Here is a 72089-nt window from a genome sequence, read left to right as displayed (position 1 = left end):
CAAGTTTTGTAAACATTCAAAACTTTTCATTTCTTGTAACTTATGAGTTTAATAGAGTAATAAAATGAAGACTCTTCATTTTTCTAACTCTTATGTTCTTTTAATGGTTTTTAATCCAAGTGACTTTTGGTTTTCCATAACTTGAAGACAAGTTATGGACTCCATTAAAACACATTATGATCAAGAATTAATCTACCACATAGGTTACAAATAATTCCTATGATCATCTAAACATCATAAGATCAAGAACATGAATATGAACACTTTCATGAATCAAAATCACACTTAAACTTTGTAATTTTGATAACTAGTTGTTGTAAATGAATTAGCAAAGACATTACACCAGCTAAAACAAGTTTTCAAGTACCAAAACAGTTTAGGGTAATGTTTCTAGTCCATTTCCAGCAACTAAAATCGAAAATCTACACTCTGTGGCTCCTACTCGCCGAGTGCATGAACCTACTCGGCGAGTAGGTTGAAGATACAAGTGAACTCGGCGAATCTCCGCATGGACTCGGCGAGTTCATCAGGCAGACAGCAAGTTTTTCGACTTTTTTCAACTTTTAAGCACAAATAACAATCAAACAAGCCTAGGCTCTGATACCACTGATGGGTTTTGAGCATTCTAACACTTCCTAAGTGTACATGCAACCCTAATAACCTTGGATCTATGTTTGTCTAATTATCATGCAAAGTTGAATTCCAAGGTTATATTCCTATCTAGCATACATGGGGAACAACTTTTTACTTGAATGAAAGATAGAATAACTTACCTTGTTGTTGCTTATGTTCCTTGAAACCTTGTGAGACTAGCACCCCAAGTGTGATGCCTCAAATGCTTCACACAACACCAAATGCTCTTGGAAAGACTTTTGAGAGAATTCACACTCCTTGAAATTGGCCTAGCCCTCTTGTTTCATATAGTGTATTGTGTGTAGCTAATTTTGTGGAGAATAGGACTCTTATATAGTGTTGACACATCTAGGGTTACACCATGTAAACCCTAATGTGTCATGACTCTTCATTTCCATGACCCATGGTTTTGTAACTCCCATGGAGCATCCATGGAGCATCCTATGGGTAGAACCCAACTTGATAATCCATGGAGCCTCTTAGCCCACTATACAAGATATGAATGATTTACATAATCAACCCATATATTTAATTCGTTATCTTTTGATCACTTAATTAATTCTAAATTAATTCTTGATCAAACTAATCAAATAATATTATTAATATATTAGAACTTATAATATATTAATAATCTCCAAGTGTTATTTCTCTCATTTAGTCTATCCAATTGCATGGTGCCATGCAACCCAAATGGACCATCCCGGGTCGGGTCAAGTACACACCAGAAATAGTTATGGACTTAGACACCTTATCCAACACAATCATGCCTAGATCTAGAGGCTTAACAACTTATTACGAACCCTAAGACACAAACAAGCTTGGGAAAAAGGTTCAAGAAGAACTTCCATGGAGCTACAAGGGATAATGAGCATGAAAACAGAGGGAAACTGAGTTATACCTCAAGGAAATCACTGAAATAACACCAAGATGTCTGGTCTCCTTCTTCTCTTCTTGATCTACTCTCCTTTTCTCTCAAAATCTTCAAGAAACACACCAAAGCACTTCAATCTCACAAGGAACAAGGGTTGGACGTTATGGGGAGCTCTGAGGGTGAAGGGGGCGAGCTTAGGGGCAGATAAGGGGTTTAAATAGGGTGCAAACCCTTGAAATTTAGGGTTTCATCAGACAGCGGGGACTCGCCGAGTCCAGAATATGGACTCGCCGAGTCGCCAACTTAAACGTGATCCGGACCCCGTCCCTACTCGGCGAGTCGGACCTACAACTCGCCGAGTCCAAGGCTAAAAATGAAGAATACTAAGATAAATTTTACGTACCAGGAACCAGGTGCTACACTCTGTTATTGGATAACTCTTGAATCTAGAAGTGCTCAGTTTTGCACATTGTGGGATCAGAAAGTTACCATCCACAATTGGAAATTTGAAGAAGCTAAAGCTATTGGATTTGACGGGTTGTATCAACCTTCAGATTGATGACGGTGTCTTGAAAAGTTTGGTCAAGCTTGAAGAGCTTTATATGAGAGTAGATGGCAAAAAGGCAATTAGGTTCACAGACAACAATCATGCTGAATTAGCAGAAATGCCAGAGAACCTTTTTGCATTAAAAGTTGAGTTCTTTGATAACAGTGGTAAGCCCATGAATATCGTGTTTAAGAAACTTAAAAGGTTCAGGATCTCCATGGGACATGCTTTAGGAGATTATACAAGCTTCAAGAAGCATTCATTTGAAAACAAATTGATGTTGGTCACTAGCAAAGATGAGCTGTTGGAATCTAGCATGAATGAGTTGTTTGAGGAAACCCAGACGCTTTATTTGGAGGTGGATGGGATGAAGGATCTTGAAGAAGTTTTAGTGGAACCTAAATGTGTGCCTCAACATTCGTTTAATAATTTAAGAGTCCTTGATGTTTTCAAGTGTTCAAACTTGAAATGCCTCTTCACAGTTCCTATGGTAAGTGGTTTGACGAAGCTTGAGCGTCTCACAGTATCAGAGTGCCCTGTTCTGGATGTACTGGCATATAATGACAATGGTGGAGATGGTGTAATTAAGTTTCAGGAGCTAAAGTTTCTATCTTTGGATAAGCTACCAAAGTTGGTTGGTCTTTGCAACACTGCTAATGTAATTGAGCTACCAGAGCTAGTGGAGTTGATACTAGATGGCCTTCCTAATTTCACTAGCATTTATCCTAGGAATACATCTGCAATATCTTCTATATCCAGTAACGTTTCTAAAAATCAACCATTCTTGAACAAAGAGGTACATCTATATTAACATTTATGTTAATAGTTACATGGATTGACTAAGTATTGAAACTTTATATATTATTTTGGGCATCCCTTAAGAAAAATATATTTAATATAATAGCACAATATATTGATTGGATGCTGCTATTGATGATAACCATGTCTTAATTGTTGTGCAGATGTTGGTTTCTAAGTTGGAGATATTGCGAATTAGGAGGATGGATAAGCTGAAAGAGATATGGCCTTATCAATTTAGTAGTAGTGATGAAGTTAATGCCTGCATGTTGACAAAGATTGAGGTGATGGAATGTGATAATCTTGTGAATCTGTTTCCAACCAATCCCATGTCTTTGCTGGGTCGTTTGGAAGAGCTTCATGTTTCTGAATGTGGAAGCATTGAAGTGTTATTTAACATCGACATGAGTTGTGTTGGTGAAATTGAAGAATTAAGTAGCAACTTGAGATTTATTTATGTAAATGGTTTGGGGAAGCTAAGAGAGTTGTGGAGCATGAAAGGTGAATGTAGCTTTGATATTCTCATCCGTAGCTTTCAAGCTATTGAAATAATAGAAATAAGAAGTTGTGAGAGGTTTGTAAACGTATTCATGCCGACCGTGAGCAATTCTAATGTGAGGACACTTATGAATGTGACTATAGATGGTAGGAGACCTTGTGAAGAAACCGGAAGAAACATTGAATTGCTTCAGAATAGCCAAGAGGTATGTGATGTCATTCATCTTTCAATTTCTATTTTGATGTTTACAACACTTATTTGTATGTGGCTGTATATACCCTCACACTTAAATGTGTATCTGTAGACAAGAAATTCATATGAAGGGTTTTTCAATATATTATTTTCTTTATAGAGGGATTGCATATATAGGGATTTGTACACAAAATAAGGAGCTATACAAGGAAGGGATATGTATGTAACAACACCCAATAACTTCCATGTTTATTTGATCTTCTCAATACTAACCATAGATAGTTTGATCTCATCCGTTATTCACTCTCGTCAAGACTCCCCCTCAAGCTGGTGAATGAATGTCGAGCATTCCCAACTTGTCCAGAGAGTCACTAACTAGTCTTGCATTCACCGCCTTAGTTAGCATGTCAGCTAGCTGCTCCTTCGAGTTAACAAACGGCAAAATTATTGTTTTCTTCTCGAGGTGGTCTTTAATAAAATGATGACCTACTTCAACATGTTTTGTTCGATCATGTTGAACCAGATTGTTTGCAATTTTCACAGCCGCTTGATTATCGCAATAAAGATTCATAGCTTCATTTACACCAATGCTAAGATCCCTTAGCACCCGTTTTACCCACAATAACTCACACACTCCATGAACCATGCCCCGAAACTCTGCTTCTGCACTTGATTGAGACACCAATTTTTATTTCTTACTTCTCCAAGTCACTAAGTTTCCTCCTACAAAAGTGAAATACCCTGAAGTGGACTTACCATCAGACTTATCTCGAGCCTAGTCGACATCTGTATAGCCCATGACTTCTAGATTTCCATTCTTCATAAAATACAACCCATTTCCTGGTGAAGACTTCAAATAGTGAAGGATTCTATATACGGCTTTCATGTGGCTTTCATTTGGTGCATGCATAAAACGGCTAACTACACTTACTGAATACGCAATATCAGGGAATGTATGCGATAAATATATTAGTTTTCCGACCAATTTCTGATATCGTTCTTTGTTTGTTGGTATATGACCCGATAGGAGAGTCAACCCGTAGTTAACTTTTATAGGTGTGTCAATCGGTTGATAGTCCAACATACCTGTCTCAGTAAGGAGATCAAGTACATACTTTCGTTGGCACATTGTAATTCCCTGTTTGGACCTCGCCACCTCAATACCCAAAAAAATATCTCAAGTTTCCAAGGTCCTTCATCTTAAACTCCTTACCCAATATTGCTTGTAGTTTGTTTATTTCATCAGGATCATTGCCAGTCACTACCATGTCATCGACATACACAATCAGGGCGGTTATCTTCATCCCACAGTTCTTTATGAATAAAGTATGATCAGCATCTGACTGTTTATGTCCAACATTTTTCATGAACCTTTAAAACCTCCCAAACCACACTCTTGGGGACTGTTTTAGTCCGTACAACACCTTATTCAACTTGCATACTTTGTCACCAAAATTCATTCTGGGTGGGGATTCCATGAACACTTCTTCTTCCAAGTAGCCATTTAAAAATGCGTTTTTTACGTCGAATTGTTTAAGTGGCCAGTCTCTACAACAATTGACACCAGGATTCTAATAGTATTTATTTTCGCCACCGGTGCAAAAGTATCCCCATAGTCTATGCCGTACTTCTGTGTATAGCCCTTCGCAACTAGTCTGGACTTATACCTCTCTACCTTTCCATTCGAATCTAGTTTAACCGTGAAGACCCATTTTCACCCTACGGTTCTCTTTCTTGGAGGGAGTACTACTTCATCCCACGTTTGATTATGTTTTAATGCATCTAACTGTTCATATACAACCTTTTTCCACTTTAGATCTCTCATAACTTCTTGTATGGTTTTTGGGATGACTACAGTGGCTAACTCCTCCACCATGCATCGTTGTGGTTCGAACAACTTATATGTGGACACGTAGTGATTGATCGGGTACTTCAACTTTGACGTAAGATCCGGTTAGTATTGCCTCCATGGTATCCCTCTATTTTTTCTCACAGGATATCTCGTCTCTAGGATTGCCTGTGCATTGACATTCTCATGAGAACTGTTAGAGTTTTCATTAGTTAATTTACCTTGTGGTGATGTTGGATCCGACTCGGTATAGGTTGGGCTTGGTCTCGTTGTACTACCTTGCTCGAAATTGCCAGGCTCGTAAGTCATTTCTGGCCCATCTTCATGCGTTTCTAGCCCATTTGCATCTAATTCGAGTCCATCTATTACTTCATCCAGCCCAATATCTTTATTGATATCATGCATGTTACCCTCATTCGACTTCTCCCCCTGAGGGGAATATTCATGAGTAAAATAAGAGGCGTTCTCATGGAAATTAACATCACAAGTAACATACATTTTCTTTTCTTTCGGGTCGTAACATCGGTACCCCTTTTTGAAGTCAGCTTACCCTAGAAACATACACTTTATTGCCTGCGGTTCTAGTTTTCCAGTATTAGAGTGTACATATGTTGCACACCCAAATATGTGTGGTTCGAGATTGGACCCAATCAGAATATCTAGTTTTTCATGTAACAGTTGCAGCGGAGTTTTAAACTCTATAATTCTTGACGGTGTTCTATTCATCAAATATGCAACATTTCTTACCGCTTCTCCCTAGTATTAGCATGGAATCTTCATGTCAAATAAAGAGGCTCGCACAATTTCAAGTATTTGTTTATTTCTCCTTTCTGCGTGTCCGTTCTGTTGAGGCGTATTTGAACATGATGTTTGGTGTCTAATAGAGTTATCCCTGCAAAATACTTGTATGTCATGGTTCACATACTCTCCTCCATTATCAAATTGGAGGATCTCTATCTCACACTTGTATTGAGATTTTATTAACTTGTATAATTCTTTAAAGGCATGTATTACTTCATTTTTATGTTTTAACAGGGAAATCCAAATCATTCATGAGAATTCATCAATTAAAGTAACAAAAAAATGATACCCATTCGGAGTAGCTATTCTTGTCGGACCCCACACATCAGAGTGGATCTTCATGAGGGGAATAGTAGTTTTATTCTCACTTTGGGAATACGAAATCCGATGGCTTTTGGCCCTTTCACACACATTACAATTAGAATCAAACTGTTTATTATTCAAAAACAATTTCGGTTTAAGTTTTTTCAAATAACCGAACGACAAATGCCCTAATCTACGATGCCATAACCAAGATAAAGAACTTCCTTCTTCCATGTCGTATGCTTTAGCTGGTCTTTCTTCTTCCATATAGTACAACTTTCCCTACCTAATACCATAGGCAAGAGTCCGATTCATCACAATGTCCTGAAACACACATTTTTTTCGCCAAAAACTTACATAACAGTTAAGTTGATCTATGATCTGACTGATAGAAAATAGATTCGATGACAAGGATGGAACAACCACGACAGTGTCAAGATTCATAGAATTCGACACTTGAGCAGAACTTTCACATGTTACTTTGGCTAACCCCCATTTGCTGTTTTCACCATGTTTTGCTTAGGCCGAGTTTTTAATGCCAGCTTAGACGGATCATTTGTCATGTGATCCGTCGCACATGTATCAATAATCCATTCACTAATCACAGGCTTAGTTGTAGTTGACGTACCATGGTTGTTGAATGACTCAGTGTGGGCAGCAATTAAGGTCACCTCATCATTCTTTGTTATAGCAATACAGGCTTGTCCCACCTTCCTTCGTGGCTTCTTTGAAAAATCCCACCACTCCGGGTAACCTACGATCTCGTAACACTGCTGTTTTGAGTGCCCTTCTTCTCCACAATGAGTACACACAAAAGTGTTTTTCTTGTTGCTGGAATTTTTTCTTTTGAACGGCGATTTCGAGCTGTGAGATACACAAAACTATCAAGTTCATTCTTCACGTCTTCCTTATTGTTTCTTTGGGACTGGTCTTTTCGTATGAACACATAGCACGCCTCAAGATCCAAGGGTGGATCTTTTCTTAGGATCTCCCCTTGTGCTTGGTTAAATTCTGCATCTAACCCTCCAAGAAAGATGTGTACTCGGAGAAGTCCTAATATTTTATTAAGCGAAACTACATCGCTCACATCATCTTCCTGAACCATCATCCGGGTATCGATCTCCTGAAATATCCCTATCAATTCGTTGTAGTATGCTGCGAGGGTCATCCATTCTATCTTGTCTTGTATTGAACGGCCTACGATTTAGTTCAAACAATTGTGTTTCACCCGTCCCGTAATAAAACGTGTTTGCCACCGCGTCCCAGATTTCTTTCGCCGTCTTCAAACGGATAAACCTCGGGATCAAGGTGGGGCTCATCGAGTCTATGATCCAACTCTTGACCCGATTATTATCCATGAGCCAATTTTCGATTTGTTTTTCACCCAAGTCAGGCTTCTTGGAGGATCCGGTCCCAATTGATTGCGTGCTCCAATCCTCATTTCCACCAGTTGAGACCACAACTAATAGTTCGTGTCATCGAGGATGATCCCAGTTGGGAAGGGAGCATCCTGAACAACAAGGCGAGGTTCTTGAGGAGGGATGGAGTCTTTGTCTGTCATTGTTCTTCGAGGGGTGATTTTTTGATTTGATTCAAAGGGTTTCAAACGGTATGCTCTGATACCATGTAGACAAGAAATTCGTATGAAGGTTTTTCAATATATTATTTTCTTTACAGAGGGATTACATATATAGGGATTTGTACACAAAATAAGGAACTATACAAGGAAGGGATATGATAGTAACAACACCGAATAACTTCCACGTTTATCTGATCTTCTCAATACTAACCATAGATAGTTTGATCTCATCTGTTATTCACTCTCTTCAACAATATCTACATGTGTGAGTGTGTGTACGTACATACATATACATATATACATATCACACTACAATAAATCAATCAATTATTCACACTTAAAAGTGTGTCAGAACAAATTATTGTTAAACCATTACACTTCAAAATGTGGATAAACAATTTAATACTCCACATTTAAAAACATTGACAAATTACCCTATATACTACATTTTTCAGTGTGGAGAAGGAGGCTAGATTTTCTACATTGCTAAGTATATCTCGTTCAACCTTTATATTATTAATTTTACATTTTTATAAGCAGGTTTTTCTTATTTTCTAATTCTTATTATTTCTCTCTACTTAACCATTTGTTTAATATTTTCTAACAATTGTAACTTCAAATATTACATATTTACACCACATTGTTAAGTGATCATTCAAAATTATTGATTTATGGTAAAAAATAGAGTAAGTATTAAAATCTCATCCCCTTTATCTTGGTTCTCCCTCCTAGTGACCATCTCGGCTCCCCTCTGTGTCTCCTTCATTAGGTTATATATGAAGCCTTAAAGGATATCTCAATCCAATTGTTTGTAAATCTCACCTGAAATTGGATGTTCTTGCATCATCCCCCAGATATCCTACAAATTTTTCACTTAAATTTAAGATTTCACTCATCTGATAACCAAAGTTTTTTCTATTTTAGTGGGTATATGTTTTATGTTACTCGCATCTTAATAATGTGTTGAAGATGATAAGATATCGTCATTGAGTTTATGCTATGCCTTGCGTTTTCCATGCTTGATGATGATGAAAATGCACCTGAGATTGATATGGTAGTGGAGGAAAGTGATTGCAACGGAGGAACAGATACGGGAGCTAGGTGGGGAAGATGGTGAAAGGGGAAAGAGGGGGACAGTGGCGTAGTTATGGGTGGTTGGACCTATGAATAATTTCCATGATAATTAATAATACAGAATAAAAGAAGGGCAAAATAGTCGTTTTATAAGGCATTAACAGACTTAAGTTAACAGTGTGAGTGATGGGGATCAAAATTGCAAAATGATTTTTTTGTACCTAAACCAAAAAATCAGATAACCAATTTTGTATGTTAGTCTAAAAATGTTAATTTTTATGTATTTGTGTAAGTGCGAGTATTTTGCCTATTTATTGTAGGTATCAATTATGTCATCATTGGAAATTATTTAAAATCCGTTAATTTAATCACTGTCAACTTCAGTTATGTAAATAGATTTAAAGAGGTGTGCCATTTATGAATAATTAATTTAAATTTTAGTTAATGGTATTCTAAATTATATTTATTGTTGAATATTTGCAGATTAATGTTATATCCAAGACAGAGATCATTTTAGAGGTGGATGGTAACATTCCTAACGTTGAATCCTCAATTCATCCCATACCTTCTCTTAATCACCTTCGAGGACTTAATGTATGGAGGTGTAATAATGTTGAAGTGGTGTTTGAGATAGAGAGTTCCAGTAACAGCAGCAGCAGCACAGATTTCACAACAACTCTGCATAAATATAATCATCAACCACCACCACTACTACTTCCCCACCTCAAATCCTTATGGTTAGAAGATGTGGAGAGGATGAGTGATGTGTGGAAGTTCAATTGGAAGAAACTTGTAATTCCTCAAAACCAATCACAATCCTACTCATTCCACAACCTCACAACCATATACATGGAAAAGTGTCATAGCATAATGTACTTATTTTCACCTGTCATGGGCAAACTTCTTCCCAACTTAAAGGAGGTGGAGATATGGAATTGTGATGGTATTGTAGAAGTTGTTTCAAATAGAGATATTAATGATGAAAATGAAGAAATAATATCTTCTACTCACACAAACACCTTCTCCTCCTTCCCTCTTCTTGATTTGCTCTTCCTCCAGTCTTTGCCACGCCTAAAGAGTATCGATGGCGGTACTACGATCACAACTACTTCCATCCATGATCAGTTCAAGGTATCATTTCTCTTAACTAGTGGATCCTTTACACATTCAGTTATTTGTTTTATTTTATTATTTATTGTAATATTTTCTTCTCCATTAGCTGCTTTATATAATTCAATAAGCTAATTCTTCTAAAGCTGAAAGACAAAATAAATAACTGCATATAAATTCTTTATAGTTTATTCGTTTGCAAAGGTCATTAAAGTTATTTCTCTTAAGCATTGTTATAAATCATATCAAATACATTTTTTATCCGGTTTTAGCTAAGTTAACTAAAATGGATGGTGGAGTTATACCGGACTGTGAGGGATAGAAAAAAATTGATTGATAAATGTATACAAGTCATATCAACATTACTCTTGATTTTTTGTTAAGTAATATGAAAAATGAAACCAAAATGATTTTATTCATGTTTTTTTGTTGATGCTTTTTTTGTTTCCTAGCTTGCAATTTTAGCTTAATAAAGTTCAGTTTGTTGTTTAAAAGAACTATCTTTTTTTTTTACTCTTTCAAAAAAATATATATATATATCTTTTTTTTTCTGACATGGATCTGAAAATAATGAAACTTTATCTAACTATATCTAGCATTCCAACTGAAAATATATAAATACAATATGTGGCAAAAGACTCTTGTTTACAACTTTTTTTAAAAGTATTAAATATAAGACATTGATCGATCATCGAGCCAAATGACAAGATTGTCAATTATGGGAAAATCTTAAGATCTTCATTTATCAACAATAATTTCCCAAGTCTTTATTGAAAACGACTCCCTTGAAAAAAAATTGTTCTAAAAATGCTTTTCTATTCTGAATATTAGAATCAAGATAGATTTTGCAATATACAATCTAATGAACAATCATAGATGTATAATAAACGGGCCTTTATTTTCACGATAGACAATGATATTGAGAAGAGTCATTATTTGTTCCTTGGAGTTGGCCTTCTCAATAATTCTATTTTCACAAATGCTAAAATATAAACTTTCTTTTCTAAAGATCAGATAAGCTAGACCAATATATTTGGGTTTAGATGTAGCACACACCTGATGGAAGACATGGAATAAATTAATTATTAATAACGGCTGATCAGATGCTAATATTCTCCATATTATATTTTTCTTCCTTTTGTCACTGTGTCTTAAATTAATCGTTCATGTTAGTAAAATTATTTAAAACAAAAAAAATGATGTAAACTCATTTCCTCATAATAAATTTAGGAGTAAAGTTATGTTTTCATTTTCCTACATTGAGGAGGTAATGGGTTATAGAGTCCAATGCCTTTTATTTTCTCTTCATAAACCATGGCACTATACTAATTTGGAACTAGGCCATATACAGAAAAACCACTATATTTTAGTCATTTTCTCTGTTCAACATACTTTCCTTTATTTTCTTATTATAGCATCCTACTTTCATTTCATCCGGTTCTAGCATCATACTTTGAATTGGGTCATAGAAAAACCACTATATGTGGCTACAGCGGCCTGATAAGAAAAGTCGAAAGTACAATGCTATAATTGCGTGGATTTTCAAAGTACCTATATGGTGGTCTTGGGTCATTTATTAAAGTCTAAAATTATAGAAATAGCATTTTACTTTCATTGTTTTGATTATAAGATCATCTTACTTTCATTTTTTCCTATCAAAGCATTGTAATTTAAGTAACTCACCCATTTATTGCAATTTCATTCAAATACAAAGGATTTCCGTTACTGCAATATAAAGAAATGAAAGTAGGATGCTATAATAAACGAATAAATGGAAATGCATTGTTATTTCTTTCATTTAGACCTTCTTCAGTTCAGATAAGCAAATTTCATAGCTATAACTCCAGGTGAAATATTTGTTTATTTTATGCTTTATATCATGCTTTCATGTGTTTATATCTGATATTAATTGTCTTTTTTAGTTTCAAAGATGAGACTAACCATTATCGTGACCACCATGTCCACTTCCAGTGTCATACTTTGCTTCATGTTGATTAATTGCTAATCAAAGTACTTCAAAGTCTCTTCATTTTCAAGTTCTGTTTTAATAAATGCTAATTAGTTGTGTTAATTAGCAGGTTGCAGTTTTATTTTTTCGTGTGTCTGTTTCCTTGGCTTGTCATAATTTTCTGTAAGCATATATAAGGCCGCTATTATGATTGATTTAGTATACCTTTTCTTTCATCCACCATCTACTTATTCTCTCTTGCCAACAATATAAGCATTGGATACTACTTAAGTCTTGTTTTTAGTTATTTGGTTATATATATATATATATATATATATATAACGAGGGTATTTTGGTCATTTGACAAACCTTCTCCTTAAGGAGTCCAAACACCTGGTTTCTCTTTATTCCTAGACCTTTTATCTATTTTTTCACCATAAAATTCATCTTGTAAACCATTTGAGTCCTTCAAAATTAGGCCCACATTTTGCGGCTTAGGTGGTCTTCTATCTTCATCCTGATTCCGTTCAGATAGATTTTGTCTTGTGTCTTTCAGAAGTATGCTTCTACTGATCCTTCTACTTGCCTCGTGTCATTGATTCTGTCTGCCACCACCAGAACCATATAAATGTTTCTGCTGAGGTGTCACGCCAGTGGTGACCTGGAATTTGTGAAAAGTCCAATGCCATTTATTTTCTCTTTATTAATCATGGCACTCGATTTTAGTTTGTCTCATGAAAGTCAACCAAGTTTGGAGAAATATTCTATGCCAACCACTTTGACCTGCTATACCATGTTAAAGTGGTCGCAATAGAAAATTGTAAAAGTTGATTGGCTTTAGTAAAAAAAAAATGGACTAAACTTTGACAACTTCTCCAATTATGACCACTTTAACCTGCAATAGTAGGTCAATGTGGTCAATACTTAATATAGGGTAGGTTTAATAAGCTAAAACGGAAATGGAGTTGTTAAACTGCAAAGAAATAGCTGAAATGTAGTGATTTTTCTGTATATTGCCCTTTTGGATTTCAACTTCCATTGTCCACATTGTTACATAATTAGCTTAGTTGTGGGAAGCACTCCTGTTTGTAACCACACTTTTAGAAACAAATGATATGTTAAATTGTAGTGTGTATGTGTGTAGCAAACAGCTAAGCTTTGTTAATTCAATCAGCTCCATTGATTTTTCATGTGTTGTTGTAGTGTTCTCAAGTCGGTGTTGCTTCGTGGTTCTTATGCCAATACTCCAAAAAGATTACTATATCAACTTGTCCTGCCCTATCAAGAGTGTTTCCATCCAATGTAGTGGGACGGCTGCTTAAGCTTGAAGAGTTGAGAATATGGAATTGTAAGTCAATAGTAGAGCTATTTGAAACTGAATGGGCGAACAACAATGGTGTTGATAGTAGTAATGTTGGTGATGGAAGTGACGATACATGTACTGCAATCACCATCCCAAGGTCGGCAAATATGACTCTGCTTCAATTGCCTGTTAAAGATCATCACTAGCCCAATAAAACAAATATTATTTAGAAGACTTTAGCTTGTTCTAGAATGCTCTAGAAGATTCTAGAACATTATGGAAGACTATGGAAGACTCTAGAATATACCGGAAGAGTCTAGAATACTCTAGAACGACATGGAAGACCCTGGAAGGATATGGATCATTCTAGAAGACACTGGAGCAACCTAGACCTCTCCAGAACATGGTAGAACGTTCTAGAAACATATGGAAGCATGTAGAGTATGTTAGATAGTTCTAGAGTTATCTAGTATGTAGTAAGTGTATGCTAGTATCTAGAACCTTCCTAAGACCCTATAAATAGGTATGGAGCTCATTTGCTCCAAACCATCCAAGAAAGCCTCAAAGAAAGCAAAGTGTGTAGTAGTCTCACAAAGTGTAAGTTCTCCTTAAGTGTGTTAATAAAAGTCTTGTTGTTTCCCATATAAAAGAGTCGTGTTCAACAATCTGGTATCAGAGCAAGGTTTCTTGATAGTGAGAACGAGTGATTCTCGTTGTATCGTGAGTAGTTTGTGACTCTGCAAGTTTAGTATCGAAACTAGCTTGTTTGGTATTACCGAGGTACTGCCAACACGATGGGTGATCTCCAAGTCGTCGGAGGAATCAAGAAACTCAACAACAACAACTACAAAACGTGGGAAACATGTATGAAGTCCTACTTACAAGGACAAGATCTATGGGAGGTCGTTGGTGGAAGCGAAACTACGCCACCAGAGGAAGACGTTAATGGTGCTTTACGTAAATGGAAAATCAAAGCAGGCAAAGCAATGTTTGCCTTGAAGACCATAATCGAAGAAGAGATGTTGGAGCATATTCGGGATGAGAACACCCCGAAAGAAGCTTGGGATACATTTGTGACGCTTTTCTCAAAGAAGAATGATACGAGACTACAACTTTTGGAGAACGAGCTATTATCAATCTCACAACGTGACATGACGATTGCTCAATATTTCCACAAGGTCAAGTCGATATGTCGGGAGATTACTGAACTAGATCCGCAATCCGTCATTGCAGAAGCTCGAATGAAGAGGATCATTATCCATGGACTGAGGCCGGAATATAGAAGCTTTGTTACTGCTGTACAAGGATGGCCTGCTCAACCATCACTTGTAGAGTTTGAGAATTTGCTGGCTAGCCAAGAAGCTATGGCTAAGCAAATGGGAGGCATCACGCTGAAGAGTGAAGAAGAAGCACTCTACACAAGTAAAAGTCGGAGGAATTTTAAGCCACCTCCTAAAGAAGGATACAAAAATGCTGACAAAGGGAAGAGTCAACCAGGAACCTCACAACCATGGAGATCTCAAAAGACCGACAATAAGAGTTCTCGGGGGAGGAGGTTCGAAGGCAACTGCAACAACTGTGGAAAGTGGGGCCACATGTCCAAGGATTGTTGGTCAAAGAAAAAGTATGTGGAAAGCAATGTAGTAACTTCCAAAAAGGAAATAGAGGATGAATGGGATGCTGAGGCATTATGTGCCATAGAAGAAAATGAGTTGGCACTCATGACAATGATGGGAGAGCGTATCAACTATGAAAATGACTGGATCATTGATTCAGGATGCTCCAATCACATGACTGGCGATCAGAACAAACTACAAGACGTGAAGGAGTACAAAGGGAGTCGCATGGTACTTACAGCCAACAATGCACGACTTCCAATTGCTCAGATTGGAAAAACGACGATCATGCCTGGTAATAAATCTGACATGGTGTCACTACATAATGTGTATCACGTGCCAGGTATGAAGAAGAACTTGTTGTCAGTATCGCAACTAACATCGTCAGGCAACTACGTCTTGTTTGGCCCACAAGATGTGAAGGTCTATCGAGATCTTAAAATATCAGAAACGCCAACAATGGAAGGACGAAGAGTGGAGTCCGTTTATGTGCTCTCCGCAGAGTCTGCCTATGTAGATAAGACTCGTAAGAATGAGACAACAGATCTATGGCATGCACGGCTGGGACATGTTGGTTATCACAAGTTGAAGGTAATAATGGAGAAATCCATGCTCAATGGCTTACCTCAACTTGAAGTTAAAACAGATGTTGTTTGTGCTGGATGTCAGTATGGTAAAGCTCATCAATTACCATACAAGGAGTCACATTTTAGAGCAAAGAAGCCACTAGAGTTAATTCACTCAGATGTGTTCGGTCCAGTCAAGCAGACATCAGTTAGCGGGATGCGGTACATGGTGACGTTCATTGATGATTATTCGAGATATGTGTGGGTTTTCTTCATGAAAGAAAAATCTGAAACATTCTCAAAGTTTCTAGAATTCAAGACAACGGTCGAAGGAGAAGTGAGAAAGAAGATTCGGTGTCTACGCTCAGACAATGGAGGAGAATACACCTCAGAAGAATTCAATCGCTATCTAAAAGAATGTGGTATACGTCATCAATTCACATGTGCCAACACACCTCAACAAAATGGTGTAGCTGAGAGAAAGAATCGACATCTTGCAGAAATTTGTCGAAGCATGCTACATGCGAAGAATGTCCCAGGAAGATTTTGGGCTGAAGCAATGCAAACTGCTGCCCATCTGATCAATAAACTTCCCCAACCAAGGTTAGGTTTCATCTCACCATTTGAGACACTATGGAACATGAAACCTACTGTTAGCTACTTCCGAGTATTTAGCTGCGTTTGCTACGTATTTGTGCCTAGTCATTTACGTAGCAAGTTTGACAAGAAAGCAGTCAGGTGTATATTTGTTGGATACGACAATCAAAGAAAAGGGTGGAGATGTTGTGATCCAACAAGTGGAAGATGCTACACTTCAAGAGATGTAGTGTTCGATGAAGCATCTTCATGGTGGTCCTCAGAGAAGAAAGTACTACCAGACTCGGAAAATATTGAAGAAGTTTTAAAACAAAAGATAGGGGAGCAAACTGCACATATTTGGTCAAGTGTTGATACACCTGAAGATCCGAGCGACACTGATGTCATTGAGCAAGAAGTAACTCAAACAAGTGATGCCGGTGAAAAGGAGCCGCCGCCTCCACAACTTCGAAGGACAGAAAGAATCCGAAAGCCTAATCCCAAGTATGCTAATGCGGCCATTTTAGAAGACGGTGTTAAAGAGCCGGAGACATATGAAGAAGCAGTTAAGAATAAAGCATGGCAGAAGGCAATGGAAGAAGAAGTTACAGCCTTAAAGCAGAATCAAACGTGGGAACTGGTACCAAGACCAAGAGATATAAAACCGATTTCCTGCAAGTGGGTTTATAAATTAAAACGATGCACAGATGGATCAATTGAAAGATACAAGGCTCGTTTGGTGGCTCGAGGGTTCTCACAACAATATGGACTGGACTATGATGAAACATTTAGTCCAGTGGCGAAGATAACTACTGTACGGGTGCTGCTAGCTCTTGCGGCTAGTAAAGACTGGAAATTATGGCAAATGGATGTGAAGAATGCTTTCTTGCATGGAGAATTAGATCGGGAGATCTACATGAACCAACCAAAGGGATTTGAGGATGCAGTTAATCCCACTCATGTGTGCAAGCTGAGAAAAGCTCTTTACGGATTGAAGCAGGCACCAAGAGCCTGGTATGGTAAGATTGCTGAATTTCTTACCCGAAGTGGTTATTCAGTTGCACATGCAGACTCAAGCCTGTTCGTCAAAGAAAAAGAAGGAAAGTTGGCAATTGTGTTGGTTTATGTGGATGACTTGATCATCACCGGGGATGACGAAAGAGAAATCCATCAAACAAGAGAAAATCTATCGGTGCGATTCCAAATGAAAGAGCTGGGGGAGCTTAAACACTTCTTGGGGTTAGAAGTTGATCGTACAAAGGAAGGGTTGTTCCTCTGCCAACAAAAGTATACAAGAGATATACTTCAAAAGTTTGGCATGTTGGAGTGTAAGCCAATATCAACACCAATAGAGCAAAATTCCAAGATATGTGCTCATGAAGGAAAAGAGTTGGATGATGGAATGATGTATCGACAACTAGTAGGTAGTCTTATCTACCTAACTTTATCTCGGCCTGACATTGCTTATGCAGTTGGAGTTATGAGTCGATACATGCAAAGTCCGAAGAAACCTCATTTGGATGCTGCCCGACGGATCTTGAGATATGTCAAAGGTACAATTGACTATGGTCTCTTGTATAAAAGAGGAGAAGACTGCAAGTTGGTTGGATATTGTGATGCTGACTATGCAGGAGACCATGATACCCGAAGATCAACCACTGGGTATGTGTTCAAGCTTGGGTCGGGACCAATATCATGGTGTAGTAAAAGACAACCAACAGTATCATTGTCAACCACGGAAGCGGAGTACAAAGCAGCGGCCGTAGCAGCTCAAGAAAGTACATGGTTGGTACTCCTAGTGGAGGACTTACATCAAAAAGTTGACTATGCAGTACCACTTCACTGTGACAACCAATCTGCAATTCGGCTAGCAGAAAATCCAGTATTTCATGCTAGAACAAAGCATGTGGAAGTGCATTATCACTTTATCAGAGAAAAAGTCTTGATGGAAGAAATTGAGATGCGGCAGATCAAGACCGATGACCAAATAGCAGACTTGTTCACCAAAGGGCTGAGTACTGGAAAATGTGAAGGTTTTCGTTGTCAGCTTAACATGGTACGAAGAATGAGGGCTAGTGTTGAGGGGGAGTGTTAAAGATCATCACTAGCCCAATAAAACAAATATTATTTAGAAGACTTTAGCTTGTTCTAGAATGCTCTAGAAGATTCTAGAACATTATGGAAGACTATGGAAGACTCTGGAATATACCGGAAGAGTCTAGAATACTCTAGAACGACATGGAAGACCCTGGAAGGATATGGATCATTCTAGAAGACACTGGAGCAACCTAGACCTCTCCAGAACATGGTAGAACGTTCTAGAAACATATGGAAGCATGTAGAGTATGTTAGATAGTTCTAGAGTTATCTAGTATGTAGTAAGTGTATGCTAGTATCTAGAACCTTCCTAAGAGGCCTATAAATAGGTATGGAGCTCATTTGCTCCAAACCATCCAAGAAAGCCTCAAAGAAAGCAAAGTGTGTAGTAGTCTCACAAAGTGTAAGTTCTCCTTAAGTGTGTTAATAAAAGTCTTGTTGTTTCCCATATAAAAGAGTCGTGTTCAACATTGCCCAACCTAACGATATTGAAAATAGAAAGATGTGAAGGTTTGGAATATATATTCACAAGTTCCACACTTGAAAGCCTCAAAAACTGACTGTAAAATAGTGTTCCCTGGTCTAAATCTATAATAGTGTTCCCTGGTCTCAAGTCCCTTACTCTGGCAGATTTACCAGAACTCAAGGGTTTCTTTTTGGGGAAGAATGAGTTCAGGTGGCCAGTATTGGAAAAGGTTAAGATGGATGGCTGCCCAAAAATGATGATTTTCACATTTGGTCACTCGAAGGCTTCGAAGCTCAACTACATACATACGGGCTTAGGCAAGCATACTCTTGATCAATGTGGCTCCAACTTCCATTTGACCAATGTTACACAAGAGGTATGTTGTTACTTTACTTCATCATTTAAACATGTCAAAATGTTGTTTTATGATGATCTAACATATTATTTGCGTACAAATTTAGGCAGTTCATATGTGTATTCCGGAAGGAAACATAAAACAAAACCAAATGAAGATACATATATAACCACTTCCCATTTTTTTATATCCATAAAAAGTTATGAAAATATGCAATTTTATTTTTTTATTATAGATTAATATTTCATTCCTAAGATATTAAATTGCCTCTTATGTTACAAAAGATGTTATATTCACTAATTCATAAGTTACCAATTTAATATTGAAATCAAGTTAGATGAACTAAAGACAAAGGCCCAATTGACGCATTCACTGTGGGTGGTTTTTTCATGTCCAACATTTCTGAACATATACAATACTAGTTTTGATCAGAATCAAATCAACAATCCCTTCTTCTTTACATTGTCCCTATTTTCACCGGCTTGCAACCCCAAGAGCATCACAGAGAAAGAAGGTAAAGAAAGGAGGAGTTGGGTGGGGGTTAGGGGTTTATTTATTTATTTTTTTTTTTTTGCATTTTTTAATGTTTAATTAATATTAAAGAAAATGTAAAAAAAGAAATTAAAACAATAAATCAGTCTTTTCAAATTTGATACAAACCTGGTGAGAAGGACCAACTTTGTAATTTTGGAACCACAGGGACCGTAACCACAAAAATTGACAAACACATGGACCAAATTTGCAGTTTTCTAAAACATATTTTAATTTGACAAAAAATTTGATCGGTTATTTAAAAAAGCAAGCAATCTAACTAGTGGCTCAGAGTCTCGGAAAGTAGTCAGCTAAAAGCATAACAAATTAAGCACCTAAGAAATAGGGCTTTTAAAATTCACATAATAGTTACGTTCCATAAAAACAGAAGATTTAAGAATTTATATAAAATATATGAATATAAAAAATTATTTTCTTGTGTATTACAAATGGTACTTGGCAAGTTCATTCTTATTCAAATCATTTGAAAGTTCATAAATCATTAATTTGGAACTTAGAACCAACAACTTCATTCGGTTAAGAAAAAAACACAAAATAGATGGAAATAAAAGCATTAGCTTATTTTTACATATTTTCACTCATATCTATTAACAAATACATTTTTGTATGGAACTATATTTTGTAACTAAATCATTTATATCGTTTTCATCCAGTTTAATCCAATTATCTAACATATTTTATAATATCGTGATGTTAGTAGTTAGTAGTTACTTAATCAAGTTGTTCTTTTCTCTCTCATCTTCTACAAGCTAAACATTTATGTAGCATTTATTACCTAAATTTGACAAAAATAGTATTGCTGAGATGATTGTAAACGTATAAGTATATCATCCATATATCATTTGTGGTATTTGACAATGCAATAAAAATACAATAACATAGTTATCTTTTTTCCTAAAAAAGCTGGATGTAACAATAACAAATGCAATATATAAATCAGAATTTTTCTTCACAGTGCTCATCTTCACAGAAAATAATGTAAGCAGTGTTATAAACTAGGTTGTTGATTGAAAATACATGTTGGCTCAATGAAGAATAACAGAACTTGCAAGCCTTCAATATATTTGTATACTAAATGTATTTTTCTTTAATAATTGTCATGTTATGTTTTGTTTAGGAAGGGTTAAAATGGAAACTTACAAGGTTCGAATGTTACAAGATTGCTGGTCCTTTTGACCATGTTTATGTGTGGAAAAGGTATCTTTCCAATTTGAAAAGACTATAATACCATTATTCCTTTTTTTAATATTTAATAAGTATTAAAAAATAAATAGGGCCACACACACACACACACACACACACATATATATATATATATAGAGAGAGAGAGAGGATCATTTGAGAACCTATAGTTTCCCAAGAACTAAAAGTGGAACGTTAGATCAAAAATTTTCATGGTCTAGATGAAAGATGGAAGATCTGTATCTATCAACAATTTAAATGGTATCTTAGACTTTTTAGAAATGATCACAAGGGCATATTAGTCATTAAAAATATAATATCCAAATAATTATATTAACTAATTTATATTATCAAATCGTCTATCTCATTACTCCTCACATCTCTCTCTCTCTCCCTCCTCTTTCTGTCTCTCTCTCTCTCTCCACACACACACACACATACACTTCTTCATCATTTAAGGGGTTCTAGGGCATAAATTTGGCAACTTTATGCCTTTGCATGTCTTATGGGAGTCCAACATCCAATTTTGTCCATTAAGACCCAATTTAAGAACCTACTTCCATGCATGGTGTCACAATGACCACCAAGATAACATTTTATGCCTTTAACACACCAAAGGAACTACGATCTAGCATTTCAAGCTTCTGGAGTTGCCCAAATTAACTCATAAAAGGGAATCCATGGATAAAACTGAACTTATAAGCAAATACTTACTCTACCTATGTAAAGGATCAACAAGGTATGGGCTTTTTACCTTCAAAAGCTCCCCAAGATGATGTAGATTCAGGATCTTGAAGATCACCCATACCCAAAGCATGAACACCAACTTATTCTTCTTGCAAACACAATAAAAAGGCCACCAAAGTTACTCCAATGCTTAAAGATCACTCCTAATGGGAAAATAGGGTTTTAAGGGACGTTTAAAGGAGTGAAGACTGATAAGAGTGAGGTCCAAAGGTCATAAGTGAGCTTAAATAGGGCTCATGTCCGTAAATTAGGGTTTTTGCCTTTTAGCCACGTACGCCCCGTGTATGCTTCGTACGCACTGCGTATGTGGCTCTGCTGCTCGATCAATACGCCCATGTATGCTAAGCGTACATATACATATGCCCAACATACAAAGGGCCTTCTTTTCCAATTTGATTTATAATAGGGACTTAAAAAAGGAAATACCTGGATTCGAATGTTACAGGATGTCTATAGATACTTAAAACCTTTACACTTACAACTCTCAAGAAGTAAGTACAAGTAAGGGTAAAAACTATAACATATACTTTTCGTATGTACCGTAGCTTCTAGACTTTACATGTGCTTAATATCCCCCTTCATGCGGAATGGTAGTGGTGAAACCAATAACAACTCTCGAAAGAACTCAAGCTAATGTCGAAGGATTATTGGTTGATTTATCTTCAAATAAACCAAATTTTGTTGGGTGGAAAAGGGTACAAATAAACTTGAATCAAGTTTCAAAAATTCCATTATGCTGTCAAGCCAATATACGATCTCTTGTGAAATTTGTAAATATCTCGAAATCAACGATGCATAGACGTATCAAGGAATGTGTACTTCGACCACATACAAATTCCATCAAGCCGACTCTAACTGATGATAATAGAAGAGCAAGGTTAGAATTTTGCTAATCAAAGATTACTACACAATCATTATTAAGTCTGATTTCTACATTCTATGATATGTTTAATGTTTTTCATATTGATGAAAAGTAGTTTTACATATCAAAACCACCAAAACGTCACTACCTTGTCCCCGGTGAGGATAAACCGTTGCAAACATGTAAAGCCAAAAAGTTTATCACAAAAGCTATGTTTCTAGCAGCCGTAGCAAGACCAAGATTTGATTCATTAGGTAACAAAGTATATTCAGGAAAAATTGGTATCTACCCGTTTACAACATTAGAACCTGCTAAGCGTTCAAGAAAAAACCGTATTATGGGAACATTGGATACGAAACCTATTTTATCGGTGAACAAAGAAGTAACAAGGTCATGGTTGATAGAAAAGGTTCTAGGGATATCAAATCCAAATGGCCGCAAGGTCATATCGGTATAATATTTATTTAACAAGATAACACAAAGCCTCATATTGATGTCAACGATAACAAGTTTCTTGAAGCGGCATCTCGACATGGATTTGATATTCGACTTTGTTTTCAGCCCCCTAATAGCCCGGATTAGAATGTGTTAGACCTTGGTTATTCTTTCGAGCAAGACGATCACTTCAAGAACAAGAGGTTTTGCATACAATTGATGAATTGGATGATGCGGTTCAAACGTCTTTTGAAAGAATGTCATCACAACAACTTAACAAGGTTTTTTTAATTCCACAAACATGCATGAAAGAAATCATAAAAGTACAAGGTGGCAACAACTATCATGTGCCACATGTTGGTAAATGCTGGTTAGAACCAGAAGGTAGTTTTCCATTACAAATTGAATGTGATCAAAATTTATTAGACAATGCTATATTGTATTTGAAAAAATAAAAATGTGTTGCACATCACCCAATTTGGAAGGGAACATTTGTATTTTGAGTTTTTTTTAAATGAAAATGAATGAGATGTTTTGTTTCTGTGATTATGATTTACTGCCACTGCACATTAAATTCATAGGATTGGATTTTTAGTTGAGTAGAGTTATTTTGTTTATCTTTTCAATTGTACATACTTGTTTCCAGATTCTCTCGATGACCCCCTTTTTTCATAATTTACTTTTCATAAAACACATTAATAAAAACATGTTGGTTAACTAAAATAGTAACCTGTTCATCTATTCATAAGGGTAATTTGGTAAATTGTTCATCTATTTTTAGTAGTGGACATTTATTTTGGGACAACCTAAAATAGTAACTTGGACATTTAAATTGGGCCGGAGGGAGTATTACATTAAGATGTTTTAGGTTGCCCTACAATACTATGACGAATTAAGAAAATCAACTATTGCACATTCCATATAACAAATGAAAAACAAGGGAATTCCCAAGACATGGACTTATATATGAATTATAAAATTTATATGGGAAAAGGAAGAAATGGTAGATGAAACAAATTTATATGATCCATATCTCTCATTCACTCTGTGTAAATAAAATATTCAAGATGGCATGGAGGTATACCACATACATCAAAACCTGTATAAAATCATGAAAATACATTAAAATTATTATATGTTTGTTGCATATTTGTTGATAACCGACTTGATCCTCCACGCCTGAGGTTTCCATATTTGTCCATTTGTGTAATAATATTTCTTCCTACGATCAAGTACAACACCAAACAAAAATTCGCAAAAAAATAAACAACTGGTTATGATATATATATTTTTTACAAAACAATCTCTTATAAGATAACGTCCTACGAGGTTTTGCAAGATTCTGATTTTCACAGTACATTCCTTGAATGCAGGGGCGGAACACGGATCCTCAACCGGAGGGGCCGAAACGATTGTTGATTTTTTTATCATTTTGATGTTGACTATGTAATATGATTTTGATGAGGTGGCTATGGTCCATCTGGACCACAACAACGAAGAGAAAGGGTAGAGTCCAAGTAATTGGATAATTAGTTTCTTTAATGTTGAGTCTTTTTCTTTCCTTATTTATTTGTTTGTTTCCTTGTTTCAAAAGTCTTAGACTTCTACTAGGTTTACGTTTAAGAGTCTTTAAATATTTGCACCTTTATTTGTAATGTGGTTGTTCTTTTTTTGATTAATAAAGACTGTCTTCTTCAAAAATCGAGCATCTCATGTTCGATACACGTAAAGTATCACAAGTTTACAAAAGTGTTTGACAATACACTTGACAAATTGTCTATTACTGTAGTTCAATCTACATCAGATTTGCTTTAACAAAATAATAATAGAGAATAACAATTTAATAATTATATTTAAATATAACTAATTATTCTAACTATACTAAAATTACCTTTACAAAATTAGATATCGTATATTATTGACATTATCAGATCGTTTCACTAACTTAACTTTTCTAAAAACTACATTCTTTTCTCTAAATAAATATGAGCCTAGATCACACTAAAAATAGCAAAGCTTTATAATAATCTAGCTAATTCTCTTAAAAATGGTGCAACCATGTGTTTATCATTAACCTGGGGCCAAATCCTTAGTCAACAAATAAAACCAAACTTTTATTTATATATAATATAGTATTAAGGAGGTAAAAAACACAAGGGGGCCATGGCCCCCCTAGCCATATAAAGGATCCGCCATTGCTTGAATGTCGTAGTTAATATGAAAAAAACATCGCATTTTTTTTTGTAAAAAAAAATCATAATTTAACTCATTTTTCGCAGTCAACAATCATATTTTCATAGTCAACGACGTTGTTTTGATATTAAAAAAAAAAAAAAAAAAAAGTTCGCAGGCTAAACATATTTTTGTAGATGCGGGCTTGTGAAGTTTTTTTTTTTCTTCGTGTTTTGGCCATTTTGCAGTTTTGTAGCTATTTTGTGATAAAACCTTAAAAAAAAACTATTATGATAATTTTCTCAGTTTTAATTTTTTTTAGTTTTATGTAATTTTAAAATAATCCATTTCTAGCCCAATTACCTACCATATCATGTTAAGAAAAAATAGTTTTAGTGCTGATTTATAAAATACAACTAATTTCCAAATATTAACATATTTGAAGGATTATTACAATATATAAAAAATTATTACATTTACGTGTGTTAGGATAAGGTTATCCAATATCCAACTTTTAAGCACAAATGGAAAATTATGTCCCCCACTCACCCAAATAATTGAGGCAGTGTAATATATAGCTGTTCAATCAGTGGTCTTCTTCTACACCATTAGAATTTTTGCAAAGTAGCACCAGCAGCAACATTGCAAGCATACGCACAGTCTCATAGAACAGATCAGGTACGATTTTGTAGAAAATGCTCTATGTATACGAATCTAATCTATTACTTGAATTTGTTGTTTTCCGTTTCAAATATATCGATCCTTGACCAGATATCAGGAATCAAGTTTAGTTTGCTACTCGTTGTGGTCCTTGTGGATTGTGTGTATCTTCTACAGATAAAATCAACTGAAATGTTAAATAAGCTGAAAACGCCTATTCATTTTCTCTGGTTTGATTATTGACTAATGTTTATGAAGTAGTGATTTTCTTATGATATATGCTTCTAGGTTTGATTATTGACTAATGTTTATGAAGTAGTGATTTTCTTATGATATATGCTTCATACTAGAGATCAGTATCAGCCCTAATAAATCGCCCGTAATTTTATGAGTGTAGGACTCTGTTTCCAGCTAGGTACAAGAGTGTCAGATCTCATTTTCAATCATTTTGATTTTTCAAATATTAGATGAATCTCTCAGTTTGAGTGGGTTTTTTGAACTAAACTACCGGATATGAAAGATTTTAAACTGATATTCAATTGTTCACATTATGAGAAAGATGTTGAATCAACTATTTATTCCCACTTTCAATCACTGCAAAGAAACAAAGTGAAAAAGTATAAACTGAGACCTATGGGTTACCATTAGATCTCATATCTGTTTGGGTAATGCAAATTTTTCTGACACTGTTTAGCACAGTGAAACACTTCACAATTTGTAGTTAACATAGTATCTCTATCATTAAGACTTACTTCATGTGGGATGGCTTAGAGGGTTTATGCCAAAGATCGAGAGAATTTGTTATATCCCCTTTTTTCTTTCAGCTGCACCAGTCAGCTTCTTTGAATTGCGATCTAATATAGCATAAAAGTTAGGAGTTAAATGAACAAAACAGTTGCAATTGCCAAATAATTGTTGCACAAATATCCAATTAGAATTTAACCCGGGAACATAATGGATGTGTTGTTTTCAAGGAAATACTTATATATATGTGGGCCAAACAGATTGGGCTTTCCTTATTGGCTAAAATCCTGAAAACCAACAAGCTCTTCATGGCTCTAATACCATGAAAAGAATATAGACAGAGAATCTTGCTTATATTTTAGTGAAAACTCATGATTGACTTTCCGGTGTTTAAGACCGATCTGGAACCAAGAGCGGTTCGACCCGAGACTGTTCAGGTGCTGGCTCCGACATTTTAGTGAAAACTGGGACTGCATGAGGATCGACGGTCTAGACCAGGTTGGGACCGACCAGTGTACAACTAGTTCAGTCCCTAGTCAATTTTTAAGACCTCAGACGTATTATTGCCCGCAAAAAAAAGACACATAGATTAAGAAAACATTAATCGACAAACAACTTTGTTAAATAAAATGATAGTCTTATCTTTTTTTGCATTTAATTTCATGGTAGTCGTATTTAATTTTCTTGCTGTTTAATTAATAACGAAGAGTATTTTGGTAAAATGAATATTTATTTTTAGAAATAAGCTATTATTTTGGTACAAATCAAAAAGAAAACATTGACTATAAATATGGGACGGATGGGGTATGAATTTTTTTTCTCTATAAAGATGTATAAGTATAAATGTTGTTCTCTATATGGTTGACAACGGAAAATGGTGATATATTTAATATATTTATGATGCTTTTTATATTAATTTTATGATGTTTAACCTTTGTATGACTTGCTAAGTTTTCTATCCGAACATATTATTTTGACATATACCTATATTAGAAACATGTATCATTGTGCGAATTGAGAAGAAAAGAGAGTCGCACAATCATAGAGAAGATAGAGAAGATTTGCTATATTTCGGTAGCAAATCTCATAATCATTTTTCCATAACAAATTTTGTAGCTATTTGTTCCATATCAAATTCATAACTATTTCTTATATAAGAAGATTTAACAAAATGGAATTTATTAATAACCATATTTGAAAAATATAGTAAAAATAAATTTAAAAGTAATATATAGTTTTAGAAGATATATTACAAAGTTCCTAATCATCAAAACTAAATATTAGTTACAATTGATAACATTTGAACATTTCTAAAAGTTTGATTATCCTATAATTTTTTTTTGCCTAATTATAAACAAAACAAATAAAATAATTTACATCCTAATTCATTTTCTCGTTTTAGTATTGCACCTATACATCAAATAAGATATAACCTAATTACACTCAAAAGTGATTTTCACGATTATAACTAGGCCCAAGATTATTGGACAGCCCATTTATGTAAAATAAAGTCCATATGGGTTTTAGACAAGATCGAAGATACCATTGACCTTGAGTCAACGGATCACAAGTCCCACACACGAGGCAGCGAAAGAATAAAAATCCTCCACATCTTATCCCTTTCCATATGCTGATAATTCAAGAAGATTCATATCATGCCTTCGATCGATTAGCTGTTCCCTGTAAAACCTAACAATTTCACAACGTGCTTTTGCCCCATTTAACTGAAGTATGGAACAATGTGATCGTAGTCATGGCAGGGGTAATCAACAAGCTTACGAGAGATGGTGTTGTCTAGCTGGGTCTCGAGGCCATCGATTAAACTGGAACCCGTCCTTTAATTTTTTCTGCCTTTTTTTTTTCGGCATTACTCCTTCCCACTTAGGGGAAACTCCAAGGGTTTTGAGAGTTTTTTTTTTTGGTGGAGAGATAGAAAGGTAATGGACGTAAGTACAGAGAGAGTGAAAAAGGGGAACTTTTTGAAAATGCCAACCACACTCCAGGTTCTACAAATGCGGATGTGGGTTTTTCTTTTTCTTATACAAGATTATGCATGCCTTTCTTTTCTCATTCAAGGCTTTCTTAATCTATCCTCATGTGGAGAGTTGTCCACAACAAGTTCCTTATAAAAGTCTCAATATGGTTCAAATTTCCCAAAATCTTTGTAGTTAGGTTTTGTCTTCTATTTCATCTTGATTGTTTTTTACAGAATTGATAGACTCACGAGAGTATAATCCACCATCGAAGTATGTGAGAATCACATTTTCCTTGTTACCTATGCATGTTTGTGTTTGGACTGTACAATGATATGTGTAAGATTTTCAAATGTAATGTAATTATTCACATGATGATATGTTGAAATCAACACCTATTCCCACTATGTTAACGAATACAAAGTTTAAGTCCAAAAGGGAATATCTACAAGAAAATAAATAACTTGTCTGAATTTACACGAGCATTATGTTGAAATAATTCAGAGTTTGTTTTTTCTGCACAATTTTATTAGTATTAAGTAGTCTTTCCAAAAAATCAAAGACCAGGTGTGAAGATGATTCCCTGGTTTTTAGCATGTAGCTAGGTAGTTCCTATTTTTCTGCCAAGTTCTTAGTTTAAATTGGAAGGCATGTGAACGTTGAGTTGTATCCCAGACTTTTGTTTTCCTCTGTTCAGTGAACAAAGAAGTATCACTTTGCCTCAAGTATTATCTTTTCTTCCTTGTACTCTGTGCTCACTTTACAGGACTAGTAAAGCTGTTTTCCAGTTTTACCCTTGTTATCATATATCAGTTTTTGTCCCCTGATTCAACTTGCTTTCCTGTGCCCTGTCCCTGTTTGGTAAAAAGGACTTGTTCTGCCCTTGCAAAACCAACATCTGGTATCAGAGCTTTCAGGTGCATGCCCAAGTACCAGTCTCGAGAAGAAATGGCTGGAAATAATGGAAACGGCGACAAGGAAGGTCAGATTACTCTTCATTACCCAATGCTTTCCAGAAGCAATTATGGTGCATGGGCCATAAAAATGAGAGTCTTCATGCAAGCTCAAGGAGTATGGGAAGCAGTGGAGCCCAGGACTCAGAACACAGTTGTGGAAGTTAAGAAAGATAGGATGGCTTTGGCAGCCATCTATCAAGGTATTCCTAAAAACCTGTTATTCTCTTTAGCAGAGAAGACAGCCAAAGAGGCTTGGGATGCCTTGAAAACCATGTTTATGGGAGCAGATAGGGTGAAGACAGTTAGGATACAGACTTTGAAGAGAAAGTTTGAGACCATGACAATGAAGGAGACAGAAGGGATAGATGACTTTGTTGCAAAAGTATGCAACATTGTGAGCACCATGCGCACTCTTGGGGACACTATAGAGGAAGTCCTACATTGTGAAGAAACTGTTGAGGGCAGTACTGTCCAAGTTTCTCCAAATTGCTTCAACAATTGAGCAATTTGGAGATATAAACTCCATGCCTGTTGAAGAAGTAATAGGAAGGCTTAAAGCCTATGAAGACAGATGAAATGTCATGCTGAGCCAGAAGATAGAAAGCTCCTCATGACCTATCAGCAATGGTCAAAGAAGAACAAGAAGAAAAGTGATAGTGACTCAAAGGCAAAGACAAATCGAGGTGGTTTTAATGGTTCACGTGGCTAAGGAAGAGGCAGAGGAAGAGGTCGCGGTGGCCGTGGCAGAGGTGGTCACCATAATCAGGGAGGCCAAGGAGCCTCTAACAGTCAAGAAAAAAGTGGTGTGCAGTGCTACAACTGCCAGGAGTTTGGGCACTATGCAGCAGAGTGCAAGAACCCAAAGAAAGAAAGAAACCAAATGGGGGAGCCTTGAATCAATAAAAAATGTGGTACCTCGACACTGGTGCAAGTAACCACATGACTGGAGATGAAGATAAGTTCCAAAACCTGGATAGAAAAATTCAAGGTGTTGTGAAGTTTGGAAATGAATCCAAAGTAAGAATTAAAGGAAAAGGATCAATTCTACTTCAGTGCAAGAATGGAGAAGAAAGAAAGTTGGAGGATGTGTACTACATACCCGATCTTTGCAGTAATATAATTAGTCTTGGCAGTTCTCTGAAGGATGTGATGAGATCAGAATCAAAGAGCCTTTCCTATGGGTGCATGATGATACATGAAGACTACTAATGAAAGTGAAGAAATCTCCAAACTGGCTCTACAAAATTCAACTAGAAGAGATTGCACCAAGATGCTAAATGGCCAATCTAAGTGATCCAGCATGGCTGTGGCATACAAGGCTAGGCCATGCGAATTTCACCTCTTTAAAGACTGGCTGATAAGGGCCTGATTGAAGGAATTCCCAAGGTGGTGGTACCCTCATAACCATGTGAAGGGTGTTTGAAAGGGAAACAAGCTCGAACTCCATTCCCAGCAAGCACAAGTTTCAGGGCCACAAAGAAATTGGAATTAGTCCATGGCGATCTGTGTGGACCAGTCTCACCTCCAACACCTGCAGGCAATAGATATTTCATGCTCTTAGTTAACGATTACACTAGGGTCATGTGGGTATATCTAATGAAAACTAAAGATGAAGCCTATCATACCTTCAAGAACTTCAGGAGCAAGGTTGAGAATGAAACCGGTGAGAAGCTAAAAGTACTCAGAAAGATCGTGGAGGGGAGTTCTTGTCGAAGCAATTTGATGAGTACTGTGAAGAAACCGGATTGGAGCGCCACTACACCGCACCCTACTCTCTACAGCAAAATGGGGTCCTAGAGAGGAGGAATCGGACGATGCTGGAGATGACTAGGAGCTGTCTGAAGTCGATGGGGGTTCCCAATGTCTTATGGGGCGAGGCTGTGACTCACGCAGTCTATGTATTGAACCGATTAGGCACGAAAGCCCTCAAGGAAACCACACCGTATGAATTATGGACGGGAAGAAAGCCTCATGTTGGACACAAACGATCGAAGCAAGAAATTGGTGTATCTTGGAACAGAGAAAGGAACGAAGGCTCACAGACTTCTAGACCCTAATTCAGGCTCTATGTATGTAAGTAGGGATGTAGTCTTTCAAGAAATTGGTGTATCTTTGCTAGTAAGTTTCTAGCATCGGCCTTCTTGAACGGGAAGTTAGAAGAGGAGGTGTATGTCATACAACCAGAAGGCTTTGAGAAGAAAGGTGAAGCAAACAAGGTCCTTAAACTGTCAAAAGCACTTTACGGGCTAAAACAAGCGCCCAGGGCATGGAACTCGTGTCTGGATGCTTACTTGAAAAGTCTTGGATTCAAAAGGTGCCCCCAGGAATACTCTGTGTACACCAGAATGAAGAATGGAAACAATCTAGTCATTGGAGTCTACGTTGATGATCTGTTGGTAACAAGCTAGGTAGTTCCTCTTTTTCTGCTAAGTTCTTAGTTTAAATTGGAAGGCATGTGAACGTTGAGTTGTATCCCAGACTTTTGTTTTCCTCTGTTCAGTGAATAAAGAAGTATTACTTTGCCTCAAGTATTATCTTTTCTTCCTTGTACTCTGTGCTCACTTTACAGGACTAGTAAAGCTGTTTTCCAATTTTACCCTTGTTATCATATAGCAGTTTTTGTCCCCTGTTTCAACTTGCTTTCCTGTGCCCTGTTCCCTGTTTGGTAAAAAGGACTTGTTCTGCCCCTGCAAAACCAACACATTAGTTTTCCTACATCTGATCTTCGTTTCCCACTAAATGTGTTATGTGTACTATTCCTCTTCCCATGCAAGGTATCGAAGTCTTAGAATAAATTTTTTGAACACTGTTTATCTCTGGAGTATAAATGATATTGGAAAAAAGATAGTTATGCAAATTAATAATAAAACATGAATGTATAATAAAATGTATACTAAATCACAACTTTTATTATTTCATGCCCTTTGTTGATTTGTTACATGGTTTGCAGGTCTCACAAAAAGTTAGAATATAAAAAATGGCGTTTATATTTGAAAGCATTGCTGGTCCTATTGTTGAATGTTTGTTGCCTCCTGTCAAGAAGAATTTGAGTTATCTTTTTTCCTCCACAAAACATGTGAGGAACATGAGTGCTAAAATGAACCAACTGAATGGTACATGCATTGATGTCAAAAATCACAGGGATGCAAACAATATAAATAATCTAGAGATACCTGAGCGTGTACCGGGTTGGTTGGAAGAGGTTGAACAAATTAGAAAAGATGCTCAAAGCATTTCAAGTACTGATAGTGGATGTTTTAACATAATAATGAGGTACCGAGCAGGAAGGAAGGCATGTAAGACTACTGAGGCGATCGAAAGTCTTATTACGGAAAAACTTCAAATGAGCTGGAGTGATGCTCAAAAACCTCTTGGGAGAGTGCATTCTAAAATCGCATCTTCGGATGGTGATGCCCAAAATCACTTCAAATCAAGAGAGAAGCCTTTTAAGGATGCGCTCGGGTTCCTTCAACAAAATCAGATGATAGCCCTATGTGGAATGGGTGGTGTGGGAAAAACGACCATGATGGAACAGCTGAAAAAGCATCTGGAAGGTGAGAAAAAGTTTGATTTGTTTCTAAAGGTGGTTATTGGGAAAAAAGAAGCGTCTTCTATTCAGCAAGCTTTGGCAGAATGCATAAGTCTATCTCTAACTGAAACAGATCCAACAAGAAGGGCAGAACGTCTTGGTATAGCATTTACAGAGCTGGTAAAACAAAACAAAAAGGTTTTAGTAATATTAGATGATGTATGGGAGTCGATCGATCTCAAAGATATTGGACTAAGTCCTTTTCCCAACAGCTTCAAGTTATTGCTGACATCACGAAAGGAAAATACTTGCAAGCAAATTGCAGAAAAATGTAATTTTGATTTGAAAGTAGTTAGAGTGGAACTCATGGAGGAGCTAGAAGCACAGAATTTCTTTTGGAAAATCATAGGAATCGCAAAACAAAATGATCCGGAGCTCAATCAAATTGGAACAGAGATTGTGAGAGAATGTGGGTGTTTGCCCCTTGCCATTAATCTCGTTGCCAGTCGTCTTAAGTTTGAAGAAAAGGTTGCATGGAGAGATACACTCCGCCGTTTGAAGAATAAAAATCTTGATTATGTGCAAGAAAGTGTTAAGATAAGCTATGACTATATAAAAGAGGATGAGGAAAAAGAAATCTTTCTTCTTTGTGGCTTGTTTCCTGATGACTTTAATATTCCAATCGAGGAACTCACAAGATATGCATGGGGCCTACGGTTGTTAAATGGAGTTTCTACTTTGGGAGAGGCTAGAGACAGGACAGAGACGTGTGTGCAGAGTCTCAAAAAAGCAAATTTGTTGATGGAATGCGATGCTGATGGGTGTGTCAAAATGCATGATCTTGTGCTCGATTTTGTTTTAGGTATAGTTTCTAGGGGTGAGCATCCATGGGTAATTAATCATGGTGATAATTCAAAGTGGACTAGTGTTGGAATGAGCAAGACTTGCAAAAGAATCTCCATTACTTGCACGGGTATGTCTGAGTTTCCTAGTGACTCCAAGTACCCAAACCTTTCACTTTTGAGACTTATGGATGGAGATAAGTCGCTTAAGTTTCCTAATGATTTTTATGAAAGAATGGAAAATCTTGAAGTTATAGCGTATGAAAAAATGCAGTATCCGTTGCTCCCCGGCTCACTTCAGTCCTCCACCAAGCTACAAACACTCATTCTCAATCAATGCCTATTGACGTTTGATTTCTCGGCTATTGGTGAACTCGTGAATCTGGAAGTGCTCAGTTTTGCACATTGTCGGATCAAAAAGTTACCATGCTCAATTGGAAATTTGAAGAAGCTAAAGCTACTGGAGTTGACGGGTTGTATCAACCTTCGGATTGATGATGGTGTCTTGAAAAGTTTGGTCAATCTTGAAGAGCTTTATATGAGAGTACATGGCAAAAAGGCAATTAGGTTCACAGACAGCAATCATGCTGAATTAGCAGAACTTTCAGAGCACCTTTCTGCATTAGAAGTTGAGTTCTTTGACAACGGTACACCCGAGAATATGTTGTTTACTAAACTCAAAAGGTTCAGGATCTCAATGGGATGTGGTTTAGGAGACAATCCTGGATTAAAGATGCACTCATTTGAAAACACGTTGATGTTGGTCACTAACAAAGATGAGCTATTGGAATCTAGATTGAATGAGTTGTTTGTGAAAACAGAGGTGCTTTATCTAGAAGTGGATGGTATGAATGATTTTCATCAACAGTCGTTTAATAATCTAAGAGTCCTTGATGTCTTCAAGTGTGCAAACTTGAGATTCCTCTTCACAGTCCCTATTGCAAATGGTTTGATGAACCTTGAACGCCTCACAGTTTCACAGTGCCCTGTTCTAGAAGTACTTGCACATAGTGAGAATGGTGGAGATGGGTCAATTAGGTTTCAGGGGCTAAAGTTTCTATCATTGAAGATGCTACCAGAGTTGATAGGTCTTTGCAACACTGCTAATGTAATTGAGCTACCACAGCTGGTGGAGCTGGAACTTGATGGCCTTCCTTATTTCAATAGCATTTATCCTGAGAAAACATCTGCAACATCTTCTATGTCCAGTAATGTCTCTGCAATTCAACCTTTCTTCAACAAAGGGGTACTTTCCTTAACCAAAATATTTTTAATATAATTGCACAATATATTGTCATTAGATGGTGTTATTGATGATCAACATGTCTTACGTATTGTGTAGGTGCTGATTCCTAAGTTGGAGAAATTGAGGATTTGGAGGTTGGATAAGCTGAAAGAGATATGGCCTTATCAATTTATAAGTAGTAGTGACGAAGTTAATGCCTGCATGTTGAGAGAGATTAGAGTGAGGGAATGTGATAATCTTGTGAATCTGTTTCCAACCAATCCCATGTCTTTGCTGGGTCGTCTGGAAGAGCTGGATGTTTCTAATTGTGGAAGCATTGAATTGTTATTTAACATCGACATGAGTTGTGTTGGTGAAATTGAAGAGTACAGTAGCAACTTGAGACTCATTAATGTAGATGGTTTGGGGAAGCTAAGAGAGTTGTGGAGGATGAAAGGTGAAAGTAGCTCTGATATCCTCATCCGTACCTTTCAAGCTGTTGAAAGGATAGAAATAGAAAAGTGTGAGAGGTTTGTAAACGTATTCACACCGACCGTCACCAATTCTGATGTGAGAACATTTATGAATGTGAGTATAGATGGTAGGAGATATTGTGAAGCAAACAGGAGAAACATTGAATTGGTTCAGAAAAGCAAGGAGGTATGTGATGTCATTGAGCTTTCAATTTCTATTTTGATGTTACAGCACTTATTTGTATGTGCTTCTATATATACCCTCACACTTATATCTGTATGTGTATCTACATATGTGTGAGTGTGTGTACATATATACATATACATATACACACATCACACTATAATAAATCAATCAATTATATACAAAAACAATTTATTACTCCACATTTGAAAACATGGACAAATTACATAAATACTACATTTTTAAGTGTGGAGAAGTAGGCTAGATTTCCTACAGTGCTAAGTATTGATGTCTTTCAACCTTTATATTATCACTTTTACATATTTATAAGCAAGTTTTTCTTATTTTCTTATTTTTGTTATTTCACTATACTCGAGCATTTGTTTAATATTTTATAACAATTGTAACTTCAAATATTACATATTTACACCGCATCATTAAGAGCGACTGAAAATTAATATTTTTATATATTCCCATTAAATGCAAAGATTTTACATATTTATTCTAGTGATCAAATAAGTGATCACTCAAAATTATTGATTTATGGTAAAAAAAGAGTAAATATTAAAATCTCGTCCCCTTTATCTTGGTCCTCCCTCCTAGTGACCATCTCGGCTCCCCTCTATATCTCCTTCATTAGGTCATATATGAAGCCTTAAAGGACATCTCACTTCAGTTGTTTGTAAATTTCACCTGAAACTGGATGTTCTTGCATCATCCCCCACTTGTCCTGCAACTTTTTCACTTCAATTTAAGATTTCACTTATCTGATACCCAAAAAGTATAATTTCTTTTGGAGACATGTTGTCTGGTTTTGGGTTGTGACAATATGTTGTAAGCATTGCCTTTTTTCTATTTATCGGGTGTATGTTTTATGTTAGTCGCATCTTACATGATGATTTTGGATTTCAACTCACTGAATAATGTGTTGAAGACGATAAGATATCGTTGTTGAATTTATGCTATGCCTTGCATTTTCCATGCTTGATGATGATGAAAATGCACCTGAGATTGATATGGTAGTGGAGGAAAGTGATTGCAATGGAGGAACAGATACGGGAGCTAAATGAGGAAGATGGTGAAAGGGGAAAGAGGGGGACATTGGAGCGATATATGGGTGGTGGGACCTATGAATAATTTTCATGATAATTAATAATAGAAAATAAAAGAAGGGCAAAATAGTCATTTTATAAGTTTTAACCGACGTAAGTTAACGGTGTGAGTGATATGGATCAAAATTGCAAAATGATTTTTTTGTACGTAAACCAAAAAACCAGATAACCAATTGTGTACATTAGTCTACAAAAGTTATTTTTAAATATTTGTGTAAATGCGAGTATTTTGAATATTTTTTGTAGGTATCAAATATGTCATCATTGGAAATTACTTAAAATCCGTTAATTTAATCACTGTCAACTTTAGTTATGTAAATAGATTTAAAGAGGTGTGCCATTTATGAATAATTAATTTAAATTTTTGTTATTGGAAATTCTGAATTATTTTTGTTGTTGAGATATGTGCAGATTAATGTTATATCCAAGGAAGAGATCATTTCAGAGGTGGATGGTAATATTCCTGACGTTGAATCCTCAATTCATCCCAAACCTTTTCACGTTAATCACCTTCAAAGACTTAAGGTACATGATTGTAAGGATGTTGAAGTGGTGTTTGAGATAGAGAGTTCCAGTAGCAACAGCAGCACAGATTTGACATCAACTCTGCATAAATATAATCATCAACCACCACTACTACTTCCCCACCTCAAGGTTTTACATTTAGATGATATGTCGAGGATGAGTGATGTGTGGAAGTGCAATTGGAAGAAACTTGTAATTCCTCAAAACCAATCACAATCCTACTCATTCCACAACCTCACAATCATACACATGGAAAAGTGTCATAGCATAAAGTACTTATTTTCACCTCTCATGGGCAAACTTCTTCCCAACTTAAAGGTGGTCTGGATAAGGTGGTGTTATGGTATTGAAGAAGTTGTTTCAAATAGAGATATTAATGATGAAAATGAAGAAATAATATCTTCTACTCACACAAACACCATCTCCTCCTTCCCTCTTCTTGAAGAACTCTTCCTCCGGTCTTTGCCACGCCTAAAGAGTATCGATGGCGGTACTACAATCACAACTACTTCCATCCATGATCAGTTCAAGGTATATTTGATTTCTTTTAAGCGAATCCTTTACATATTCAGTTATTTGTTTTATTTCTTTTTTTAATATTCTATTCTCCTTTAGCTGCTTTATATAACTCCCTAAGCTAATTCTTCTGAAGCTAGAAACACAAAATAAATAACTACATACCTAATTTTTTTTTTTGTTTTTTTTTTTTTAAATTTTATTTGGTTGCATAGGTCACAAAGTTATTTATGATAAGCATGGTTATAAATCATTTAAAATGTTTTGTATCCAGTTTAATTTAGTTAAATTAACTAAAATGGATGGTGGACTCAAACCGGATTGTGAGGGAGAGAAAAAAAATTAATTGATAGATGCATATAAGTCATATCGACATTATTCTTGATTTTTTATTAGGTAATTTGAAAAATGGAACAAAAATGATTTTATTGATGTCTTTTTTTTGATGCATTTTTTTTTTGAAAAATATACCAATTATAGCACCAACATGGTGGTCTTGTGTCATTTATTAAAGGCTAAAATGATAGAAATAGCAATTTACTTCCATTTATTTGCTTATAATTAAGAGCATCCTACTTTCATTTTTTTCCTATTAAAGCATTGTACTTTCAGAAACCCACCCAATTCTAGCAATGTCATCCAAATACAAAGGATTTCTATTTCTGCAATAGAAAGAAATGAAAGTAGGATGCTATAACAAACGAATAAATGGAATTGCGTTTCTATTTCTTGCATTTAGCCCTTCTTTTGTACACACAAGTAAAATTCATAGCTATAAATCTAGGTGAAATATTTGTATATTTTATGGTTTATATCATGCTTGCATTTGTTTATATCTCATATTCATTGTCTTTTTTAGTTTTGAAGATGAGACTAACCATTATAATGACCACCATGTCCACTTCCAGTGTCATACTTTGATTCTGCACGAGAAATATATCTTGATTAATTGCTAATCAAAGTCTGTTCATTTTCAAGTTTTAATTTGAGTGAATGCTAATTAGTTGTGTTAATTAGCACCTTTATGTATTCAATTATTTGTTTTATTTCTTTTTTTTAATATTCTCTTCTCCATTAGTTGTGTGATATAACTCCATAAGCTAATACTTCTGAAGCTGGAAAGACAAAAATGAATAACTACATGCATAATATTTAATAGTTTTTTCATTTGCGTAGGTCATTAAATTGATTTATGATAAGACCAGATTGTGAGGGAGAGAAAAAAATTGATTGATTGATGTATATAAGTCATGAAAAATAGAACAAAAATGATTTTATTGATGCATTTTTTTTTGTTTCCTAGCATGCGCTAGTTTGGCTTAATAGAATTCGGTTTGCTGTTTAAAAGAAATATTTTTTTTGCTGACATCAAACAAAAGAATATGAAACTTTACATAACTGTATCTCGTGTGCCAACTGAAAATATATAAATACAATATGTGGCAAAAGGCTCCTGTTTACAACTTCTATTGTACCAGAAAAGTGTCATATTTAAAATATTAACTAACTTTATGACATTGAACTATCAGAGTCAAATGTCAAGAGTGTCAATTTTGGAAATATCTCTAGATCTTAATTTATCAAGTATAATTAACCAGGTCTTTACTGAAAAGGACTCCCTTGAAAAAATCTTTGTTCTAAGCATGCTTTCGATCTATTTAGAATATTAGAATTAAGATAGATTTTACACTATACAAATAATGAAATTTTTTAGATGTATAATAAATTAACATGAAGAAGATGATGCATGTAATCAGTGGAAGTACGGAAATATAAGCATATTGATTGCAAACTCATTTCTGAATAATAAATTTAGAAGTAATGTTATGTTTTCGTTTTCTCACATTGAGGGGGTAATGGGTTATATAGTCCAATGATATTTGTTTTCTCTTCATAAATCATGGCACTATACTAATTTTGAATTGGGTATATTTTAGTCATTTTTTTTGTTCAACATACTTTCCTTTATTTTCTTATTATAAAATCTTACTTTCATTTCTTCCAGTTATAGCATCAGACTTTGAAAAATATACCCAATTATACATGGCTACAATGGCCTGAAAAGAAAAGTTGAAAGTAGAATGCTATAAATGGGTGGATTTTGAAAGCACCTATATGAAAGTAGCAATTTATTCTCATCGATTTGCTTATCAGATCATCTTACTTTCACTTTTTCCTATTAAAGCATTCTACTTTAAGAAATCCACCCAATTATAGCAATGTCATCTAAATACAAAGGATTTCCGTTGCTGTAATAGAAAGAAATGAAAGTAGGATGCTATAACAAACGAATAAATGGAAATGCGTTTCTATTTCTTGCATTTATCCCTTCTTCAATACAGACAAGTAAAGTTCAGAGTTACAATATTTTGTATATTTTACGGTTTTTATTATGCTTGTATGTGTTTATACACGTGTTCCTGCAGACACACCTGAAATATATATGTTGATTAATTGCTAATCAAAGTCTGTTCATTTTCAAGTTTTAATTTGAATAAATGCTAATTAATTGTGTTAATTAGCACCCTGACAGTTTTGTTTTTTCTTGTTTCTATTTTCTTTTTTGTAGCTGTTTAAAATCTCCTGTAAGCTTATATAATTAAGGCCACTTTTATGATTAATTTAGTGTGCCTTTTCTTTCATCCACCATCTACTTGTTCTCTCTTGCCAACAATATAAAGCATAGCATACAACTGATTTCTTGTTTTTAGTTATTTGGCTATATATATAACAAGGGTATTTTGGTCATTTGACAAACCTTCTTCTTTAACGGAGTGGAGTCCAAACACCACGATCTGATTTCTCTTAATTCATTTTTTCACCATAAAATCCAACATGAACTTTGTCTTGTAAACCATTTGAATCTTTCACATGTAGGCCCAGATTTTTTGGCCTAGGTGGTCTTCTATGTTTATGCTGATTCTGTGTCTTTCAGAAGTATGCTTCTTAAGATCCTTCCACTCTCTTCATGTTGTTGATTCTGTCTGTCACCACCAGAACCTCATAAAAGTTTCTGCTGAGGTGTCATGCCAGTGGTGACCTGGAATTTGTGAAAAGTCCAATGGCATTTATTTTCTCTTCATAAATCATGGCACTCTACTTCAGCTTGCCTTATGCTGACCACTTTGAACTGCTATAGCAGGTTAAAGTGGTCACTATAGAAAATTTTGTCAAAGTTGAGTGGCTTTAGTGAAATTAAGTGGACTAAACTTTGACAACCTTTTCAATTATGACCACTTTAACCTGCTATAGTAGGTCAAATTTGTCAATATAGAAAGAAATTAATTATTGATAACGGCTGATCAGATGCTAACATTCTGCATATTAAATTTTTCTTCCTTTTGTCACTGTGTCCTAAATTAACCCTTCATGTTAGTAAAATTATTTAAAACATGAAGAAGATGATGCATGTAATCAATGCAGGTACGGAAATATAAGCATATTAATTTCAAACTCATTTCCTAATAATAAATAAATTTAGAAGTACAATTATGTTTTCATTTTCTCACATTGAGGGGGTAATGGGTTATATAGTCCAATGACATTTGTTTTCTCTTCATAAACCATATACAGAAAAACCACTATATTTTTAGTCATTTTCTCTGTTCAACATACTTTCCTTTATTTTCTTATTACATCATCCTACTTTCATTTCTTCCTGTTATAGCATCATACTTCGAAAAAATATACCCAATTATATGTGGCTACAACGGCCTGATAAGAAAAGTCGAAAGTACAATGCTATATGGTAGTCTTGGGTCATTTATTAAAGTCTAAAATTATAGAAATAGCATTTTACTTTCACTGATATGATTATAAGAGCATCTTACTTTCATTTTTTCCTATTAAAGCATTGTAATTTAAGTAACTCACCCATTTATTGCAATTTCATTCAAATACAAAGGATTTCCGTTACTGCAATATAAAGAAATGAAAGTAGGATGCTATAATAAACGAATAAATGGAAATGCGTTGTTATTTCTTTCATTTAGACCTTCTTCAGTTCAGATAAGTAAATTTCATAGCTATAAATCCAGGTGAAATATTTGTTTATTTTATGCTTTATATCATACTTTCATGTGTTTATATCTCATATTTATTGTCTTTTTTTTTAGTTTCAAAGATGAGACTAACCATTATCATGACCACCATGTCCACTTCCAGTGTCATACACTTTGCTTCTGCACGAGAAATAATTGTTGATTAATTGCTAATCAAAGTACTTCAAAGTCTCTTCATTTTCAAGTTTTAATTTGAATAAATGCTAATTAGCTGTGTTATTTAGCACGTAGCAGTTTTATTTTTCTTGTGTCAGTTTCCTATTTGTAGGTTGTCATAATCTCTTCTAAGCCTATATAATTAAGGCCACTTTTATGATTGATTTAGTGTGCCTTTTCTTTCATCCACCATCTACTTGTTCTCTCCTGCCAACAATATAAGCATAGCATACAACTGATTAGTTTCTTGTTTTTACTTATTTTGTCATATATGTATAACGAGGGTATTTTGGTCATTTGACAAACCTTCTTCCTCAAGGAGTCCAAACACCACGATTTGGTTTCTCTTTATTCCTAGACCTTTTATCCATTTTTTCTGTATATTGCCCTTTTGGATTTCAACTTACATTGTCCACATTGGTACTTAATTACCTTAGTTGTGGGAAGCACTCGTGTTTGTTACCACACTTTTAGAAACAAATGATATGTTAAATTGTAGTGTGTATGTGTGTAGCAAACATCTAAGCTTTGTTAATTAAAATAGATCCATTGATTTTTCATGTGTTGTTGTAGTGTTCTCAAGTCGGTGTTGCTTCTTGGTTCTTATGCCAATACTCCAAAAAGATTTATATAGAGAACTGTCCTGCCCTATCAAGAGTGTTTCCATCCAATGTAGTGGGACGACTGCTTAAGCTTGAAGAGTTGAGAATATGGTATTGTAAGTCAATAGTAGAGATATTTGAAAGTAAAGAAATAAAAAAAGATGGTGTTGATAGTACTACGAATGTTGGTGATGGAAGTGATGATACTTGTACTGCAATCACCATCCCAAGGTCGGCAAATATGACTCTGCTTCAATTGCCCAACCTAACGATATTGAAAATAGAAAGATGTGAAGTTTTGGAATATATATTCACAAGTTCCACACTTGAAAGCCTCAAGCAACTCAAAGAACTGACTGTAGCAGAATGCAAGGCAATGCAAGTGATTGTGAAGGAAGACGCAGAGCACACAGAAACATCTAAATCTATAATAGTCTTCCCACGTCTCAAGTCCCTTACACTTGTAGATTTACCAGATCTGAAGGGTTTCTTCTTGGGGAAGAATGAGTTCAGGTGGAAAGTATTGGAAATGGTTGAGATGTATGGCTGCCCACAAATGATGAATTTCACATCTGGTCACTCCATGACTCCGAAGCTCAAATATATACATACAGCCTACGGCAAGCATAGTCTTGAATGTGGCCTCAACTTCCATTTGACCAATGCTACACATGAGGATGAGGTATGTTATCACTTTATTTCATCATTTAACCAGGTGATCAGCATGTCGTTTTATGATGTTCAACATATTATTTGCTTACAAAAATTAGGTGGCAGGTTCATATTTGTATTCCAGAAGGAAACATAAAACAAAACCAAATGAAGATACATATATAACCACTTCACTTTTTTATATCCATAAAAAGTTATGAAAATATGCAATCTTGTTTTTTATTATAAATTAATATTTCATTCCTAAGATATTAAGTTGTCTCTTATGTTACGAAAGATGTTATATTCACTCATTCATAAGTTAGCAGTTTAATATTTAAATCAAGTTAGATGAACTAAAGACAAAGGCTGAATTGACGCATTCACTGTGGGTGGTTTTTTCCATGTCCAACATTTCTGAACATAAACAATACTAGGTTTCGTTTGATCATATTCAAATCAACAACCCCTTCTTCTTTACATTGTCCCTATTTTCACCGGCTTGCAACCCCAAGAGCATCACAGAGAAAGAAGGTAAAGAAAGGAGGACCAACTTTGTAATTTTGGAACCACAGGGACCGTAACCGCAAAAATCGACAAACGCATGGACCAAATTTGCAGTTTTTGCTAAAAAAAAACAAACAAATCTAACTAGTGGCTTGAAGGTTTGGAGTCTGGGCAAGTATTCGACTAAAGGCATAACAAAATAAGCACCTAAGAAAAAGGGCTTCTAAAATTCACATAATAGTTTCTTTCCTTGAAAACAGAAGATTTAAGAATTTATATCAAATATATGAATATAAAAAACTATTTTCTTGTGTATTACAAATGATACTTGGCAAGTTCATTCTTATTCAAATCATTTGAAAGTTTATAAATCATTAATTAGGAACTTAGAACCAACAACTTCATTCGGTTAAGAAAAAAACACAAAATAGATGGAAATAAAAGCATTAGCTTATTTTACATATTTTCACTCATATCTATTAACAAATAGATTTTTGTATGGAGCTATATTTTGTAATTGAATCATTTATATCGTTTTCATCCAGTTTAATCCAATTATCTAACATATTTTATAATAATGTGATGTTAGTAGTTAATCAAGTTGTTCTTTTCTCTCTCATCTTCTACAAGCTTGATATTTATGTAGCGTTTATTACCTAAATTTGACAAAAATAGTATTGCTGAGATGATTGTAAAAGTATAAGTATATCATCCATATATCATTTGTTGTATTTGACAATGCAATAAAAATACAATAACATAGTTATCTTTTTTCCTAAAAAAGTTGGATGTAAACATTCAGTACATGAAAAACTACCTATTTGAAGTAGCCAAAACACTTAACTTTTACAGTTTTACTTTTTATTTTATCTGCCCACCCCACACACACACAAACACAAATATTTAATTTTTTTACTTTTATTTAAAAAGACTCAATCATTGATAAAATCTAAATTGTTTAAACAAATCGACATTCATCAATAAAATCTAAATTGTTTAAACAAATGCAATGTATAAATCAGAATTTTTCTTCACAGTGCTCATCTTCTCAGAAAATAATGTAAGCAGTGCCATAAACTAGGTTGTTGATTGGAAATACATGTTGCCTCGTTTAAAAATAATAGAACTTGCAATCCTTTACTATGTTTATATACTAAATGTGTTTGTCCTTTATATATAATTGTAGTGTTTGAGATGATCTATGTTTGATTTTTCTTTGCAGACTCAACTCCCTATGTGCTCTACTCCAGATTTGATAAAGCTAGTTCAATTCCCGTGGTCTTTTTCAAATTTAGTTGAAGTAGATTGGAAATACAAATTGTTGAAAAGCCGCATAATTTTTCCATGCAAGGAGTTGCTTAATCTGAAGAATCTTGAAAAGGTTTCTATTACCAATGCATATGAATCTGTAACAGAGGAGGTATTTGAAGTAGCAGAAGGGACAAATGAAGATGTGGATATTGAAACACAATCTGTTGTGGTATTTGAGAAGCTGAAAGAGGTGACTTTGGGTGGAATATATAATCTGAAGCATGTGTGGAGGAGCAATCGGTGGATAGTGTTGAACTTTCCAAACCTTACAAAGGTGTCGATTGAAAGTTGTAAGCTTCTTGGACACGTTTTCAGTAGTTGCATGGTTGGCAGTCTATTGCAGCTCCAAGAGCTAAAAATAAGTGACTGCAAGAGTATGGATGTGATTGTGAAGCAAGTTGAAGATTCCAAAACCAGACTGACTTCTGAGGTTGTGTTCCCTTGTCTGAAATCCATAACACTTGAATGGCTTCTAAATCTCAAGGGATTTTGCCTGGGGAAGGAGGCTTTTGAATGGCCATCATTAGATACTTTGGTAATCAAATATTGTCCGGAAATAACAGTTTTCACAAATGGGCAATCAACTACTCCGGAGCTAAAGTTAATAGATACAACTTTTGGATTGTGTCATGTAACAGAAGACCCCAACTCTTTTATAAAGACCTATCAAAAAGAGGTATGTGGTGTCTCTTTTGGTTATTATTAACAGATTAATGTTTTCTCCAACAAAAACTTTACATTACTCTCCAATTTACAACTTTGTTGTAATCTCCTACAGGGATGGCAGTTCTAGAGGAACATTTGAATTCACATGTGCAGTTTGGCTCATTTTGAAGTCAGCTATATATATAGCATAATAGGTAAGATTACAACATTGTACCATGGTTTATGCCTTAGGATTTCTTCTAGCACTCATTTGTTTCCAGTGTCCATCATCATTTACATGTTTCTCTACTTTATTTGATTGAACTGACTTGATGACCAACTCTTCTGCTTCAAGGTTATTGAAACCCTGTTCCTAAGTAATCTCATAAATCCCTTTTGTTAAAAGATTTAATTCACAAGAAATTGATACTTTAGACTAAAGTCTTTAGTTAATCTTATATTAAATCTATTCTTTGGATTGATCAGCGAGTGCAAATCAAGAATTCTGGACGAAAGACATATTCTTTTGTTCAAAGTTCGGCCTCTTTCATGAGGGCATTCTATTTTGACTTTTTCACAGTAGTCAAACTTAATGCATATAAAATTAAAATTTTAGGCATTTTTCTGTTTGATTATTGGTCATGTGAAATGGTTCTTTTTTCAGTAATCTTGGGATAGATAATGATTATTCTTGTCAATTTATGAAGGTAGCAAATAACTCATCTGACACAAAAAGAATCAATAGTTTCACCTGCTGACTGTAATCATATTTCCCTGTGTAACTTTTTTTTTTTTTTTTTTTTTTTTTTTTTCATGATTTTGTTTTTCAGGCATCTTCTGATTTCAAACAGCCCCGCCACCACCACATGTCCCTGAGTACTCCCTGGAACTTGTATCTTGTGATGGCTGGCAGTTGTTTCTGGTGGTGGATTTGGCCAGAGAAATTTCCATGTGTACATACTTAAAGAAAAATTATCTGTTTTCAAAAGAAAAACACAAACTTGGTTGCCTTCTTGATGAATTATATTTTGTCCTTCACTCACAACTTTACCCTGTAAATAACATAAACATACTTTTCTTAATTTACTATATTTTAATCCCCTGTTTTAGGATAAACTTAGCTTCAATATACTCTGTTTTATACTTAATGCTAAGTTACCCGTTAGTTTTAAAATAACATTACATTGTAGGCATCACGATGTGAAGTAAAACAAAAAGATGAAAAGTTAGGATGAAGTGATGTTGCTTGAGATCATCCTCTGGTAACATCTGACTCTGTTTATGTTTCAAAGAATTAGTTTATTGTAAATTTGAAATACAAGTTCCTTTCATCTTTTTGCAAAACTTAACTTTACCACAATTATAAACTTTAATCCGTTGGATTTCAAGGTTTTATATTTCAAGTTTAAGACAGGTTTACAAAATCTTCTTTAAAGGTAGTCAAAATCATCAATTTTCTTAACTTTCACTAATAATATTAAAAAAAAACACAAATATGGCTACAATATTACAAAAACAACTAATTTAAAAAAAAATACTTCTCCTTGCTTTCTTAGATACAAAACCATTAAAAATACCATCAAAATCGATTTGATGTAATATATCTTTCTCTCTACATAATATTGTCAAACCATTCAACATTTCTTGCAATATCGATGACCTTAGATAAGTCTTCAATAATATCAGTTTTGAAAAACTTCTTTCTGCAATGTAAGCAATGAAACAGTGACATGAATGGTTTAATAAGATGCTATATGCAATAAAATTTTTAGATAACAATCAACAACTTTAACAAAGTCTAAAATTTCAATAGCTTACATTATATTATTAGGCAAAATCATTTGCAACACCTTTAATTTTGAAAGTACACAACAAATCCTAATTTCTAGGTTTAAAAATATCTAAAGGTTCATTTATATTAGTTTTTTCTTAATTCACATTATTATTGTGTTCATTCAATTGGTATTTTCTTTATTCAAATTAGTATTTTCTTCATTCAAGATGGTATCATTTTCATTCAAATTAGTATCATTTTCATTCAAATTAATATTTTCTTCATTTAAATTAGAAGTACTCAAAGGTTTAAAAAAACTTATCCATAGTTCATTTTTGAGATTGTATAGATGCATCAACAAATTTTCGATTCTTTCTTTGTTGGCTTTCGGATAAATGTTTTTTAGGTAACATTGTATAATTGTCAATAATTAAACACTAGTTCAAGGAAAGAATATACTTGATTTCTTATTTCTTCCTCAAGTTTGGAGAAGTTAAATATCAAAGCAAGTTGCCAAACAAAATTTACAAAAGTCAAAGAATCTGAATATCTTATAAATAAATAAAATATGATAACCAACATTTTGGATTAACATATGCATATTACCTTAAGAAGTCCAAATAAGTAATTTTAAGTTCAAAACTGAAACTTTGCAAAACTAAAATCACACACAAAAAAATTGAAACATAAACTTCTGATTAGATTATACGAAAGCTTTGAATTTGATTAAACAAAAATTCGATAATGAGAAACTAAGAAAGAGTTGAACAAAATAATATATCTGATAATTTGAACCAAATTAAAACCTAATTGACTCATAAGTTAGAAAATAATAATGTCAAAAATCAAAATGAGAAACAAACACACAAAAAAACTATAAATAAAAATTTAGAAGTTTGATTAAACCTTATAGTTGGAACTGAGTGGAGAATGAGGGCGAGTTGGCGACTAGACGGTAATCACTAGATTAAGGAAATAGGAAGTGTGGTTGTATATTGCAGATGAAGCCAGAAAATGTGATATGTTAGTGTGTGTGTGTCGTCTTTAATCTAGATTAAGTGAAGGCAAGATCGAGAGTGATAAAGCAGATTAATAAGAAAAGCAGAAAATTGAGACAGATAATTATATAAGGTTAGTAAGTGTGGTGTCACACAATCCACGGTCTACATAGACACCACATTATATTTTCCACACTTTAGTCAAAACTTGTCATTTGCATGGCGCGGCGCGGGTTGCCGCACTTGCCATGCTACTTTTTTTAATTAATATAGAAATTAAATATTTCAAACATATTATTTTTTTAAAACATAAATTTTATTAAACATAAAATAAAAATACAACACACAAAAAAAAACATAGAAATTCAAATTATAAACCTAGAAATGTAAAAAAAACGAAACCATGAAAATTAAAAAAAGGAAAACTAGATGTTATATTTTTTGGAAGCTCCTCTTTGACTTTTATCGCAATTTACCGTTCACGTCCGAATAGCTTGTTTGTGGGTCTTGTTAATATGGTGTAGTTGTGTTAATTATGATGACATGTGTGGAATAAGAAACGATATAATGAATCATTATACAAACTCAAGAACACAAAGAGTAAATAAACCTTTTAAGCTCTCATTAGTTGAATCAGAAATAGTATAAATGGGGTTGTAAGTTTCTCTCTCTAAAACTAATGCTCTCCAAAATAAGATCTTACATAATGGGAGTCACTCACTTCTTATTTATAAGAAAGACTCAACCCATTTACACATACAAGAGGGTAAGCTTAATACACTACATCCAAGCATGACTTTGCACCTTAACATTCTCCCACTCAAAGTTTGGATTAGATGTCCCAGCTTCACTATCCAACAAGCCTGTGCGATCATGTCCAAACTCCCCCTCGAAGTAACATCGGCCAGCAAATGAATATCCGACAAACCCGCTTTGAATACCCATTCTTCATTCTCTCCCTTTTGATAATCAAAAATGATTATAAAACCCATTAAGGGTGAGAAGTGCCCGAGGAATAATCTTCACAATACTCCCCCTTGATGTGTACCAAAAATGAAACCTTGAAAATCTTTCACGGAAAAATAATCACAAAAAAACCTCAAAAAATTTTCATGTAACGACCCAAAATACAACCCAAAATTTTTCTTTTAAATAATACTAAGGTTATCAACGATCTATAATATATCATAAAATCGTACGTCATAAATCCCAAAACAAAAATTATAATAGAGGTGTCATAGCAAAAGAACTGTAACAACATGTCATAGTATATGAAATAAACTCCCAAGACAAAAGTTGAAGCTGTGGTGTGTGCAATGCCATCATCCCGAGCCCTTCCCTTTGCTTGCGGAAGTACCTGAAACCAAAACTGAAACTGTAAGCACAAAGCTTAGTGAGCTCCCTCAGACTACCACATACCAAACAATCATATAAACACATATTGGGCCTTGCCCACTGCATCGGACCGAAGTCCGAAAACTGCATCGGACCAAAGTCCGGAACTAACCAGGGCCTTGCCCTCTGCATCAGACCGAAGTCCGAAAACTGCATCGGACCGAAGTCCATAACTAACTAGGACCTTGTCCCCTACCTCGGACCGACGTCCGGAACTAACTGCATTGGATCGAAATCCGGAACTGACTGAGACCTTGTCCCCTGCATCCGACCAAAGTCCGGAAACTGACTGAACATAACACAGCATAGCATAAACATATCAACTAGCATAAGCACATATACTACATACTGCATTGGACCGAAGTTCGAAACACATAGCACAAAACATGCTTGAATCATAAAGACATCAAGCAATCTAACTACTGCATCGGATCGAGGTTTGGAACTACTGCTAACTAAACGGGCCGGCAATGTGGTCGTAGACCCGTTCCTACTGGAAGGAAAACTCACCTCGTAGTGCTGGTTGTTGAGATGCTAACTCTAAAAGTAGTGTCCGGCTACAATTTCCAAAAATACTAGACCAGTTACTGGTAAATGCTCTAGGGGTCAAATGACTATTTTACCCCTATTCAAAGTCAACTCCCTGGTCAAAGTCAACTTCTAGTTGACCGGACTCGCCGAGTCCCTCCTTTACTAACTCTGACTTTAACTCACCGAGCCTGTTTTCCACTCACTGATTCACTCTCAACTCACAACTCAAAGGGAAAACGAGGACTCGCGACTCGACTCGTCAAGTCTGAAGAACAACTCGCCGAGTCCTATCGTAGATTCCATACAATCGAATACTAATCCATTCCATGGCCTCAAACTCGTAAATCTGAGCCCTTGGGACCATCTGAACACGTAAAGTTGCTGACTTTACGTGTAACTACGAAGGAATGAAGGCATTTCACTCAAACACTACTTTTCTCGGGAAAAAATCATCTGACTCGCCAAGTTGTAGAACAACTCGTCGAGTCTAAGGCAATCTTCATCGGACTCGTCGAGTTGCTCATCCAACTCGTTGAGTCCAAGGCTATCTTCATATGACTCGTCGAGTCAAGCTTGTGACTCGCCGAGTCCATTCAGTCCCTTTTCCATACAGGCCCGATTTGAGCCATGCAGCGACTCTAAGTCACAAATCCATGCTTCTAGGGCATGCTTATCACGTAAAGTTGCAAACTTTACGTGCATGCATGGCTTTAAAGGCTTTAAATGCCAAAAACTAAGCTCTTAATGGGGTTCTAAGCTCAAGAGGGACCTCAATCACGACCATAGCTGAAACTTTACACTACTAGAATGCAATGAGGGTCCAGATCTGAAGTATGACCCAAACATAAGGCTTAATCATAAAGGATTTGGGGTTTTTGGGGGTTTAAAGAAACACTTTGGGGACAACCAAGATCTACTAGATCAATAAACAAGATGGAGGCTTTATTACCAGAAAAGATGACCACAACTGAGTGCTCCGGATCTACTTCCTCTTCCTTGAACTCTCCAATCTTCTCCTTCTTCTACTTGCTCCAAAAATTCCTTCACAAAGCAACAATCACTCACACACTTAAAAAGGGGGCTAGGGTTTGGTAAGAGATGCTCTGAGAGTGATGGAGGCGAGGTTGGGGCTTATAAGTGTGTTTAAATAGGGTGCAAACCTTTAAATTAGGGCTTCACCCAGACAGGCGGACTCGCCGAGTTGCCAACTTAACTCGCATGATCAACCCGTCTTCTACTCAACGAGTCGGGCTACAGACTCGTCGAGTATCCCTCAAGGAAGAAAACTTCAATTAAATCACATACCAGAGACGGAGTGTTACAACTCTCCCCCACTTATTTTAGACTTCGTCCTCAAAGTCTGCTGTTGCGGCTGAATCTGAAAATAACTCTTGATAATGCTCCCTCATCTCCCCCTCAGACTCCCATGTCCACTCTGAACCCCTTCGGTGCTGCCACTGCACCTTCACCAACTGAACCACCTTGTTCCTCAAGGTCTTCGTTTTTCGATCTAGGATTGCAACTGTTCTCTCAATATAATTCAGGCTGCTATCAACCTGAATGTCCTCCAAGGGTACAACCGCCGCCTTGTCCACTAAACACGTTCTCAACTGAGAAACATGGAAAGTATTGTGGATCTGGCTAAGCTCTGCCGGAAGATCCAACCGATAAGTCACCCGACCCACCCGTGCCATAACCCTAAAAGGACCAATGAATCTGGGGCCCAACTTGCCCCTCTTCCGAAACCTAATAACACCCTTCCAAGGTGATACCTTCAGGAGGACCATATCGCCCACCTGAAACTCTAGGTCTGAACGCCTCCTGTCGGCGTAACTCTTCTGCCTACTCTGCGCAGTCTACAGTCTGCTACGAACCTGCTGAATCAGATATGTGGTCTTGAGCACCACCTCGGTGCTCCCGATGACCCGCTGACCGACCTCACCCCAAAAAATCGGGGTCCTGCACTTCCTTCCGTATAACATCTCGAAAGGAGGACGGTCAATGCTAGAGTGGTAACTGTTGTTATACAAAAATTCCGCTAGTGGAAGATACGTATCCCAACTACCACCGAAGTCTAAAACACATGCCCGGAGCATGTCCTTGAGAGTCTGAATCATCCTCTCGCTATGCCCATCCGTCTGAGGGTGGAAAGCGGTGCTAAATGAAGACGAGTCCCCATCTCGTCGTCCGCTTCTAAAATCTGGAAGTAAAACGGACGTCTCGGTCTGATACTACCGAAACAGGCACTCCGTGCCGTGCTACTACCTCACGCACATAGATGTTAGCTAGCTTCTCAGCCGATATGCTCTCCTAGATCAGTATAAAGTGCGCGCTCTTGATCAGCCGATCCACTAAGACCCAAATCGAAGCCACTCCCCGCGTGGTCCTGGGAAGCTTAGTGATAAAATCCATTGTAATGTCCTCCCATTTCCATACGGGAATGTCTAACGGCTGCATCTTGCCGTGGGGTCTCTGGTGCTCTGCCTTGACCTTCCTGCAGGTCAGGCATCTCTCCACATACCAGGCGACATCCCGCTTCATGCAGGGCCACCAATAGTCGGGTCGAAGATCCCTGTACATCTTCATCGCCCCTGGGTGGATGGAAAATCGAGACTTATGGGCCTCGTCCATCAACACCTGCCGTACTCCGCCCTAGTACGGTACCCAAACTCTCCCACTTGTTGGATTAGTGTCTAAGTCCATAACTATTTTGGTATGTACTTGACCCGATGGTGCATGGTCCTTTTGGGTTGCCTTCACCAAAGCAACTTGATTGGAGAAATATATATAGAGAGAGGATAATATGATTTATTAATATGTTATAAGAATAATATATTAAAGGAGAAATCATATTTGTTTAATTAATATTGGTCAATAATTAATTAAGAATTAATTTTGTGATCAAATGTAATTAATTAAACTAGAGGGGTTGAATTGTAATTATGTGATAGTTACAAAATAAGGTAAGAGTTATCTTATTATTAGGTTGGACGAATTTAAGGATATAAAGCCTTAGAATTCGAGTATGATAAGGATTCAAGGATTATCTTATGGGTTGCTTGATGGATAAGCAACTAGATAAGGATAATGACTGAAACCCTATCTCTACACCTATATAAACACCCCTTGGCTCATGAATTCGTGTATCCCTTCCCAAGAAGTCCTATGGACGAATTCTAACCTCTCTCCTCTCTCTTTATACCTTCTCCATTGGCTCTTGGTGTTTGTAAGCCATTAGAGGAGTGACACTTGTGACTCTAAGCATTCCAAAGTCAATCCAAGGTGGAATTGGGATTGTTATTGCTACATAACAATCAAGGTAATATCTTAAACCTAATTATATGTTAATGTCGATTTCCATATGCTAGAATTAGGGTTTATAGTCTTGGATTCAAAGCATGTACAATAGAGAAACATAGATCCAAGCATTAGGGTTTGTATGAGCACATAGGATGTCTTATGACCAAAACCCATCAGTGGTATCAGAGCCTAGCTTGGTTTCAATTGTATTGATGCATTGTATATCTAAAAAAATCGTTTTTTGTGTTTCTGGAGGCTGGACTCGCCGAGTCCATAGCTGAACTCGACGAGTCCAAGGTGACTTGACGAGTCCAGGCTTGACTCGACGAGTCAACTCGTTAGATGGAGGTTATCTCGGGATTTCTTGCTGTTTTTGCATTGGGATAGTTACCTTATCATGTTAGATCAATATTAATCTAATTATATGATATATTTGACAATATTTTTGATCTAATTGAAGATATTTATCAATTAATAAGATAATTGTTTCCTTATAAGATAATTGATTAATTATTTTGAGTAAATTGATAAATTGTTTTGCAAGAAATCATTAAATAAATCAAACATGGATAATTATGTGATTAAATGTTAATTTGAATTATTTGTTATTTGATCCATGTTGTTATGAAAAGTTTCATATTTTGCCCATTAGGTTTTATAGTTTAAATTTGAACCCAAAAGTTTTGTTGTTTTGAAATTTAAATAGTTAAAACCCTAATGTTTTGAAAAAAGGTTTCAAAACTTGCCCTCAAGTTTTGGAATTTAAATTTTGATTAAATGATTTAATTTTGATGTATATTTAAATTCTAAACCCTAATGTGTTGAAATGTTTCAAAACTTGCCCTCAAGTTTTGGAATTTAAAAGTTGATTAAAAGTTTAATTAGGAATGTTAAATTCTAAAACCCTAGTATAGTTTTGAAAAAGTTCAAATCACACCCTTATGGTTTTATTAATTAATTAAGGTGTATAATTAAAAGAGATTTAATAAATCCATAAAAGTTTTGGTTTAAAATTTAATTGAATTAAAAGTATAATTGTTAAATTAGACCACCTAGTATTTTAAAAGTATAAAATACACCCTATACTACATATATAACATTAAAAGTCTAACATTATATATATGTATGAGTAAAAGTCAGTCTTACCGTTAGTAGGCCTCATTCACGAAGCTGGTCTATAAGGGGTGTTTAAGGAAATTGCCTATAAAATGGCGATTGAATAGGTATCCACTCTTACCCACCGCACTCTTGACTAGTGGAGGGTCGTTAGCCGAACGGGTAGGATAGGACGAAACCTTCCATTATAAGTATAATGAAGTACAAAAGTAACTAAATGTTTTCAAATTCCCAATCTTAGTTACTTAGGCAAAGTGAATTGATGCAATTCCATGAAATTACACTTTGTGCCCTTGCGAAGACGTTAGTGGAGCGTGTATGGTTTACCGACATACTAAATGGTTCTAAGCAAAGGTAGCAAAGGGTGACTCAATGTTTGTCATAGTTCGGTGGAGCGTGTGTGGTTTACCGGCACATCGAATAGGTGACTGTAACATGTGAGGGCACCATGTATGTTTGCATGGTTATTCACACCCGCTTTGTGATCCTCGGCATCCCAGTCACAAACAAGAGGGGCATATCGAGATTTAAACATGCCATTGAAATGTTCAATGAATCTCAAAGAATCTAGGAGTTTTCATAGATTTAAAACTTAAATTTAATTTTCGTTTTTCATGGTGGAAATTAGTGAATCGTCATTCACTTACCTTCAAATATTCTGCAACTAGATTACGGCATCCCTTTTCTAGGTTGTAGCATATTGTGTTGGGTCCTAGCCTTGGAATTTCATTTGGGTGATTTACCAAGGACTAAATCAATCAACTAACTTGAATTTCGTTTTCTCCCGTTTTGTAGATGTCAAAGTTCGACAACTATGGTCTTCCCGAATCCCGTAAAACAAGTACTCCACATGAAGATGATATTCCACGATTCGATCGAGGAACAAGAAATCATGCTTCACTTCCTCCTCCTCCTCCAATTATTCTCCCCAACCCACAAGATTGTAAAATTGAAAGGTTCAATATCACTCAAGCCCTTTTGGCAAGTAAACATAAAGAAGGAAAGTCGGTGTGTGCACACGTCCTAGGGATGAAGTCACACATTGATAGGTTAAGAATGATGGGATCCGTTGTCGGTGAAGAGATGGTTGTTGATTGGGTTCTTCAGTCACTTCCCAACTCGTATAGTGAGTTCGTAAGAGAGTACTATATGATGAAACACGACGTGACCCTGCCTTCAAGATCTCTATGGATATAGACAATGGCAACGAAAGACATGCAATGATCGAAAAGTTTGATCATAAGAGAAAGGCGATGTCTGAAGTAGTTCCATGTGTTGTTCCAGAAGAGTCAATTTGCTTTTATTGCCAAGAGAAGGGGCATTGGAGACGAAGTTGCCCTAATTACCTAAGAGATCTAAGAGATGGGAGAGTCAGAACGTATGGCTTTACTTTAGGTAAGAATCCACTGTCTAACTCCATTAAGTTCCTATTCATTGATTCTTAATACATGATGTGATAAGATTGCATTTGAGTGTTTTTGTAGGATCGGTGAAAAGAAAGGAAACTTGATAAGAGAGCAAGATGAATCTAATCACAAGAGATGGATCTCGATCGCATGGACTTGAAGATTAGATTTTGAGCTTAGAAAGTTATGATAGAGTTGTTAGAAATTTTCTTTTGTACATAGTTTTCAATTGATTTTGCATTGTAAGGATAAATTTTTCCGCTGCTTTTATAAATAAAATAAATTTTGTTTGACTCATTTATTTATTTGTTTATTTCCTTGCAATGAAATTGTCATGAAAATTGATGTTTGAATATTTATATACGAATGGATATGATTCTTGTTTATGTTATTTATGGAAATGTCAAGAATTTACCAAATAGGGAGAGTTTCTCATCGCCCAAATTTCAATTGGACAGAAATTTGGAATCACGCAACTTGGTTGCATGATGAATGAGAAATTTCATATTTGGAAATTAGACTAATTCGTTGACAAAGTGTCAAGTGAAGGACTAGGAGATCGAGTACACAAAGTTGTGTGTTGATCAAGTTCACAATAAGAGTAACAAAGATATTCGTCATAATTTACTAAAGGTTTAGTAAATATGATTATACTTACAAGATTAAGTGTAATTTGGAATTGATTAAAAAGGTTTAAATCAATAGCAAAACGAATAAGAAGAATCAAGTAGGCAGAAAGATAAGAGCTTCTCCATTCTAAGAAGAAGGGAGAGTAGCTTTTATGCTTTATGATAGGTCTTAATGATTAAGAACCATATCTCAATTGATCCTCTAAGTGAGTCTTAGTACAATTGTATGTTTAAGAAGAGGAATCAAGAATTGAAGAAATGGTTAAATCAAGAAGTCTATCATACTTCGTTCCAATAACAAGTCTTAAAGTTAAGATTGTGACAATAAGTGAAAAGTTTTAAAGGTTTATAACATTCATCAAAAGTGGAAAGTTGTGATTTCTTGGATAAGACAAAGACCAACTACGACCAATTTATGAAGTGTTTTGATAAAAACTACACTAACTCTTGCATATTTGTTTGTCAAGAAATGGTTATTGACAAAAGAATCTTATATGTCAAGGAGTCTGTGGGAGTCTTAATGGTCTTGAAGAGTTTCAAGAACAAATCAAATAAACCTTATCAATCATCACTAGCACACGAGTTGAGGTTTACAACCTATCGTGTTGACATTATCTTTTTTCTGTGTCGTTCCAATTGAGTTAATTATGCATGTGAGTCCTATGAGTTCTCATTTGAATGCATAAAAGGCAAAGCACCTTAATCAATGAAAGGTACATTGATAGGAAAAGGTGAGTTGCTTGACTACTTGGAAGACGTGGTGGGCAGCTATGCTACCATAAGGCAAGAAATCAAGATTAAGAAAGTTCGGTCCATATGAGTTTGAATTTGTCGTAAACTTTGGTTTTAACAAATTCACATGGAAAGGAACACATACACCGCTTTAAATCTAAGTGTCATAAGATTTCCTCCTTCATGAAAATGATTGTGAAGAAATGCTTTCACTAAGAAAGATTTTAAGAAGATAGTGATTGTAAAATTGCATTCTCGGATTTGATTATGGTTACGGTATCCCTTTCCATGATTCGAATTGTGAGGTTTGGCAATTAGTCTTAATCGTTTAGACACACATATAAACTATCTAAGGGAAAGGTGTATAAGTTCAAGAAGCATTGATAAAAGATTATCAAAGCACTAAGTATTAGAAACATGAACTTAAGAAATTCAATAAGTATTGGTTTTCTAGAAGTTAAGATGTTTATGAATACATGTCGAAGCTAGTGGGAGCATAAGTGTTATAGTAATCATCATGATAGTGAGAGCATAAATGTTATGATTGTATGATTATTAAGGCACGTATTGCAAAGTTGGCAATATTAATTATAGAAAACAAGAGTTAAACCTTGCAAAGTAGTAAGGGTTATAAAGTTGTTTTGCTATAATTAAGGGAGAGAATATTATGCTTCATTTCAAATCTAAAGGCTTAGGTTGAGAAATGTTAATAAATTTAGCCAAGGGTACATAGTGTGTTCTTGAAATTCGAATTTTGAGAACATAGCAAATAAAACATTGTGCGTCGTGTCCCATACACTTTGGGTATAGGATCGATTGCAAATGCTTTAATATTTGACCATTCTAAAATTTTCCAAATGTCTAGCGCATTTAGAGGGAAAAGGGACTAGAATCGGTTTTGACTAAAATAATTAAACAACTATCAAAGGACAATTCAAAGTTCGACGAGAATTGGTCGCTTGTGAGTAGTTGGAAGTATAGTATTGGAAATTATGGAAATGTTTCCATATTGGATGGATCATATCGACATCATTACAAATAGAAAAGATTCTATTAAGAATAAGTTGTCATGTGGAAAATATGGAAGCGTGTCCATATTGGGAAGTAAATATTGAAAATCTATGTCTAGATTAGAAACTTTTATGCAAAAGGATGTTCAAAGGAATGTACTTTGAGTGAGAGACATCATATTTAAGGAATTGTCTTGTAACAATCTCCGTTAGAGAACTTTGTAATATCATTGGCAATAGTCTTTGTGACTTTGGTGCAATGACATTACGAAAGGATCGTTGCATAGAATGTTAGAATCTAGCATATTTTATAAGTAACAAGAATTTGATATTCTTACGCTTATGAAAATAGATTTGGAGTTTTGAAATGAGAATGATTGGAAATGTATTCAATTTGGTCTATTTCAAAAAGAAAGAACCATAGGTAAACATTGTGTGCATGCTAGGAGCATGGGACAAGTGTAATAATTCAAGTAAGAAGTTGATTACCCGAAACGACAAATATTGAGTAATCGGTATGGTGATAAATAAAAGGTGTTTTATTTATACTCAAAGGTTTGAGGCCATATGGGATTAGTATTATTCTTGTGTTTCACCTTGCATGTTTTTTTTGGATTAGTGTCTAAGTCCATAACTATTTTGGTATGTACTTGACCCGATGGTGCATGGTCCTTTTGGGTTGCCTTCACCAAAGCAACTTGATTGGAGAAATGAATAAAGAGAGAGAGGATAATATGATTTATTAATATGTTATAAGAATAATATATTAAAGGAGAAATCATATTTGTTTAATTAATATTGGTCAATAATTAATTAAGAATTAGTTTTGTGATCAAATGTAATTAATTAAACTAGAGGGGCTGATTTGTAATTATGTGATAGTTACAAAATAAGGTAAGGATTGTCTTATTTATATGGTGGACGAATTTAAGGTTGGAAAGCCTTAGAATTCGAGTATGATAAGGATTCAAGGATTATCTTATTGGTTGCTTAATGGATAATCAACTAGATAAGGATAATGACTGAAACCCTATCTCTACACCTATATAAACACCCCTAGGGTCATGAATTCGGGTATCCCTTCCCAAGAGGTCCTAGATACGAATTCTAACCTCTCACCTCTCTCTTTATACCTTCTCCACTTGCTTATGGTGTTTGTGAGCCATTAGAGGAGTGACACTTGTGACTCTAAGCCTTCCAAAGTCAATACAAGGAGATTTGGGATTGTTGTTGCTACATAACAATCAAGGTAACACTATAAACTTATTCTCATGTTAATATGATTATATGTATGCTAGAATTAGGGTTTATAGTCTTGGATTCAAAGCATGTACAATAGAGAAACCTAGATCCAAGCATGAGGGTTTGTATGAGCACATAGGATGTCTTATGACCAAAACCCATCAGTGGTATCAGAGCCTTGATTGGTTTCAATTGTATTGATGCATATTTGATCGAAATAAGCACTGAAAATCGAATTTTTGAGTTTCTGAATGTTTGACTCGCCGAGTCAGCTGTACTCGACGAGTCCAGGTCCAGACTCGACGAGTCAAAGGGTCTGACAGCTCAGATTCGCGATTTTCTTCCTGTTTTGGTTTTGGATAATTACCATAAACTTGTTTTTGTGATAAAATCCGAATTTTTTCATTATTATGTGATTATCCTTACCAAAATAGAAGATAATTGTCAAAATTTAGATAATCACTTGTTTTATTAGATAAAGTTTGATTATTTGTAATTTAGATTTGAATTATCTTGTGAAATAGTTTCAATTTATCCCTTTAGGTTTTATAGTTTAAATTTGAACCCCAAAAGTTTTGTTGTTTTGAAATTTAAATAGTTAAAACCCTAATGTTTTGAAATGTTTCAAAACTTGCCCTCAAGTTTTGGAATTTAAAGTTGATTAAAAGGTTAATTAGAAATGTTAAATTCTAAAACTCTAGTAATGTTTTGAAAAAGTTCAAATCACACCCTTATGGTTTTATTAATTAATTAAGGTGTATAATTAAAAGAGATTTAATAAATCCATAAAAGTTTAGGTTAACCTTTTAATTGAATTAAAGGTGTAATTGTTAAAGTTAACCACATAGTATTTTAAAAGTATAAAATACACCCTATACTATATATAAGATTGAAAGTCTAACGTTATATATATGTATGAGTAAAAGTCAGTCTTACCGTTAGTAGGCCTCATTCACGAAGCTGGTCTATAAGGGGTGTTTAAGGAAATTGCCTATAAAATGGCGATTGAATGGGTATCCACTCTTACCCACCGCACTCTTGACTAGTGGAGGGTCGTTAGCCGAACGGGTAGGATAGGACGAAACCTTCCATTATAAGTATGATGAAATACCAAGTAACTAATTGTTTTTTTTTTAAATTCCCAATTTTAGTTACTTAGGAAAAGTGAATTGATGCAATTCCATGAAATTACACTTTGTGCCCTTGCGAAGACGTTAGTGGAGCGTGTGTGGTTTACCGGCACACTAAATGGTTCTAAGCAAAGGTAGCAAAGGGTGACTCAATGTTTGTCATAGTTCGGTGGAGCGTGTGTGGTTTACCGGCACATCGAATAGGTGATTGTAACATGTGAGGGCACCATGTAGTTTGCATGGTTATTCACACCTGCTTTGTGATCCTCGGCATCCCAGTCACAAACAAGAGGGGCATATCGAGATTTAAACATGCCATTGAAATGTTCAATGAATCTCAAAGGATCTAGGAGTTTTCATAGATTTAAAACTTAAATTTCCTTTTCGTTTTTCATGGTGGAAACTAGTGAATCGTCATTCACTTACCTTCAAATGTTCTGCGATTTGGGTTACGGCATCCCTCTCCCGAGTTGTAGGATATTGTGTTGGGTCCTAGCCTTGGAATTTCATTTGGGTGATTTACCAAGGACTCAATCAATCAACTAACTTGAATTCGTTTTTCTCCCGATGTCAAAGTTCGACATCTATGGCCTTCGCAAATTCCGTGGAACAAGCATTCCACATGAAGATGATATTCCACGATTCGATCGAGGAACAAGAAATCATGCTTCACTTCCTCCTCCTCCTCCAATTATTCTCCCTAACCCACAAGTTCAAAGGCTTGAAAAGTTCAAGATCACTCAAGCCCTTTTGGCAAGTGAACATAAAGAAGGAAAGTCGGTGTGTGCACACGTCCTAGGGATGAAGTCACACTGTTGGGATCCGTTGTCGGTGAAGCGATGGCTGTTGATTGGGTTCTTCAGTCACTTCCTAACTCATATAGTGAGTTCGTAAGAGAGTACTATATGATGAACCGCGACGTGACCCTTATGGATCTCACCTATATGCTTATTGCTGCTAAATCAGCAATGGTTTGGCGCAATAGAAAAGCAAAGTTGACTGGTGAATCTGCCTTCAAGACCTCTATGGATATAGACAATGGCAATGAAAGACATGCAATGATCGAAAAGTTTGATCATAAGAGAAAGGCAATGTCTGAAGTAGTTCCATGTGTTGTTCCAAAGGAGTCAATTTGCTTTTATTGCCAAGAGAAGGGGCATTGGAGACGAAGCTGCCCTATTTACCTAAGAGATCTAAGAGATGGGAGAGTCGAAACGTATGGCTCTAATTTAGGTAAAATCCATTGACTAACTCTTTTAAGCTTCATTCTAGGTTCTGAATACATAATGTGATAAGATTACAATTGATGTTTAGAAGGATCAAAGAAAAGAAGAGAAGCTTAAGGGAAGAAGTGAGCAGAATCTAACCGTGAAGGAATGGATTTCGATTGCGTTTCTCGAAGATTAGATTCTTGAGCTACTACTTAGAGTTAGAATTAGATTGCTAAGAAAGATGTATTCGCATAAGTTTTTCAATGAGTTGCATTGTGAAGGACAAATTTTTCCGCAATAAAATAAATTTTGATTTTAAATTTTATTTATTTATCCTTACAATGGCGTGTATGAAAAATTGATGTTAAAATTATTAGCAATAATGGATTTGTTTCTTATTGTGTTATGGAAAGTCAAGAATTTACCAAATAGGGAGAGTTTCTCATCGCCCAAGTTTCAATTGGACAAAAACTTGGAATCATGCAACTTGGTTGCATGATGAATGAGAAATTTCATATTTGATAATTAGACTAATTCGTTGACAAAGTGTCAAGTGAAGGACTAGGAGATCGAGTACACAAAGTTGTGTGTTGATCAAGTTCACCATAAGAGTAACAAAGATATTCGTCATCATTTACTAAAGGTTTAGTAAATATGATTATACTTACAAGATTAAGTGTAATTTTGAATTGATTAAAGGGTTTAGATCAATAGCAAAACGAATAAGAAGAATCAAGTAGGCAGAAAGATAAGAGTTTCTCCATTCTAAGAAGAAGGGAGAGTACCTTTTTATGCTTAATGATAGGTCTTAATGATTAAGAACCATATCTCAATTGATCCTCTAAGTGAGTCTTGGTACAATTGTATGTCCAAGAAGAGGAATCAAAGATTGTAGAAATGGTCAAATCAAGAAGTCAATCATACTTCGTTCCAAAAACAAGTCTTAAAGTCAAGATTGTGACATTGAGTGAATAGTAAGAAGGTTTATAACATTCATCAATTGTGGAAAGTTGTGATGTCGTGGATAAGACAGAGACCAACTAAGACCAATTTATGAAGTGTTTTGATAAAAGCTACACTAACTCTTGAATATTTGGTTGTCAACAAATGTTTATTGACAAGAGAATCTTATATGTCAAGGAGTCAGTGGGAGTCTTAATGGTCTTGAAAGGTTTCAAGAACAAATCAAATAAACCTTATTGATCATCACTAGCACACGAGTTGAGGTTTACAACCTATCGTAAAGACATTATTTTGTTTCTGTGCCAATCCAATCGAGTTAATTATGCATGTGAGTCCTATGAGTTCTCATTTGAATGCGTAAAAGGCAAGGACCTTGATCAATGAAAGGTACATTGATAGGAAAAAGGTAAGATGCTTAACTACTTGGAAGACGTGATGGGCAGCTGTGCTACCATAAGGCAAGAAATCAAGATTAAGAAAGTTCGATCCATATGAGTTTGAATTTGTCGTAAACTTTGGTTTTAACAAATTCGCATGGATAGGAACACATACACCGTTTAAATCTAAGTGTCATAAGATTTCCTCCTTCATGAAAATGATTGTAAGAAAATGCTTTCACTAAGAAAGATTTTAAAAGATAGTGATTGTAAAATTGCATTCTCAAATTTGATCATGGTTACGGCATCCCTTTCCATAATTTGAATTGTGAGGTTTGGCAATTAGTCTTAATTGTTAAGACACACACATGAACTATCTAAGGCAAAAGTGTATAAGTTCAAGAAGCCTTGATAAAAGATTATCAAAGCACTAAGTATTAGAAACATGAACTTAAGAAATTCAATAAGTATTGTTTTTCTGAAAGTTAAGATGTTTATGAATACATGTCGAAGCTAGTGGGAGCATAAGTGTTATGTTTTATAATAATCATCATGATAGTGGGAGCATAAATGTTATGATTGTATGATTATTAAGGCACGTATTGCATAGTTGGCAATATTAATTATAGAAAACAAGAGTCATACTTTGCAAAGTTGTAAGAGTTGAAAGGTTGTTTTGCTATAATTAAGGGAGAGAATATTATGCTTCATTTCAAATCTAAAGGATTAGGTTGTGGAATGTTAATAAATTTAGTCAAAGGTACATAGTGTGTTCTTAAAATTTCGATTGTGATTACGGCATTCCTCTTCGCAATTCGAGTTTTGAGAACATAGCAAATAAAACATTATGCGTCGTGTCCCATACGCTTCGGGTATAGGATAGATTGCGAATGCTTTAATGTTTGACCCTTCTAAAATTTTCCAAATGTATAGTGCATTTAGAGGGAAAAGGGACTAGAATTGGTTTTGACTAAAATAATTAAACAACTATCAAAGGACAATCCAAAGTTCGACGAGGATTGGTCGCTTGCGAGTAGTTGGAAGTATAGTATTGGAAATTATGGAAGTGTTTCCATATTGGATGGACGATATCGACATCATTACGAATAGATAAGATTCTATTAAGAATGAGTTGTCATATAGAAAATATGGAAGTGTGTCCATGTTGGGAAGTAAAATCTATGTCTAGATTAGAAACTTTATGCGAAAGGATGTTCAAAGGAATGTACTTTGAGTAAGAGACATCATATCTAAGGAATTGTCTTGTAACAATCTCCGATAGAGGAATTTGTAATATCATTGGCAATAGTCTTTGAGACTTTGGTGCAGTGACATTACAAAAGGATCATAGTGTTAGAATCTAGTATATTCTATAAGTAACAAGAATTTGACATTCTTACACTTAAGAAAATGGATTTGGTGTTGTAAAATGAGAATGATTGGAAATGTGTTCAATTTGTCTATTTCGCAAAAGTAAGAACCATAGGTAAACATTGTGTGCATGCTAGGAGAATGGGACAAGTGTTGGAATTCAAATGCGAAGTTGATTACCCGAAACGACAAATAATGAGTAATCGATATGGTGATAAATAAAACGTGTTTTGTTTATACTCAAAGGTTGAGGCCATATGGGATAGTATTATTCTTGTGTTTCACCTTGCATGTTTTGACTTCCAGAATAATTGAGTTTATTAAGAATAATCGAATTATTCAAACGGGCCACAGTCGTTCATATGTTGGAAGTAGATATGAATGAAGACTGTCGTGAATTGGTGTGTGGATTGTCTAGAAGAGTATTAGACATAAGCAAATGTTTGCTGCAACGTTCATGAGTGCTTATGAATATGATTTGAGCATTGGATTAAACCCACGCTCACTTGGATCACTCCATGAATTGTATTACGAGTGATTGGTGAGACGATAACATCTTATATTCTTGAAACCGAGATGTGTGAGTTGTATCTTGCGAATCGGTTGCACATTGATAATATGTAAACGCACCAGTAACTTGGTGTTATAAAACATATTGTTGTGTGTAATTCGGTGAGTGAGTGCAAGCGAGCATTGTATCAAAGTTTATCCGTTCCTCTTATCCAAAGTAGGATAAAAGCGATATCTTTGGGCCCCTCGATGGTTTAGTGATGACATACGTAAATGCTCGGCCGGGCTAGGGCTAATTTGATTTGTTCAATTAGTCTGTCGTCATAAATTGGAAATCGAGAAGTAGTACAAAGAGAATGATTAGAAATCATGTCTCAGACGATATCAAGAATGGAGGAATATATGATCCCTTATCTAAGGACACGCATATCTGATATGATCAGAGTTGACAGCGGCTTTGGAAAGCTACGATTGCAGATCAGGATCTGAAGTCATACGCAGAATAGTTGTTAGACTTATCCAAGTGGGAGACTGTTGGATTAGTGTCTAAGTCCATAACTATTTTGGTATGTACTTGACCCGATGGTGCATGGTCCTTTTGGGTTTCCTTCACCAAAGCAACTTGATTGGAGAAATGAATAAAGAGAGAGAGGATAATATGATTTATTAATATGTTATAAGAATAATATATTAAAGGAGAAATCATATTTGTTTAATTAATATTGGTCAATAATTAATTAAGAATTAGTTTTGTGATCAAATGTAATTAATTAAACTAGAGGGGCTGATTTGTAATTATGTGATAGTTACAAAATAAGGTAAGGATTGTCTTATTTATATGGTGGACGAATTTAAGGTTGGAAAGCCTTAGAATTCGAGTATGATAAGGATTCAAGGATTATCTTATTGGTTGCTTAATGGATAATCAACTAGATAAGGATAATGACTGAAACCCTATCTCTACACCTATATAAACACCCCTAGGGTCATGAATTCGGGTATCCCTTCCCAAGAGGTCCTAGATACGAATTCTAACCTCTCACCTCTCTCTTTATACCTTCTCCACTTGCTTATGGTGTTTGTGAGCCATTAGAGGAGTGACACTTGTGACTCTAAGCCTTCCAAAGTCAATACAAGGAGATTTGGGATTGTTGTTGCTACATAACAATCAAGGTAACACTATAAACTTATTCTCATGTTAATATGATTATATGTATGCTAGAATTAGGGTTTATAGTCTTGGATTCAAAGCATGTACAATAGAGAAACCTAGATCCAAGCATTAGGGTTTGTATGAGCACATAGGATGTCTTATGACCAAAACCCATCAGTTTTGACTTCCAGAATAATTGAGTTTATTAAGAATAATCGAATTATTCGAACGGGCCACAGTCGTTCATATGTTGGAAGTAGATATGAATGAAGACTGTCGTGAATTGGTGTGTGGATTGTCTAAAAGGCATTAGACATAAGCAAATGTTTGCTGCAACGTTCATGAGTGCTTATGAATATGATTTGAGCATTGGATTAAACCCACGCTCACTTGGATCACTCCATGAATTGTATCGCGAGTGATTAGTGACACGATAACATCTTATATTCCTGAAACCGAGATGTGTGAGTTGTATCTTGCGAATCGGTTGCACATTGATAATATGTAAACGCACCAGTAACTTGGTGTTATAAAACATATTGTTGTGTGTGATTTGGTGAGTGAGTGCAAGCGAGCATTATATCAAAGTTTATCCGTTCCTTTTATCCAAAGTAGGATAAAAGCGATATCTTTGGGCCCCTCGATGGTTTAGTGATGATATACGTAAATGCTCGGCCGGGCTAGGGCTAATTTGATTTGTTCAATTAGTCTGTTGTCATAAATCAGAAATCGAGAAGTAGTACAAAGAGAATGATTTGAAATCATATCTCATATGATATCTAGAATGGAGGAATATATGATCCCTTATCTAAGGACACGCGTATCTGATATGATCAGAGTTGACAACGGATTTGGAAAGCTACGATTGCAGATCGGGATCTGAAGTCATACGCAGAATATTTATTAGACTTATCCAAGTGGGAGACTGTTGGATTAGTGTCGAAGTCCATAACAATTTTGGTATGTACTTGACCCGATGGTGCATGGTCCTTTTGGGTTGCCTTCACCAAAGCAACTTGATTGGAGAAATATATATATAGAGAGAGAGGATAATATGATTTATTAATATGTTATAAGAATAATATATTAAAGGAGAAATCATATTTGTTTAATTAATATTGGTCAATAATTAATTAAGAATTAATTTTGTGATCAAATGTAATTAATTAAACTAGAGGGGCTGAATTGTAATTATGTGATAGTTACAAAATAAGGTAAGAGTTATCTTATTATTAGGTTGGACGAATTTAAGGATATAAAGCCTTAGAATTCGAGTATGATAAGGATTCAAGGATTATCTTATGGGTTGCTTGATGGATAAGCAACTAGATAAGGATAATGACTGAAACCCTATCTCTACACCTATATAAACACCCCTTGGCTCATGAATTCGTGTATCCCTTCCCAAGAAGTCCTATGGATGAATTCTAACCTCTCTCCTCTCTCTTTATACCTTCTCCATTTGCTCTTGGTGTTTGTAAGCCATTAGAGGAGTGACACTTGTGACTCTAAGCATTCCAAAGTCAATCCAAGGTGGAATTGGGATTGTTATTGCTACATAACAATCAAGGTAATATCTTAAATCTAATTATATGTTAATGTCGATTTCCATATGCTAGAATTAGGGTTTATAGTCTTGGATTCAAAGCATGTACAATAGAGAAACATAGATCCAAGCATTAGGCTTTGTATGAGCACATAGGATGTCTTATGACCGAAACCCATCACCACTAAGGGTCAACAATCCCCGCTTGTCATAATCAAAAGAAGCTACTCGGCCTACGATCCTCTCACACTTCTGTCTCTCCTCCTTGAGGCCCTCAACCTTTGCCTCCCTGATCCGCTCCAACAGCGGAGTAATCATTGTCATCCTCAAGCATATATCCCTGATCGGGGCCACTGCCGTCTTACGGCTCAAGGCATCGGCCGCTACATTGGCCTTCACCGGGTGATAAAGGATCTCACAATCATAATCCTTCACCACATCTAACCACCGACACTGCCTCATGTTAAGTTTCGGCTGATCCATGAGGTATCTCAGACTCTTGTGATCCGTATAGATGGTACAACGGACCCCATAGAGGTAGTGTCTCCAAATCTTGAGGGCGAACACCACTGCCCCTAACTCCAAATCGTGCGTCGGATAGTTAGCCTCGTGAGGCTTCAATTGTCTAGAGGCGTAAGCTATCACATGCCCCCGCTACATCAACACCGCTCCTAAACCTATGATCGAGGCATCACAGTAGACTACAAAATCATCCACTACCTCTGGTAGGGTATGAATCGGTGCCTAGCACAATCACTGTCTGAGGGTCTCAAATGCCGCCTGCTGCTCAGACCCCCAACGAAACACCACTGACTTCTTGGTCAGTTGGGTGAGTGGAACTGCTATCTTGGAGAAATCTTGGATGAATCTCCTGTAGTACCCTGCCAAACCTAGGAAGATCCGAATCTCAGATGGAGACCTCAGGACCTCCCACTACATCATGGCCTCGATGTTGGCCGGATCCACTAGAATACCCTTCTGGTTGACGAGGTGACCAAGGAATTGCACCTCGCACAACCAGAACTCACACTTGGAGAACTTTGCAAAAAGTCTCTCCCTCCTCAGTGTCTCTATCACCTCTCTCAGATGCTCCTCGTGTTGCTCCTGAGTCTTGGAGTAAACCATGATGTCGTCAATGATAGCTATCACAGACCAATCCAGCATCGGTCTGTATACGCAGTTCATGAGATCCATGAACACGGCTGGAGCGTTGGTGAGCCCAAAAGGCATCACGACATACTCATAATGACCATAACGGGTCCTAAAAGTTATCTTCTAAACTGTTGGGTTTTAGCCATAAGAACTTTCCTATGTGCGCATGCAAAACCCTATTGCTTGGATCTAGGCTTTCTAATAAACATGCTTTTGAATCCAAGACTTCTAATGGCTAATTAGGTTAAACAACAATATTAAAACAAATCTAGAATCATACCTTTGAATCCCTTGTTGATCTTGTTTGTCTTGGAGCTTCTAGAGTCACAATTGTCACTCCTCTAATGGCTTACAAACACCAATAGCAAGCAAGATGATTTAGGAGAGAGGAGAGGGGATGGAATTCGACCAGAGGTTCCTTGCTTTAGGTTCTGAAAGGTTGTACACGAATTCCACATCCCAAGGGCCTATTTATACCTTTAGACTCCTTAAGGGTTTCACCCTAAACCCTAATTGGATAATCTTCTCTTAAGGCTATCCAAATCCATTCCATAGATAACCCTATGGACGATTTTGAGCTATCCTAAAGCTCTTAGAATCCGTACAAGGTGTATCTTAATGGATTTATAGTCTAAAGTCTAACTATCAAACAATTGACAGTTTATACCCTCTTATTTAATTAATCTCTTTAAGTCACCAAATTAATACCAATTAATTTATGACTTATATTAATCAAATAGCTAAATATTATTCCTTATAATATTTACTCTCTCTTAATAAAATCATCCTTCAAGTTGCTATGGTGAAGGCAACCCAAAAGGACCATGCACCACCGAATATAGTTATAGCCTTAGACACTATTCCAACAGTCTCCCACTTGGATAAGTCTAGTAACTATACAAGTATAATACGGTTTGCAATCGTAGCTCTCAAAGACGCTGTCAACTCTGATCTAATCAATCTTGTCCTTTAGATAAGGGATTGTACAGTCCTCTGTTAGATATCATGCTGACAATCCTATGGAATGGTTAGTCTAGCATTTAGATTTCTCGATCTCTGATTTATTTGACATAGAACTTAATCGAACACATCAATTCAGTTCTGACCGGGCCCGGCACATAAGTCAAATCAAATCATCGAGTGGCCAAGATATCTCTTCTATCCTCTTAGGATAAAATTTACAGATAAACTTCGACTTATATGCATTTACTTATTCATTAACCAACTATACACAACAATGCGTTTTATAACATCAAGTTACTGATGCGTTTTCGCATTATCAATGCACAATCAATTAACAAATAATAAACCATATATCTAGGTTTTAAGACCATATGATATTATTGTCTCGCGATCACCTTTTATATCGTATTCCATAAAGTGATTCCAGCAAGCGCGGGTTTATTCCAATGCTCAAAACCAGTTCATAAGCACTCATGAACGTTGCAGCAACCCTTGCTATGTCTAACACCATTTAGACACTCTACACACCAATTCATGACAATCTTCATTCATATCTACTCCCAACATATGAACGATTGTGGACCATTTGAATAATTCGACTATTCTTAATAACTCAATTATTCTGGAAGTCAAAACATGCAAAGTGAAACAATAGTTAAACAACTAACATGTGATAGTAACTTTACTCATAAATAAAACTTCTTTATTTAATCATCAAATGTCAATTACATTTATCTATTATACGTTTCTAATACTATCTAATCTATACTAATATCAACCTTCAGCCCGATACTCCTAGCATGCTGTAAGTGCTTAACCCTACTGAGTCCCTTCATAAGCGGATCTGCTGGGTTATCTTCTGATGATATCCTCTTAACTACGAGTTGTCCTTCTTCTACACAATGTCTAATGAAGTGATATTTTCTGTCGATATGTCGAGATCTACCATGATCCCTCGGTTCCTTGGTCAAGGCAACCGCACCTTCGTTATCACAGAAAATCTCCATGGGCTCCTTTATGGCCGGCACAACTCCAAGATCACCGATGAAGTTCTTCAGCCATATTGCCTCCTTCGACGCTTCGCTCGCTGCGATGTACTCTGATTCGCACGTTGAATCAGCTATGGTTTCTTGCTTGGAACTTTTCCATGTCACTGCTCCTCCATTTAGGGTAAAGACCCAGCCCGACTGCGAACGGTAGTTGTCCCTGTCGGTTTGAAAGCTGGCATCACTATACCCTCACACCTTCAAGTCATCACTCCCTCCAAGGACTAAGAACCATTCTTTCGTCCTCCGAAGGTACTTAAGGATGTTCTTCACCGCAATCCAATGTGCTTTGCCAGGGTTCCCTTGATATCTGCTAACCATGCTCAAAGCGAAGGCTACATCAGGGCGAGTACAAGTCATAGCGTACATGATTGAGCCAACTGCGGAAGCGTATGGTACTCGACTCATTTCTGCTATCTCAGCTTCGGTACTCGGACTTTGAGTCTTACTCAACTTGGCATTTCCCTGTATCGGTAGTTCTCCCTTCTTTGAGTTTTCCATACTAAAACGTTTTAGTACCTTCTCCAAGTAAGTATTCTGACTAAGTCCAATTAGTCTCTTACTTCTTTCTCTTACTATCCTTATTCCCAAAATGTAAGAAGCCTCTCCGAGGTCCTTCATAGCGAAGCACTTCCCGAGCCAGGACTTAACCTCCTGCAGAGTCGGGATGTCGTTTCCTATGAGTAATATGTCATCGACATATAGAACGAGGAAACTTACTATACTCCC

At 35.7% G+C, this 72089-nt stretch overlaps 2 protein-coding genes across 2 annotated transcripts in view; both read left to right on the top strand.

The window, feature by feature from the left end:
• Window positions 1-3700, top strand: part of LOC145028726 (disease resistance protein At4g27190-like) — a 13584-nt gene extending 9884 nt beyond the window's left edge. Inside the window, exons 2-4 of the mRNA XM_078977485.1 lie at window positions 1986-2847; window positions 3014-3553; window positions 3653-3700. Coding sequence (XP_078833611.1) covers window positions 1986-2847; window positions 3014-3553; window positions 3653-3700 — 1450 coding nt within the window. The remainder of the gene's footprint in view (window positions 1-1985; window positions 2848-3013; window positions 3554-3652) is intronic.
• Window positions 3701-25683: 21983 nt separating this feature from the next.
• LOC145030596 (uncharacterized) lies at window positions 25684-46921 on the top strand. The gene is made up of 8 exons (XM_078978969.1): window positions 25684-25811; window positions 32417-35083; window positions 35180-35722; window positions 37243-37887; window positions 42663-43373; window positions 45072-45836; window positions 45939-46020; window positions 46636-46921. The coding sequence occupies exons 2-7, from the start codon at window positions 32444-32446 to the stop codon at window positions 45951-45953; spliced, it is 5319 nt and encodes a 1772-aa protein (XP_078835095.1). The 5' UTR covers window positions 25684-25811; window positions 32417-32443; the 3' UTR covers window positions 45954-46020; window positions 46636-46921.
• The last annotated feature ends 25168 nt before the right edge of the window (window positions 46922-72089 follow it).

Source organism: Lactuca saligna, chromosome 2, assembly GCF_052625555.1.
Source record: "Lactuca saligna cultivar CGN05327 chromosome 2, ASM5262555v1, whole genome shotgun sequence".
Classification (NCBI taxonomy): domain Eukaryota; kingdom Viridiplantae; phylum Streptophyta; class Magnoliopsida; order Asterales; family Asteraceae; genus Lactuca; species Lactuca saligna.
This window is presented reverse-complemented; position numbering and strand designations above follow the sequence as displayed.

Excerpts from the sequence above, each read along its gene's own strand:
- LOC145030596 (XM_078978969.1), top strand. The coding sequence starts at position 32,444 with ATGGCGTTTATATTTGAAAGCATTGCTGGTCCTATTGTTGAATGTTTG. Across the intron at positions 35,084-35,179 it reads AACCTTTCTTCAACAAAGGG|GTGCTGATTCCTAAGTTGGA; the intron begins GTACTTTCCTTA and ends CGTATTGTGTAG. Across the intron at positions 43,374-45,071 it reads ATGCTACACATGAGGATGAG|ACTCAACTCCCTATGTGCTC; the intron begins GTATGTTATCAC and ends TTTTCTTTGCAG.